General features: G+C 34.7%; 1 protein-coding gene and 1 non-coding gene across 3 annotated transcripts; both read right to left on the bottom strand.

Moving 5' to 3' along the window:
- Positions 1 to 3,641: 3,641 nt before the first annotated feature.
- LOC139894830 (small nucleolar RNA R71) lies at positions 3,642 to 3,748 on the bottom strand. Its single transcript, XR_011775310.1, has one exon. It is a non-coding gene; the product is annotated as a small nucleolar RNA R71 (small nucleolar RNA).
- A 54,602-nt stretch (positions 3,749 to 58,350) lies between these two features.
- LOC139891079 (protein GRAVITROPIC IN THE LIGHT 1-like) lies at positions 58,351 to 62,017 on the bottom strand. Of its 2 annotated transcripts, none has more exons than XM_071874006.1 (2): positions 61,885 to 62,017; positions 58,351 to 60,026 (listed from the first exon to the last, which is right to left on the bottom strand). In XM_071874006.1, exon 2 carries the CDS (start codon positions 60,024 to 60,026, stop codon positions 58,674 to 58,676), a length of 1,353 nt encoding a protein of 450 aa, XP_071730107.1. In that variant the 5' UTR covers positions 61,885 to 62,017; the 3' UTR covers positions 58,351 to 58,673. The 2 variants fall into 2 exon arrangements, with proteins under 2 accessions (XP_071730107.1, XP_071730106.1); XM_071874005.1 differs by having other exon boundaries at positions 61,889 to 62,013.
- Between the last annotated feature and the right edge of the window lie 10,072 nt (positions 62,018 to 72,089).

Raw genomic sequence — 72,089 nt, 5'->3', positions numbered from 1 at the left:
TTTTATAGATTGAGCGGAGGCGGTGGCTCGGGTAAGCGTGGGGACTAGTGGACTTGCGTAGTTTGCTTTAGAAGACGTGCTTTTGGAGTTGATTAGGATTGGGTAGCGTATCCCCAATCACCATGCTCGGTCTATGTTTTGAATTAAACTAAAATGGGTCGAAATGGCCACTTTATCGTAATTTGGCTCGATGTGGGCCCGGTGTTGTAAAACTCGATTTTATTTGGGAAATCTCTTAGTTTTAATTATTATAACATGTTGTGAAAACGTCTAAAAGTGTCGAAAAGCGCGTTTTCCGTTCGCGCAAGTTGGACTCCGGGGACAGCCCCTGGCAGTTCATTTGGACGTCGTCCAAGTTGCTTGGACGCTGTCCTGCCTTTCACAACTGGACGCCGTCCAGATAACTGCACGCCGTCCAGATGGTTTGTGTAAAAAAAAAATCAGTGTTTCGCTTGGATAACGGGTTGGGTCTTTACACCTATACAAGTACTACATGCATTAAGTGTGTGAGATTTGGTCTTATTGAGTGAAAATGACATAACACTCTAAATGTAGTAAACCCAACATTCTTGGAGAAGTGTCTTGATTGATATTTTGGGTAATCTCAGTTTGGTCAAGACTTAGTTAGGCTCATTAATGCATTTGATTCAATCCTAAAGACTAGTCAACATGTCATTAACTTCCTAGTTTCAATTAATCACAAGTTGTATTCATTTTAAGATTTAGTGGAGATTAATTGAATGATGTCTGATATCGGCTAAAAAGTCACGTTTTTACCCCGGTATTAAGGCCCAAAAACAAGAAAGATTCGAACTTTGTCAGCAAAATACCCACTTCGTCGGTTAGAATTGAAGAACAAGTAATTACGAAGACGGTGCAAAAAGAATCAAGAGAATCAGAGCTAAAAAGAAGATTCTAGAGCGAAAACGGTGAAAGATAAGAAATCAAGTTACGATCCACGGAATTCAGGCTGAACAGCAAGCCATACGGCCTGCCATAAGGCCTGCCAGTATGGAAACGGCCTGCCATATACGTGCCACCACACGAGCTGCCAAACGGCCTGCCTTGCATACGGTCTGCCAAATACGGCATGCCATACGGCCTGTCAAACGGCCTGCCAGGCGTATTTGGCAATTTTCAAGTCTATTTAAAGGGTCTTTGTCATTCATTCCAACACACACTTCAATTCACTTCTTTCTCTCTCTTGTACAATATTAGTCATACTTTCAAGGCCTTCTCACCTCCGAGCGGGAAATTAAGTACCCGGAGGCGAACACTGAAGATTGTATTAGGAGCTGTCTGGAGTCTTGAAGTTGTCACTTTTGTATTCGGAACTCGTTTAATCTACTGGTACTTCTATCCTTTATCTTATATAATGTTTTATGATATTATTGCCATGATTATGGAGTAGTTATCTTTAGTGTATGCTATGATGTAAGCAGTTATAATGCCGAAATAATATTATGGTTTGTGTATGCTGTTGAAATGCTTTCCGATTGTGCTTTAAACTAAATCGCTTTTCCAACTAATAGAACGTAGTTATAGGCTCTGTTATTGGGAAGTCGCGAACCCCGATTCAGAGTACACTATCTGTGTCACCCCTTGGTAAGAGAAGTCTATCGGATACAGCGTAAGATCGACTTAGGCACACCGGATGTAGTAAGTCTATCAAGCTTTAGATTTCGACTGAGGACTCTTTCGTAGTGAAACATCTGACTAGACCCCTAGTACATTGTCGGTCCCAGACCATGCTAGTGTAGTCACCAAGCATATAAACTTCGTACGTGCACGCTGAAGCACAGCGGTTGTTGTAAGCTGTACCTCTGCTAAGTAAGGCCATGGAACACGGTTAGTGTTGACCAGTACACTGCACCATAACGCGGTCTCAAGCATTGCACCCCGCTTGAGGGATTCTTAGTTAATTAAGGAACTGTTTGTTTAGACACATAAAGGATTGGACCGTTAGGATAACCGAACGTGTTCATGGAAGTCAGACTTGACTTGGCCATGTGTTCTTTATGGTTGAACTCTTTTTAAGGGCCTAACTATCTTTTACCAATCATTAACGAAAGCATTGAAGCACATCACGTCTCTCGGATATGGTACACCATGTATTCTATTATGCTTAAGAAAGTTTAGACCATTTTGGAATGTTAATACGTCACCCAACCGAGTCGCTCAATTGGATGAGCCGTCTGAACGTGTATGCATGTAGTCAGACTGCACGGGCGTCGGGGGTAAGGGACGTTGCTGTCTATTCAGAATCTTCAAGCCTAACGTAGTACCCAGTGACATGTCTTATGACAGGGGCGTTTAGGACCAGTGTAATGAATACAGGGCCTCTGCCTATTCATGAGCCAGCATTCCATAATCTCGGCAGAATAACTGATGAAGTCATAGTATGCACTTACTTTAACCTTATCTGAATTACAAATTTTATCGCATTTACTTTATCTATCTTATAAATTAGAAAATCCCAAAATAAATATTCACTACTCCCTAACTATCTTAGGTTACAAAATAGGTTCGATGTTACTGATATCTCAAAAATACGACTCTAGGTCATAGTTCCCTTACTTATAAGGAGTAGTAAGATTTAGGCCCCGCTAAATATAAATTTAAAACAGTACCCTCTCCCACGAGTGGCTGATCCTGGCGAGCCGCGGCCTAACGACACCGCGCAAATAAAAACCGTCCGTTTCGGCCATATCAAGAGAGATACTACTAGTTTTTGGCGCCGTTGTCGGGGAACTAGTATCAGGCAATACTGTTTTCAATCAAACTTATTCACAAGCATTTAGTGGTGTCTAAGAAAGACAATTATACACGGACTTGGTTATTGGATTTTCCGAACAGTCGCCAATTATATTAGGACCAAAAGGATCCTGCCTCTCCGTAGTCGGCCTGGCCACTTGGTTTGTTGAATAGTTTGTGCGAAGCTTTGTTACAGAAATACCAGGGAATCAGTAGCCAGAACCAAAAACATATTCCACCATAGGATAGTTAGTTAATTAATTAGATTACTTTAGATTACTTTAGTTTACCTTAGATTAGATTACATTAGATTACCTTAGATTGCCTTAGAATTAGATTAGTTTAGTTTAGCTTATTATAATTTAGCTTATTTGCGAAAATTAAAAACAAAAAAAAGGCATACCCAGTGTATGACCCAAACCCGATCTAGACCAGGGCCGTTGTTATTCGTACCTGATCCAGACGCAATAATCTCTAAAGCACGCAAGGAAGCACGAATCAGAAACCAAATGGCGTTACGCGTTACTTTAGCAGAAAACACGAAACCCTTGATTGAAGGTCAAGGAGGACCAATCAGATTTCCAGAGATTCAAGGACACTCGTTCGAATTAAAACATCACATCATCCAGCTCATTCAAAATAGCTGTCAGTTTCATGGATTATCGAATGACGATCCTAATTCTCACCTTGATAAATTCATATCTCTTTCGAACTCCTACAAACAGCCAGGGATAGGACAAGATATAGTCCGGATATACTTGTTCCCCTATTCTCTCACTCATCATGCTCAAACTTGGTTTGAAGGACTGGAAAAAGATTCCATCACGTCATGGACGGAGATGGCGACTAAATTCCTAACCAAATATTTCCCTCCTTCTAAACAAACCAAACTGAAGAATGACATCATTAACTTCAAACAAAGTTATGATGAATCTCTTTACACTGCATGGGAGCGTTTCAAAACCCTGCTGAAGAAATGCCCTAATCACCAGTTAGAACGGTCAGCCCAAATCTGTACCTTCTACAATGGTCTTAAGGTAAATCATAGGACGACGATCGATGCAGCAGCTCAAGGGAATCTGATGAACCAAACCGCAGATGAAGCATGGGAATTGCTCGAGAACATGACGATGCATCATCATGACTGGAACAGTGGTGAAACAACTTCATCATCTGCCCCACTCTCTGCACTTAACAATCAAACGGAGGCCATCAAATCCCTCACAGATAAGATGGAATCTCTTGCCAAACAACTCGGAGAATTGAAGACGCAACTGTAGCAGGTTAACCAAGCTCAGGCTTGTGTTAATTGTACCAACCCGCAACCTACTGAAGACTATCAAGTTGAGTACGAAAACCCTGACAGTTCAGTCTGTTACGTTCAATACCCAGCTCCACCAAATCCTAGATTCAATCAACCACCAAGGGTTAATCAATTTCAGCGAAACAGTCAACCTTTCCGCTGTCGCTATCCACCTTATCCAGCCCAACAATCTCAATTGACCTACGATCAACCACTTCCACTCACTGGTCCCCCAGTTGAGGAGAATTCCCCTACCACCCAGATTACAAAAGCAGCTAACCCCACTCTCGGAGCTGATGATCAGTTAACTCAGTTCATCCAAGGACAACAACAGTTAAATCAAAGAACTACAACCAGACAAGATCAGACGGAGATACTAATGAGAAATCAATTGGCTCTGCTCAAAAGTTTGGAAACGCAGCTCGGACAGTTATCACAACGCCTTGAAACCCGACCGCATGGAAGATTGCCAAGTAATACTATCCAGAATCCCCACATAGAAGAAGCAAAGCAAATGGATTCCGTAATCCCAGATGAGGAACCACGGAGAAGGTCAACTAGGCTCAAGAACAAATCAACATATACTCAGAAGCTGACCCCTGAAACTCCAGTTCGCATACCTTATCCTGGAAGGCTACAAGAAGAACCATCCAAGCTTGATTCCTTCAAACTAGATGGAAGATTCTTGGACACTATGTCCAAAGTTCCCAACCAGAAGAGATAAATCCGAAGGCTTCTTTCTACAAAGGAGAGGATACCAGACTCTAACAAAATTTCACTGAGTGAAGAATGCTCTGCATTACTCAGAAACTCTCTACCACCTAAGCTAGGAGATACGGGCCGATTCGTTTTCCCGTGTTCAATCTACCAATCTGGAACCATTCATGCGCTAGCAGATTTAGGAGCAAGTATCAACCTAATCCCCTACTCTCTCTACAAGAGATTAGAGTTAGGAGACTTGTCAAAAACCAAAATGACAATCCAACTTGTCGATCATACAATTCGATATCCTAAGGGCATAGTTGAGAACGTCTTGGTGAAAGTCGACAAATTCTTGTATCCTACGGATTTCGTAGTAATGGACATTAAGGAAGACCTACACACCCCAATAGTGTTAGGAAGACCTTTCATGAATACGGCTAGGACTGTCATTGATGTGTACAATCAAACCATGATCTTACGATCACATGGGGAGAGCGTTACCTTCAAAATTAACCGACCAACCGATCTTTCTGGACAGGCAGAGATGTTTGCTATTTCCACCAGACGGATCACTTCCGATGATGAGTCATTACCATCAGCCGACGATATCGAGATGGGTGTCGAATCACAGTCTGTAGACGACCCAGAAATGGAAGAAGAGGATCCCAGCGAAGAAATAGAGGAAGAGGAGGAATCTGAAGAGGAAATGGAAGACGTAAAAGAAACTGCGACAACACCCGTTCCACGCACTGAGCGTCATGAAGAAAAAATGAGGCTTGAAACGGCAGATCACAGTTTAATCATTCGCTTCAAAAAGAAGAACGACAAGGCTGAGGTTAAGGATATAGAAATTGATCCTGTAAGTATCAAAGTGGAGAATCAGAATACTGAAGGAACCCGTTCATCAGACGCATCCTCAGAGGAACCGGATACCGATGATGACGAGGAAGAGCATCACGAAGACATTCTGACTAACTCACACTCTCCAACCGAAGTAGATCAAGGGGAGCCGGACTCTTCTTCAGATCAAATTCCGGTTATATCCACACATGCAGACATGATTACCTTCATTAATGATACCGACGAATTTGAAGACATTCTCGAAGCCATCCGAAAGTCAACCATTGATTTTTCGCTACGCTTAACAGAACGAATCATGGCTATCAGAGAAGAGCATCACCTCTATCTCCGAAGAGAAGACAATGATGTTGAAATCCTAGAAGAACGCATTCAAGACTTTATCAATTCTCTTCACGATCATATCAATCACGAAGAAAGGCAACGAGAGCATAATTCAGTAGTTTGCACTATTCTCGAGACAAGATTCTGTCGAGATCAGAAGATCATTTACTCTAAGGTTTATAACACCTTAGCTGGATCTGCACTTCCGTTCTCATGAAACGAACGAGCACTACTGACTCTCATCCGGAAGCATATGGATCTTTCCACCGGCCGCCCGACTTATCACTCTGATTTGCAAATGATCGAGGATATTCACAGCCTTTCCACTCTTCTGGATAGAGATAATTTCGAAAGCACGCCAGACAGACTAGTGATTTACGTAACAATTGATCACCACGCTGATCTGATTATCAAAGAGTTACAAGACGCTGTTATGGAGGAAGCAAGACGAAACAATCCATTCTCTCATCTTGAACCAGATCGAGTCAACATTGCCACCTATGTTACGAAGCAGCTATCACGTATCTTCCATGAATCCACAGATCCTAGTTTCATATTTAAAGCTGGATGTCGAGAGATATACTCAAAGACGGTGAAATTAATACTTGGATCAGGGTTGCTGTTGACTTCTTTCCAACTTCGTCTCTTAACTAATCTGTGCAAAGCTACAGACTCTTACTGTGGAGATCACCGTTCCGAAGACTTTGAAATTCTAAAGATACAGTTTCTTACATTGTTTGAAGACCTCCGAAATGAGCATCCCGTCAGAGAAATCATCAACACCAGCACTGCTACCATGATTGACATTCATGGATCAACCAGCAGAGCTGTGGATCACATTCTCATCTCACTTCAAGACTTATCAAGAGCCGAAACTGCGCACTACTTATCGTTCAGAAGATCTTCAAGAGAAGTACCAGACTTGTTACCACTATTGGTCCGACACTTTCTCAGGACTTATCCACCAAGACTCACATTCCCTCAAGAAGACCAAGATCACAACCATCAACGAGGAATGTTTGCTTTTTGAAGAATCACTACGGTCAAGCCAACAACCTTAAACAAAAGCGCTTCTCGGGAGGCAACCCGTGCAATAAAGTAGAGTAGAAGAATAGAGGATGACAAGTGAGCAGATAAAGAAGCAAGGAAACCAGCCGCATCTACTAGGGGTATTTCTTTCTTTTCGCTACTAGCTCAAGATTCAAACTATACCGCATCCTAGCTTATCACTAAGTGTGGGATAACAACCAATTAAAACACTAGACAAACACTCCCAAATCTTCAACTAAAACTCCTAAGTGTGGGATACACTAGGAACATTGAGGACAATGTTCGTCTAAGTGTGGGATGTTGGTATCTTTTTATGCTATATCATAATAAACCATTACGAAGATTCCAAGTCCTTAAGCCAAATTTCAAATTTTTTGTAAAAGAAACCCTTTTCGAAAAAGTATTTTTGAAAACCTAAAACGTTTGTCAATAAAAATAAGGCTTAAGTAAGGTAAAAATCTTGTTAGATTGAAATCTCTAATAGAGCATTGATAGTTATGCGAGGTGTATATGAAATAGCTTATATTTTTACTAGGAAAAACTATTAAATACGATACAATTTTACATAAGATATTTATTTATTTATAGAATGGATATACTTAAACCTTGCTACAACACTTATAGGCAGTGTACCTAATCGTACAGTAGTGTAGTTTTTAGTAAGTCCGGTTCGTTCCACAGGGAAAAATCTTTAAACAAAGCTTAACGCTATATTAGTTTTAATTTATAAAAATACAAATATATATATAAGTAATATTATTATTATAAAGGGGGGTTTTTTACCGTTTAATGACCGGTTTGTCGATTTTAAAAACTTTAGTCGCAGTTAAAACCTAATGTAAAATATTAAATAAATAAAAGACTTAATTTAAAGCGTAAAATAAATAACGATAATGAAATTGCAATAAATAAAAGTGCGATAAAATAAACTTGCGATAATTAAAAGATGCGATAATTAAAAGTGCAATTAAATACAATAACAATAAATAAAAGTGCGATAATTAGAAGTGCAATTAAATATAAAATAAAGGAAATTAAATATGAAATAAAAGAATTATGCTTATTTAAACTTCCGTAATCATGATGTTTGACGTGTTGATTTTAGTTTTATGTACATGGGTTAATTGTTCTTTGTCCTGGATTATTTAATATGTCGATACGGATTTGTCCATAATAGTCCATCAGTCATAAATATAAAGAGAGAAAGCCTTCGTCAAATTATTCTTATTCCCGAAGTCAAATATTCCAACTAATTGGGGATTCGAATTGTAACAAGGTTTTAATACTTTGTTTAATGAATACACCAGGTTATCGACTGCGTGTAAACCAAGGTTTTACTACTTTGTTAACAATTACACCAATTACCCTTGAATGTAATTCACCCATGTTTCAACAAGTCTATTAACTATTAATCCAGTTCCGTGTCTGGTAAAATGAATAATTATTGGTATTTATAGATATCCCGCCCACCGTACCCAGTCAAGCGTATGTGGTTATATATAAATACGTCAAATTATAAGTTTGTATATTAAATTAACAAGGTATTGTTTAGTTAATATAAAACCCATTAATAGCCCATAGTCTAATTTCCACAAGTGTCGTTCTTTTATCCAAACCCCAATTATGGTACAAAGCCCAACTACCCAATTTTAGTAATTAGCCCAACATCATGATTACTTCGATTTAAATAAGCATAATAATAACTTAGCTACGAGACATTAAATTAAAAATAACATTAACCATAACTTACAGTGATTAAAAATAGCGTAGCGTTACACGGACAGAATTTCGACTTACACCCTTACAATATTCGCTAACATACCCTTATTATTAGAATTTAAAATTAAAATATAAATTATATATATACGTTTACATATATTGAGAGAGAGATAGATTATGGATATTTTTTACGATCAGAATGCGCGAGCTTTATAGGCAGTTTCATATTTTGGGGCTCCGCGACTCGCGGCCCTTTTCTTCTTCAAACTCCGCAAGTCGCGGAGTTTGCAAAACCAGCTCACACAAGTTTGTCTTTTAATTTGCCGATGGTTTATTATATAAATATAATATATATATATATATATAATTTATATAATTAATTATATATTATATTATATTTATATACATTGTTAACTTGTAATTTTTAGTCCGTTGCGTCGAGCGTTGAAAGTTGACTCTGGTCCCGGTTCCGGATTTTTGAACGTCCTTGCGTACAATTTAATATCTTGTACTTTGCGTTTTGAATCTTGTACTCTTGTAATTTCGAGACGTTTCTTATCAATAATTGGAACCTCTTTGATTGTATTTTGTACTTTTGAGCTTTTTGGTCGTTTGCGTCTTCAATTCGTCGAATCTGTCTTTTGTCTTCACCTTTTATTATTTAAACGAATATCACTTGTAAATAGAACAATTGCAACTAAAAGCTTGTCTTTCTTGAGGAATAATGCTATGAAATATATGTTCGTTTTTAGCATTATCAAATATTTCCACACTTGAGCGTTGCTTGTCCTCAAGTAATATAGTCTTGAAATACTAGAATCACTTCTTTATTCTTCACACTTTGTACATCAGTGATTTCTTTACGGCGGTATAAACAATGGTAGTAACGATATGGTTTACAGTCCCACATGACTATAAAATTTAGATCCATTAAGGAAATTGGATCTTTATGAAAACATTTGATCTTTTTGAAAATTAAATCTAGCTTTTACCCTAGATAAGTTTTCCGGAATAACCCTTCACCGGTGTTTGCAAAATATTTTTGTGGGTTTGGTGGGTTTCAGATTTGAAAATTTTAGCTCAAAACTTGCGGTTTTGTGTCACCCACTTGCTAACCTTGTATTAGGAAAGCAACACGTCCAGTATACTTGCTCCGTATATTACCTTTTGATAAACTACCGTCCGGTTGTAAAGGAAAGCGTTGAACCAGCAACTGTTAAGGCAATGTCCCCTGACATGCTTTTAATTATGGTCTATAACGTGTCGGACGCAATTACTATCCTTTGTAGGAGCAATAGTAAAGCTCACCCTTATAAATTTTCGGTCTGGCACAAGATCCTGTCTTTGACCATGCTATGCAACCACCGTTCTTACGGTTGACACCCGATTTGGTTCAGATGACTTAATGAATTCCAGGTGAATTCCTAGGATTTTACGTTCAATGGTAATGAACGCATTGAAAATGGGTTTTTAGAAAACAAATCGGTTTGTAATTTTGATCAAAATATTTTCTCGTTCAAGCTCGAGTTTAGATATCATTGAATTCCATGAGTTTGAATTCTCAATCTTTAAGGTCAATCTCAAGGATTGAGTAATATCAGTCTTAAAAGCTGATTTTTTATCTTTAAGGAGATTATCCTTTCTGGGGATCTGATTCATTAGTCTTATCCAGCTAATTTGCACGGCGTCCTCCCCATTTTACGAGACAGATCCTCTCATGGTTAGGATAAGTCTGACCACTTGGCGACCCTGTTTTATGCTGAGGTCCGTGGATTTCCTGCTGATTTTAGAGATGACTTTTCTAGGTTTTTCGTCAACCTACAGCTGGTCTGGACGACAACTTCATGACCTAAATCAAGAAGCGCGTTTCTTTTTCGGAAGACTTTACTTCCTTTTAATGATGGAATTGATTCATCGTGTAGATCCATCTTTCTTACAGTAAATCGGGTAAAACTGTTTAGTTTAGTCCGAAGCAAAAGTATATTGTATCTTTAAAAATATGTGACATATGTTTAAAATAACTTGGTAAATTTTCCCACACTTGGTTTTTATTTTCCTTTTTATTGTCCTCTATTCCATTTTAAATGAATTCTAACATTTTGGTTTGTTTCTCAATTTATGTCCTTTCCAAGGTAACAATAATTTCGGTGTTAACACCTATTTTTATCGTTCATAAATATGTATAAACATGATTTTGAATTCATTTAATTGAAAATTTTGAAATTTTTTACTAGAATTGGGTAGTCAGTATATAAGACTAGGGCTGTTCTTTATTATCAGAGAGCACTAGATTCTAATACAACTACTGCTTTACTAGTATTTCTAATGGTGATGTCAAAGCTAAGGGGTATAAAATATTATTAAATTTTACAAGGAAATACTATTAAATACGATACAATTTTACACAAGATATTTATTTATTTATAGAATGGATATACTTAAACCTGGCTACGACACTTATAGGCAGTGTACCTAATCGTACAGTAGTGTAGTTTTTAGTAAGTCCGGTTCGTTCCACAGGGAAAATCTTTAAACAAAGCTTAACGGTATATTAGTTTAAATTTATAAAAATACAAATATATATATAAGTAATATTATTATTATAAAGGGGGGTTTTTACCGTTTAATGACCGGTTTATCGATTTTAAAACTTTAGTCGCAGTTAAAACCAAAATTAAAAATAAATACAAGACTTAATGTAAAGTAAATAACGATAATGAAATTGTGATAAATAAAAGTGCGATAAAATAAACTTGCGATAATTAAAAAGTACGATAATTAAAAGTGCAATTAAATACAATAACAATAAATAAAAGTGCGATAATTAGAAGTGCAATTAAATATAAAATAAAGGAAATTAAATATGAAATAAAAGAATTATGCTTATTTAAACTTCCGTAATCATGATGTTTGACGTGTTGATTTTAGTTTTATGCCCATGGGTTAATTGTCCTTTGTCCTGGATTATTTAATATGTCCGTCTGGTTTTTGTCCATAACAGTCCATCAGTCATAAATATAAAGTGCGAGTGTCCTCGTCAAATTATCCTTATACCCGAAGTTAAATATTCCAACTAATTGGGGACTTAAACTGTAACAAGATTTTAATACTTTGTTTAATAATTACACCAGGTTATCGACTGCGTGTAACCGAAGGTTTTAATACTTTGTTAACAATTATGTCAAGTGTCCTTGTACATAATTTCACCCCTGTTTTAATAATTCTAGTGGCTATTAATCCATTCCCGTGTCCGGTTAAATGAACGATTATTCGTACATATAAATATCCCGCCCATCGTGTCCGATTGAGTGTATATGGTTATTTATAGGGACGTCCAATTGTAAATCTTTATATTAAAATTAACAAACTATCATTTAGTTAAACAAATATAAAGCCCATTAATAGCCCATAGTCTAATTTCTACAAGTGTCATTCTTTTGTCTAAACCCCAATTATGGTACAAAGTCCAATTACCCAATTTTAGTAATTAGCCCAACATCATGATTACTTCGTTTTAAATAAGCATAATAATAACTTAGCTACGAGACATTAATGTAAAAAGGTTGAACATAACTTACAATGATTAAAAATAGCGTAGCGTTACACGGACAGAATTTCGACTTACACCCTTACAACATTCGCTAACATACCCTTATTATTAGAAATTAAAATTAAAATTAAAATTAAAATATAAAATATAAATATAAATATTACGTATACATATATAGAGAGATATTGATTTATGATATTAAAACTCGTCGAACTGCGTTGGCTTTTATAGGGAATTGAGTCCAGGGGAACTCCGCGACTCGCGTCATTTTCTTTCTTCAAACTCTGCAAGTCGCGGAGTTTGAAATTACAGCTCACCCAGCTTTGGCTCTTTGTTGGCCGACGAATTATAAATATATTATAATATATATATTAATTTTAAGAATTAATTATATATTATATTATATTTATATACATGGTTAACTTGTAATTTTTAGTCCGTTGCGTCGAGCGTTGAGAGTTGACTCTGGTCCCGGTTCCGGATTTTCGAACGTCCCTGCGTACAATTTAATATCTTGTACTTTGCGATTTGAATCTTGTACTCTTGTAATTTCGAGACGTTTCTTATCAATAATTGGAACCACTTTGATTGTATTATGTACTTTTGAGCTTTTTGGTCGTTTGCGTCTTCAATTCGTCGAATCTGTCTTTTGTCTTCACCTTTTATTATTTAAACGAATATTACTTGTAAATAGAACAATTGCAACTAAAAGCTTGTCTTTCTTGAGGTATAATGCTATGAAATATATGTTCGTTTTTAGCATTATCAAATGGTAACCAAGTGTATAAAGTAAAAATTTAAAAATCCGAAAGAATTTAACCCCTTCCCACACTTAAGATCTTGCAATGCCCTCATTTGCAAGAAATCAGTAACAATTTTAAATTATTGAGGGTGATTAGCGTAGAAAAATGATTAAATTTTACCAAAGTTTCCAAACATATCGTTGTTTGTGTTGAATGATAAATGGTGCACATCATTTGTTCATTCCGTCTTGTTGTTATTTCACATATATTTTTCATCTTGTCGTCAAAATTAGTAGCTTTTGCTGAACTTAATGCCAGTCTTTGAAAATGCGTTGTTTTACCCTGTTGTGTACATAAGATAAACTGCAAACATATATACATATTTTTGAAGTTTGGTATATTACCCCACATTCAAAAATTATTAAAATCTAATAATAAAAGTTAGAAAATTATAAAAAACTATTACAATATCAACATGAGTGTATAATGTAGTAACATTACAAAAATAAAATAAATAAAACTAAATAAACTAGGGTTGTTACTGATATCAGTAGGGGTTCCATGCATAACCGTATGTGTTATAGAATGCTTCAGATGGGTTATAAGTAGGATACGGTGGTTGCATCTCTATAGACCAGGGAGGAAATATGGGCGTTGGAGTCGGAATATAGTTTCTACCTACATGTTGGCAATGAGCTATGATTTGGTTTTGATGAACTTGCCAATCTTCAAATGCTCGATGTCTAGCATTTTCATACTCTTGTGAAGCTATAAACCTTTGCATTTCTGTCATTTCATTTCCCCCTCCCACATTACCTGGCTGTTGATTTCTCTCAACCTGTGGATGTCTTCCATTATATCGTACTGCGGCGTTATTTCGCCTCTTCAAAACCTTAGCACCATGATATACATTTAAACCAATTGTATCGTGGGGTTCTGGTTCTTCGATTAATAATCCCCCTCGACTTATATCCACATTGAGATACTCAGCAATTAATGTAATAAATATACCACCTCCTATTATACTGTGCGGTCTCATCCCCCTAACCATAGCTGATAAATAATAACCCACACAATAAGGTATACTTACAGCGCTTTGTGGGTCTCGAATACACATATGGTAAAATAAATCTTGCTCGTTTACCTTTTCCTTATTTTTACCTCGCTGTGTAATCGAGTTCGCTAGAAAACTGTGAATTACTCTTAATTCAGCTCTATCTATATCCAAATAAGAGTAATTTCCCCCTTTAAATCGGTGATGGCTAGTCATTTGACTCCATACACCATGCGTATCAAAATTTTCATCAATTTTCCTACCATTTAGTATCAACCCTCGACAATCGGCAGATGCTAGCTCCTCATGAGTATATATACGTAAGGCCTGAGCCATGTCTAGTAGAGACATGTGGCGCATCGAACCTCCTAACAAAAATCTAATAAAAGATCGATCGGTTAAACTAGCTACCCGATCATTTATTTCTATACTACACAATAATTCTTCACACCATACTTTATATACAGGTCTACGCATGTTGAATAATCGTACCCAATCGTTAAAAGTAGAATTACCATACCTTTGTGTAAGTAATTCCCTAATTGGCTCGGCCAATTCTACGGCTTCTAACGGTTCCCATTCTATTACCCTAGGTACTTCAACAGCTTTAGAATGAAGAGTGTGCAAGCCCCTTTAGTATTTTGGATAATCTATCCAACGTCTGTCAAATCTCAAGTTCGGGTGCAAATTTTCCACGTGCATATCTGAAAATGTCATAACTGGATGAGGTATATCTTGTTTGTAATAGTTATCAACATCCTGTTGTTCGGCATTCTCAGGAAGAGCAATGCGAGCTTGGGATGAAGATTCACCCCTTTCAGTCTGTAAAACACATCAAACACAATTTTTGTGCATCCAAATATGCATTAGTGTCAGCAAAATCATCAATCAAAATAATTACAATGACATGTTCAATTTATATCAATTTTATGCTCATTTTCATATTTTTATCAAATCTACACTTTTTCAAATAAGCATATACGAAAATCTTCGCCAAGTTCATAAGCATTCAACTCAAATAACATGTCAAAATAATCATTATTAGCAATTAAATAAGTTTCAAATGGCATTATCTCTCAAAAATCAAGTTCATGAATTTTAGACTTGAAAAAGTCCACTTTAATTCTCAAAAATCATGTTTAGGCTCAAAGTTTGGATCATTTAACTACCTAAACATGTTACACTACTTAATTTAGCAATAATTCATCACAAAAATCGGCCATAACCTGTTTATATCAAAAAGCCCCAAATTGCTCAAGAACACAAACCCTAGATTACTCAAAATTTGAAGTTTAAGGCTTCTAATCATGTTAAATAGCATCAATCTAGGTTATACAAGCATAATACATAAGCAATTTAAGCATAATTACATTAAAAAACATCAAAATCGAATTGGGTATAAAATTGCTCAAGAACACTAATTTTCGGATTAAATGGTGTTTAGGTGTAGAAATTTACCGTTTTCCTTGAGTAATTCCTTGATAGCATTCTTCTCAACATGATTTTAGTAAAAAATGTGATTATTTTTGGTGAAAAAATTCTATTTTGAGAGTGTTTTTTTGGTATTTTTCGCAGTATTTTGAAGAGTGTGGTTTGGGACTGATCTGTTCGGCCCTTTTATTTTTTTTCTGGATTTTAGGCCCTCCGCGAGTCGCGGCGTTTGGCCCTTTTAATCTCCGCAACTCGCGGTGTTTGTAATTTTTTTTTTAAAATAAAAACCTTAACTTATAAAACAATTAATTAATTAATTTTAAAATTTTGTTTCCCTTGTTATTTAGAACGAGGTCGTTTCGGATCGATGTCCTAGTCCGTCCCTCGACAAAATTTTAAAATTTGTCAATTTAAAGCGCGGTTTTAAAAGCAAAGATTTTTGGGTTTTTTAATGTTTTTGACATACTTTAATTCAATAAGATTAAAAATAATGATAATAAAAGTTCTCGTCCCTTCCTCGGGTAAAGCAATTTCGGTTCAACGACCTAGTCTTCAACTCACGACGAATTTTAAAAATCATATTTTTAACTTAGCGAAATAAAGTAAATTTTTGTTTTTATAATCACACCAAACTTAAATTAAAAATGCATAAAATTAAAAATTCACACCAAACTTAATTAAAAATTTATATTATAAATTCACACCAAACTTATATTATATTTTTATTTTTATACATACAAGATTAATTTTTTCAAATATTTACAATTTTAAAAAAAGTTTACAATATTAATTTAATATTTATATATTAATTTTAAAAACATGGTAAAAATAAAATTAAAAATCTTTTTGGTTTTTATCCCACTTTAAACAATCAAATATTATCAAAAATATACGCCCCTCTTTTCGGTAAAGTAATTTCGGTTCCATGACCTAATTTAACTCATGACGAATTTTTGAAATATTTTTGCTTGATTGATTAAAGATATTTATACCTTAAGAATAAACGTTAAATTTCGCAGTGATGTAATAAATTTTTGAATGATATCAATAATTTCGGTCGCAAGACCTAATTTCATCGAATACCAATTTAATACTTTATAGCGAACAAATTAGCGTTTATTATCAAAAGGTTAAAAATAAAAATAAAAATAAAAATAAAAACTGTACAAACTTACCTGTGAAATATAATTCTTAGTGATATGCTCTAGCCCACTCATAAGATAGTCGGACTAATTAATTTTCCATGGCTACATAGGCGTAACCTCGAGCATTTAATGTTTTTTCTTCTAAACATATGAACGGTCCATCTCTGCATAGAGTAACAAATTCGGTATTTGAATAGGTTTGATATTTGAACATTTACCTTCGTGTGACCATTTTCCGCATTTGTGACATTTTTCAAGGTGTCGTGCTCTCCTTTTCGCTGCGGATTTTGATTTTTCTTTACCAAATTGTAACTTATTATCTTCGCATCTGGATTCTTTTCTTACACCGTCCAATTTACCTCTGATTAATGATACTATTTCACTCGGAAGTGTGTCATTATTACGTTTAGTAATCAAAGCGTGTAGCATTAGACCATGGTTTAGTTCACAGGAAGTCTTCATTTCGTAAAACCTAAAAAAAATAAAAATTCAGAATGGGGGGAGAAGACTAGTTCTTTAGGGTCTACTAGGGAAAGACCATTCGGGTTCCATTTTCGAGAACTACACGAAAACAGAAAATCTAACTCTAACAGAAATACATATTATTCTTTAAAAGACTTGATTCTCCCCACACTTAGTTAGCTGTGGTATCGAAATTGTGATTAACTTCATTGTCAACTTCCATCGGACCATGTATGTAATGTTTAACTCTGTGACCATTAACTTTAAATTCAATCCCATTTGAATTTATTAATTCTACTGTTCCGTATGGGAAAACTCTTTTGACTATGAATGGTCCAGACCATCTTGATTTCAATTTTCCAGGAAATAGCTTGAATCGTGAATTGAAAAGAAGAACTCTGTCTCCTTCTTTGAATTCATTTGAACTTCTGATTCTTTTATCATGCCATTTCTTCGTTCTTTCCTTATAGATTAACGAATTTTCGTATGCTTCTTGTCTTAATTCTTCTAATTCGTTTAATTGACTTAACCGTAGACGTCCAGCTTCATGTAAATCAAGATTACATGTCTACAAAGCCCAAAATGCTTTGTGTTCACTTTCTACTGGAAGATGACATGCTTTTCCGTAAACGAGTCTAAAAGGTGTGGTTTCAATTGGAGTTTTGTAGGCTGTTCTAAAAGCCCAGAGTGCATCCTCCAATTTTATGGACCATTCCTTCGGATTTGATCCTACGGTTTTTTCTAGAATACGTTTTAAAGCTCGGTTGGTATTTTCAACTTGTCCACTTGTTTGTGGATGATATGCAGTGGAGATTTTATGAGTTACTCCATATCTTTTAAGAACTTTCTCAAGTTGATTATTACAGAAATGAGTTCCCCGATCACTTATTAAAGCTTTCGGTGTTCCAAACCTTGCAAAAAGACGTTTTAAAAAGTTGACTACAACTCGTGCATCGTTAGTTGGGAGAGCTTGTGCTTCCGCCCATTTAGATACATAATCAATGGCAACGAGAATGTATAGATTATTATGAGATTTTGGAAATGGACCCATAAGGTCAATACCCCAAATGTCAAATACTTCACATACTTGAATAACATTTTGTGGCATTTCATCACGTTGACTTATTTTTCGGCCCTTTGACAAGCATCACAGGATTTGCAAAGAAGGTGTGCGTCTTTGTAAATTGTAGGCCAATAGAATCCAGCATCATAAACTTTCTTGTTGTTAGTTGAGGCCCATAATGCCCTCCTATTGGTCCTGTGTGACAATGGTTTAAGATTTTACTAGCTTCATCTCCGAATACACATCGGCGTATTATTCCATCTGGACAACTTTTAAACAGATGTGGATCTTCCCAGAAATAGTGTTTTATATCACTAAAGAATTTCTTTCGTTTTTGGTACGATAATCCTTTTTCAAGGAATCCACATACTAAGTAGTTTGCATAGTCTGCAAACCATGGTATTTCATTATAATCTATCTTCAATAGATATTCATCAGGAAAGTTGTCTTGTATGGCCGATTCATTTAGAACTTCTAATTCGGGATTTTCAAGACGAGAAAGATGATCAGCAGCGAGATTTTCTGCTCCTCTTTTATCTCGGATTTCAATATCGAACTCTTGTAAGAGTAAGATCCAACGGATTAATCTTGGTTTGGCATCTTGTTTCGAAAATAGGTATCTAAGAGCAGAATGGTCAGTATAGACCACCATTTTAGCTAGAACGAGATATGAACGAAATTTGTCAAAAGCAAAGACAATAGCAAGGAGTTCTTTTTCAGTAGTTGTGTAATTCGTTTGTGCTCCTTGTAACGTCTTACTAGCATAATATATAGGTTGAAATCGTTTTTCAATCCTTTGTCCTAAAACGGCTCCCATTGCAAAATCACTTGCATCGCACATAAGTTCAAACGGTAGATTCCAATTTGGTGTTATCATGATCGGCGCATTAGTGAGTTTCTCTTTAAGAATATTAAAAGATTTGATACATTCATCTGAAAAGATGAATGGAGCATCCTTTTCTAGGAGTTTATTCATAGGAGTGGCAATTTTAGAAAAATCTTTTATGAAACGTCGGTAAAAATTGGCATGCCCTAGAAAACTCCTAACTCCTCTAACATTGGTGGGATGTGGAAGTTTAGCAATTACATCTACTTTAGCTCTATCCACTTCAATTCCTTCCTTTGAAATTTTATGTCCAAGAACGATGCCTTCTTTAACCATGAAATGGCATTTCTCCCAATTAAGTACTAGATTTGATTGTTCGCATCTAATAAGCATTCGTTCAAGATTAGCTAGACATGATTCAAATGTATCACCGAAGACTGAAAATTCATCCATGAAAACTTCCATGCATTCTTCTATCATGTCGTGAAAAATCGCCATCATGCACCTTTGAAAGGTTGCAGGGGCGTTGCAAAGTCCAAATGGCATGCGTTTGTAAGCAAAAGTACCATAAGGGCACGTGAATGTGGTTTTTTCTTGGTCCTCAGGTGCTATTGGAATTTGAAAATATCCGGAAAAACCATCAAGAAAACAATAGTAACTATTTCCGGCTAATCTTTTCAACATTTGATCAATGAAAGGTAAGGGAAAGTGATCTTTTCTGGTGGCGTCATTTAATTTTCTATAATCAATACATACACGCCATCCTGTTACAGTCCTAGTAGGAATAAGCTCATTTTTCTCATTTGTGATGACAGTCATGCCACCTTTCTTAGGTACGCATTGAACTGGGCTTACCCATGGACTATCAGAAATTTGATAAATTAAACTTGCATCAAGCAGTTTAATAATTTCTTTCTTAACTGCATCTTGCATATTAGGATTTAGTCTTCGTTGGCGTTGCACATGAAGGTATTTCGTATGCCCGAGAGACATATTAAAGTAATGCGGCTAATGTGTTATGATCCAAGTCGGGTCATACCCAATAACAAACTTACCGACACCTTATTAATATTTGATCTTAATGAGTGAATCATTGATTAAATACGCGACACTTGAATTTTAAGGAAAAGGTTTCTTAAATAACGTTACTTGATATGTTTATATATAAGTTATGGAATAACTTATTTAACAAGGATTTAATTATTTATAGGTTAAATAATTAATTAAGTTATGTTACATTTTATAAAAATTGGTTTTATAAAATATACATAACAAATAATATACAAGTTTATAATATGTGTTTTATAAAATCATGTTTATAAAAACTGATTTTATAAATTCAGTTTTTTTTAAATGTATATTATAATATGATCCTTGTAGTGGCATTGGGAGTTAAAGAAGCATGCTAAGATTCTTCATTGAATGCCCCATACTTTTTCTAGTATCTATATGCATGCTACTTGACTAAATGCTCACCAATACATGAAAACATATTGAGTTGTTGAGCAAAAAAAAACTGCACATTGCAGCCTATTCTGGCCGTGATTTTTGGGACTCAAGAGGGAGTTCTAAACATAGTTTTGCAAGCTAAAATCAAGTGTCTTTAAATCCTAACTAAAGGCTAGGGTGTTGGGTACAAGTTTGGGTATTATCCCTTGAGGTTTCACCATTAGAAGCTAGCATTCGTCATCATCTTTCATTGTTGCTGCTGGCTGAAATTTCCAGCAGATAGAAGTGGGTTTCAAACTACTTTAACAAGGTGATTAAGGTTCTAGAGTCTAGCCACAATCAAGGGTGGTGTTGGAGCATCAAAGGCTTGGAGTTTAACACACTTGAAGTTTCAAGTTGGAGGCTATTTTGCCTTCATCTTCATCAACTTTCTGCACTTTTGAGCAGCCCTCAAACTTGGTTTTGAGGAGGTATAAATCACTTCCTTTCTTGTTAATTTTTAAGCATGATTTCACAACTTGATCCTATTGGGATTTAACTTTAAAATTGGTTTAAAGATTAACAAGTTTAATTGGTAATTACACGCTTCCGTTTATTATGATTCTTAAAATGTTTTAAGCCTTTTGTAACTTGTTAAATCCCAACAATGGTATCAAGAGCCGAAGTTGTTGAAATATGCTTCGAAATGTTGTTTTAAACCCACTATATTTGCAATCTATGAACATGCATGAATGTAGATTGCAAAAATCAACGGGTTTGGGTGGGTCTATGTGTTAGGCCGAATTGTTTGGGTTCCAAAAGTGGATTTTGGGCCTTTTCATTTGGTCTTACTTGGTTGCATGTTCATGTTCACAATCATAGCCTTGACCTTGTGTTGAATGCATGTTACGGTTGAATGTTTGATTGATTTGTAATATTCATTTGGTATGTAATATTAATTCATTCAATTGGTTTGTAATATTTATTCATTTGGTTATGTAATTTATTTTATATTTGGTATGTAAAATAGATTAGGTTGTATTTTCATTTTCTAGAAAAATGTATTAGGATATATTTTTTGTAAAAATGAAGATACAAGATGAAGACTTGGAAGATGCATTTGGATGCAAGATTAAGTGGGAGATTTTGAAATCTCCTACTTAGTGTTATAACCCTTAACCGGTGACATTTGTTTTCGGCTAAACAAATGTCTACCAAATCGGCTTGATTGTGAACACATTTGTTTGCATGCGTGGTTGTTTTATTTCTTGTATGATTGTGGATTGTGTATGGTACTACAACAAGTTATCACACAAGTTAACAACAAGCATAACTAAAATTTAATTGGTTAAATTATTAACGACATGCAAAACGTCAATTTAAATGGTTAAATTAAAAACGGTTATTAAGAACATGATAAGGATCATAAATATAAAATGGTTTATATCAAGTAATTGACTAAAATTACTAGACTTGAAAATGGATTTCAAATAAACCATACACTAAATGCATGTTGGTGTATGGCATATATGTTCTCTTAAACTAGAATTTATGAAAACTTAAAATCCCTTAATGAACAAGGAAAACAAGTTTAACGCCATCCTTTTGTGGGACACTTGAACATAGTAGGGAACTCATAATGGGATAAAGGTCACCTAACCGTTATGAACAAACTAATATGCTTAAGGTAAAATTTGCATGCTTGTGGGATAAAGGTCACCTAACCACTTGCATGTTAAATTTACAAGTTTACACAAGTAGGACGACTTGATTTGGGAGTCATGAACTTAGGGTCACCGAAGCATGAGGAACAAATAGGCGTTGATGGGATAAATATGCTATGCAAAAGGATTGCATGATCCCATAACTTAGAAGTTGCAAAAGGATTGCAATTGTCATATAAATGACTACCTAGCTAAATCAAATGACGGGATAAAGGTCACCTAACCGAAATTTGATTTACCGTTGGATTCTAAGATTTAATAAAACAATTGAAATATAAAAGGGTATTGTTTATTAAATTTAAAATCGATACTTAAAGGAACTTTGTTAAATTTTGTAGATGGCCGCCAACAACAACAACATGCAAAATGCACCACTTAACCTAAACAACCTATCGTTAAGGTCTCTCCTCGAGAAAGACAAACTCAACCATACGAACTTTATGGATTGGTTCTGTAATCTTAGAATTGTCCTCAAACTTGAGGATAAAGCGTATGTGTTGGAGGACCCTATTCCCGACCAACAGAACGAGGAAGATGTAGAGGGCATGGCTTATTGGGATAAGTATTGCGCCGATTCGGTGCAAGTCGCTTGCCTAATGCTTGGGACTATGATACCCGAACTCCAAAAGGATTTCGAGCATCATAGTGCATATGACATGATCACTCAATTGAAGGAGATGTTCCTTCAACAAGCTCGTGTCGAGCGCTTCGAAACGGTTTGAGCGCTACATGCATGTCGTATGGATGACACCCAATCCGTTTCATCTTATGTCCTCAAGATGAAAAGCCTCATTGATCGCGCAAACCGTCTTAATCTCAACATATCTAATGAGCTAGCCACGGATCTTATCCTAAACTCCTTGTCAAAGAGGTTTGACCAATTTGTAATTAATTACAATATGAATGGGATGGATAAGACCATTGGAGAGCTTCATGGCATGCTTAGGACGGCGGAAACTAGCATGGGTAAGAGGGCTTCACCCGTGCTAATGATCAATGATGGTGGGTCTAAAGGTAATAACACCTCTAAGCCTAAGGCGGCTAAGAGGAAAGGACCCGCTCATCAAGGCAAGGGAAAGGGGAAGATGGTTACCCCAACCAAAAACAAGAACAAGAAGCAAAAGGTTGCCGGACAAGCAAACCCCAAGGAAGACCCGTGCTTCGGTTGCGGTGAAATGGGTCACTGGAAACGCAACTGCCCGGTTTACCTTAAGGAGTTGAAGGAAAAGAGGGATGCGGGGCAATCCTCAGGTAATATATATATGGTATATATAGAGCTTAGTATTACTTCTTCTAATACATGGGTATTAGACACTGGATGTGGAACTCACATTTGCAATTCTTTGCAGGGGTTCAAAAGAAGTAGCAAGCAAACGGGAACATCAAGTCTCTTTATGGGTAATGGAGCCAAAGTGCAAGTGAAGGCTCAAGGAGACTTTGTATTAAAGCTTCCAAGTGGTTTGGAACTTATTTTGAACAATGTTTTGTATGCACCGGATTTATGTCGAAACATTATTTCAGTTTTCCGTTTAAAACAATGTGGTTTTTATCTTAATTTTGTTAATGATGATATCCACGTTTATTTAGATAATGTATTCTATTTAAAGGCTTCGCCTTCAAATGGAATTTATGAATTGGTTCATGATGACACATCATCTAGTAGCTCAATATACCATACTAGCACCAAGAAACTCAAAAGGGATTTGAGTGATTCCTACTTATGGCATTGTCGCCTTGGTAACATAAACAAGAATCGAATGCATACACTTCAAAAGAATGGCCTTTTGAAATCAAATGAACTAGACTCGTTTAATGTATGTGAATCTTGTTTACAAGGAAAAATGACTAAAGCACCTTTTAAATGGACCTACGAAAGGGCTAAGGACTTATTGGGATTAATACATTCGGATGTATGTGGACCCTTTAAGCCCATAACTCGAAATGGTGAAAGATACTTCGTTACTTTCATTGATGACTTCAGTAGTTTCGGATATGTCTACTTGTTAAGACATAAGGACGAAACTTTCGAAGCATTCAAAGAATATCAAAACGAAGTACAAAATCAACTCAATAAGACAATCAAGGTACTTCGTACCGATAGAGGAGGTGAATACCTAAGCGATGCTTTCCAAGATCATCTTAGGAGTTGTGGGATTATCTCGCAACTTACTCCTCCTGGAACACCTCAACTTAATGGAGTTTCCGAAAGGAGGAACCGAACCCTTATGGATATGGTTCGATCTATGATGGCTAGAAGCTCGTTACCTCTATCATTTTGGGGTTATTGTCTATGCTCCGCGGCTCGTATTTTAAATATGGCCCCTACCAAGAAAGTGGAACGAACACCTCATGAGATGTGGTTTGGAAAACCTCCATCTCTATCATACTTAAAGGTATGAGGGTGTGAAGCTTACCCTAAGCGTTACGTTCCCAATAAGTTGAATGCTCGATCCACGAAGTGTATCTTCATAGGATATCCCAAGGATGATATGGGATACTATTTCTACGATCCAACCGAGCAAAATGTATTTGTTGCTCGAAAGGCTGAATTACTTGAAACTAAGTTCCTAACGGAAGGAAATAGTGAAAGGAAGATAGATCTTGAAGAGGTTCAAGATCAAGTAGATGATACACAATTGGTTAACACTAGCACTCAACATGAAAATGTTGAGAATGATCAAATGGAAGATCAAAATACACAAGACGTTCGCAGATCTGGTAGGATTAGTAATCCTCCTGAGAGATATGGGTTTCTCATGGATGGTTGCTATGTGGTTGATTTGGATGAACCAACAAACTACCAAGATGCTTTATCAAGGATTGATAAAGATAAATGGCAGGAAGCCATGAACGCTGAGATGCAATCCATGTATGACAACCAAGTTTGGGAACTAGTTGTACAACCTGCTAACTCCAAGTTAGTTGATTGTAAATGGATTTTCAAGATGAAAACCGATATGCATGGAAACTTAAATACATATAAAGCTAGACTTGTAGCAAAAGGTTTCACTCAAACTCAAGGGGTTGACTATGATGAAACTTTTTCGCCTGTGGCAATGCTAAAGTCTATTAGGATATTATTTGCCATTGCTGCTCATTATGATTATGAAATATGGCAAATGGATGTCAAGACCGCTTTCCTAAATGGATATCTTGAGGAAGATGTCTATATGGTTCAACCTGAAGGTTTTGTCGATCCAGAACATCCTAACAAAGTATGTAAGTTAAAGAAGTCAATCTACGGATTGAAACAAGCATCTAGAATGTGGAATCATCGTTTTAATGAGGAAGCCAAGAAATTTGGCTTCATTAAAAATGGTGATGAAGCTTGTGTATACAAGAAAGCTAGTGGGAGCACTATCATGTTCCTTGTATTATATGTGGATGATATATTATTATTTGGGAATGATATCCCGATAATGCAAGGAGTTAAAACTTGGCTAAAAGGCTGCTTCTCCATTAAGGATCTTGAAGAAGCACAATACATTTTGGGGATTAGGATCTACAGGGATAGATCCAAGAAATTGATAGGTTTGAATCAAAGTGCATACATTGAAAAAATCTTGAAAAGGTTCAAGATGGAGAACTCTAAGAAAGGTTTGGTACCTATTCAAAGAGGAACGCTCCTTAGTTCATCTCAGTGTCCCACCACGAAAGATGAATAGGAGAGAATGAAGAAAGTCCCATATGCGTCTGCCATTGGGTCAATCATGTATGCAATGATATGTACTAGACCGGATGTGTCATGCGCTCTTAGCCTGACAAGTAGATACCAGAATAACCCAGGAAACAATCATTGGATTGCTGTTAAAAGTATATTGAAATACCTTAGGAGGACTAAGGATATGTTTCTTATATACGGGTCTGGTGAGGAGGAACTTGCAGTAAAGGGTTACGTGGACGCGAGTTTCCAAACTGATCGAGATGATTCTCGATCACAGTCCGGTTATGTCTTCACATTAAATGGAGGCGCGGTCTCTTGGAAGAGTTCAAAACAGGATGTTGTTGCATTATCCACTACAGAGTCGGAGTACATCGCCGCATCATTGGCAGCTCAGGAAGCTGCATGGATGAAGAAATTCATCGACGACTTAGGAGTAGTCCCTTCCATTCAGGACCCTCTTGAGATCTTTTGTGACAACGAGGGTGCGATTGCTCAAATCAAAGAACCTCGTGCTCACCAAAAGACCCGTCACATTGAGCGGAGATTCAACTACATAAGGGATGAAGTTGAAAAGGGAAAGATATGTATTCGCAAAGTTCACACAGATCTTAATATAGCGGATCCTCTCACGAAGCTCTTACATGGAGCAAAACATGCAGGACATGTTTGTGCATTAGGGCTTCGATATTCTAGTGATTGGTCATGATCTGTTTCAAGTATTGTAACGGAACGAAAATTGTTCAAACTCATTAATATAATTATGGTATTAATTTATTTTGAGTTATGTTCATATTTTGCATATTTTATCCATGAATAAGTAATTATTCTAAATTCCGTAGTCGATCACATTTGTGGGAGCAAGTGTGAGGTTTAGACTATTATGAACTTGGATTGGTATACATTCACGGAATGAATGTGGAGCAAGGTTGCTACCAAGGTTCATAGATATTTGTGGGATACAAATATTGGAAGACCCGCCCTCAAGATTTACTAAATGGAGCCTTTGTGGTTGATCACATGTAGTCTTGAGTAAAGGCGAATATCATTGTATCCTCTGACCTGAGATACATATTGGGTTCGGATATTCACCAAGTATTATGCCTTGATTCCTTCCTTCGCTATTCTGAAATATGGTAGTTCACAAGGAGGAGTTCAGGTATAATGCAAGGTATATATCTAGGACGGATGTAGTCAAGATGGAATTTGTCCCTCTTATTCGTTGAGAGTCAGATGTCTAAGGCCTGATAAAGTTAAATCTAGAAGAGAGTGATCACTCTGTGTCTCTTGGATTTAAACATGACATATAGGACGAAAGGATAGGATGAAAGATTCACCTATTCATATTCGAGATGGGAACTCGAGAGGGATGATGTTATTGAATGGCACAAAGTCATAACATATTGGGGGTGATGGACGGTCGTTAGGTGGTATCCATCACTTGCATTAATTTCTTATGTTTCTCTTGCAAGTGGGAGATTGAAGGTATTTCGTATGCCCGAGAGACAAATTAAAGTAATGCGGCTAATGTGTTATGATCCAAGTCGGGTCATACCCAATAACAAACTTACCGACACCTTATTAGTATTTGATCTTAATGAGTGAATCATTGATTAAATACGCGACACTTGAATTTTAAGAAAAAGGTTTCTTAAATAATGTTACTTGATATGTTTATATATAAGTTATGGAATAACTTATTTAACAAGGATTTAATTATTTATAGGTTAAATAATTAATTAAGTTATGTTACATTTTATAAAAATTGGTTTTATAAAATATACATAACAAATAATATACAAGTTTATAATATGTGTTTTATAAAATCATGTTTATAAAAACTGATTTTATAAATTCAGTTTTTTTTTAAATGTATATTATAATATGATCCTTGTAGTGGCATTGGGAGTTAAAGAAGCATGCTAAGATTCTTCATTGAATGCCCCATACTTTTCCTAGTATCTATATGCATGCTACTTGACTAAATGCTCACCAATACATGAAAACATATTGAGTTGTTGAGCAAAAAAAACTGCACATTGCAGCCTATTCTGGCCGTGATTTTTGGGACTCAAGAGGGAGTTCCAAACATAGTTTTGCAAGCTAAAATCAAGTGTCTTTAAATCCTAACTAAAGGCTAGGGTGTTGGGTACAAGTTTGGGTATTATCCCTTGAGGTTTCACCATTAGAAGCTAGCATTCATCATCATCTTTCATTGTTGATGCTGGCCGAAATTTCCAGCAGATAGAAGTGGGTTTCAAACTACTTTAACAAGGTGATTAAGGTTCTAGAGTCTAGTCACAATCAAGGGTGATGTTGGAGCATCAAAGGCTTGGAGTTTAACACACTTGAAGTTTCAAGTTGGAGGCTATTTTGCCTTCATCTTCATCAACTTTATGCACTTTTGAGCAGCCCTCAAACTTGGTTTTGAGGAGGTATAAATCACTTCCTTTCTTGTTAATTTGTAAGCATGATTTCACAACTTGATCCTATTGGGATTTAACTTTAAAATTGGTTTAAAGATTAACAAGTTTAATTGGTAATTACACGCTTTCGTTTATTATGATTCTTAAAATGTTTTAAGCCTTTTGTAACTTGTTAAATCCCAACAGTACATACGTTTTATGACCTTCTTCCATAAGGATTTTATGTGTGCAATACGAAGGACTTATTCCTTTAATATCATGAATCTTCCATGCAATGGCTGGTTTATGAGCTTTTAACACCGAAATGAGTTGTGATTTCTCATTTTCAGTTAAAGAAGACGATATTATTACAGGTAATTCAGATTCACCATGTAAATAAGCGTATTCCAAATGGTTTGGAAGTGGCTTTAACTCTAATGTCGGAGGTTCTTCTATCGATGATTTATATCGATATCTGTCTTCTTCTTTTAGCATTTGAATTTCTTCTGTTGTTGGTTCATATCCATTAGCTATTAGCGTAGCTAACATTTCAGCTTCATCAATTGGTTCAGTTCCTTCTCCTAAAGAACATTCTCCTGTTCCTTGTAATTCTGGAAATTCGTCTAACAATTCTGCATGTGAATCTATAGTTTGAATATAATAACATGTGTCATCTGCAGATTGCGGTTGTTGCATTGCTCTATCAACTGAAAAGGTAACACTCTCGTCCTCTATACTTAGGGTCAGTTTCTTACCAAACACGTCTATCATTGCTTTAGCCGTGTTTAAGAATGGTCTTCCTAATATGAGAGGAACTTGAGAATCTTCTTTCATGTCTAGAACAACAAAATCTACTGGAAATACTAAAGTACCAACTTTAACTAGCATGTTCTCCATTATCCCTCTAGGATATTTTATTGATCTATCGGCTAGTTGTATGTTTATTCGTGTTGGTTTTAATTCTCCAAGGTCTAGTTTAGTGTATAGTGAATATGGCTTAAAATATATACTAGCACCTAAGTCTGCCAATGCTTCTATTGAACTAAGACTACCCAGAAAACATGGAATTGTGAAACTTCCTGGATCAGATAATTTTTCTGGTATCTTATTCAACAGCACTGCTGAACAATTAGCATTCATAGTAACGGCCGAGAGTTCTTCCATTTTCTTTCTATTCGAGATTAGATCTTTCAGAAATTTAGCATATCTAGGCATTCCTGAAATCACATCATTGAAAGGAAGATTTACATTTATCTGTTTAAACATATCCAAGAATTTGGATTGCTCGGCTTCAAGTTTCTCTTTTTTCATTTTACTCGGGTAAGGAAGTGGTGGTTGGTATGGTTTAACATAAGGTTTAGCCTTAACTATGTTATCTTCATTAACCTTTTCAACTACCGGTTCTTTTTCCTTATCTTGTTCAGGTTGTGGTTCTTGTGGAGTAGGAATAGCTTCATCAGAAATTACAGGTATTTCAGGTGGTTTAAGTGTTGTACCACTTCTTGTGGTAATGGCTTTAGCTGTTTCATTCCGGGGGTTAGCATTTGTATCACTAGGTAGACTTCCCGGTTTTCTTTCACCTATTAACCTTGCTAGGTTACTTACTTCTTGTTCCAGATTTTGAATAGAAGCTTGTTGATTTCTAAATGCTTGAGCATTTTGTTCATTGGTTTGTTTCTGAGATGTGAAAAACTGCGTTTGAGTTTCAACTAGCTTCGTCATCATATCTTCTAAATTTGGCTTTTTATCATCGGTTTGTGGTGGTTTGTTTTGAAAATTAGGTTTTTGCTGATTGTAAGTATTATTGGATACTTGTTGATTGCTAGGACCTTGTTGGTTGTTGTATGGAACATTTCGGTTATAATTCTGGTTTTGATTGTAGATTGGTCTTGGCGGTTGATAATTATTCTGATAATTATTTCCAGGCCTTTGGTTTATGTATGAAATATTCTCTCTTTGTTCCATTGTTAGTTCAATACTGAGACAATCTTTTGTCAAATGTGGTCCTCCACACTGCTCACAACTAATTCGTATTGAGTGAATATCTTTAGTCATCTTTTCCATTCGTCTCTCGACAGTATCTATCTTTGCTGAAATGGAATCTAAGTCATGGCTAGAATCGGCTCTAGCTGCTTTAGATGATCTAACGATATCTTTTTCTTGGTGCCACTCATGTGAGTGGGAAGCAGTGTTATCAATAATTTTGTAAGCATCAGTTTCGGTTTTCTTCATAATAGAACCACCAGCTGCTATATCGATGTCTTTCCTTGTAGTGATGTCGCATCCTTGGTAGAATATTTGTACTATTTGACAGGTGTCTAAACCATGTTGCGGACATCCTCTTAATAACTTTCCAAATCTTGTCCACGCCTCATATAGAGTTTCATTTGGCTTCTGTGTGAACGTAACAATTTCTCCTTGAAGTCTTACGGCTTTAGATGCCGGAAAGAATTGTTTAAGAAATTTTTCAACTAAAACATCCCATGTGTCAATCGCCCCTTCAGGTAACGATTCCAACCAATCTTTGGCTTCTCCCTTTAAAGTCCAGGGAAATAACATGAGATATATCTGTTCATCTTCAACTTCTCTTATTTTAAATAGTGTGCAGATCCTATTAAAGGTACGAAGATGTTCATTTGGATCTTCCTTCGGCGCACCACTAAATTGGCATTGATTAGTCACCATGTGTAGAATTTGTCCTTTGATTTCATAATCCGGCGCATTAATGTCTGGATGAGTAATTGCGTGACCTTGGCCAGTGCGTTTAGCTCTCATTCGGTCTTTCATACTTAGAGGTTCCAGATTCTCCATGATTGAATTTGTTGAATCTGAATCACTAGAGGATTCTGATTTAATGGTTGGTTCCTCGACAATCTCCGTTTGAATGATTGGTGGTTCCGGAGGAAAAATTAATGGTTCAGGATCTATGAATTGTCCCTGAATATTCTCCGGATTCTCAATTGTGAGGTCGGGTTCAAAAAATGGATTATCGGAAATTTGAATTGGAGTACTTGGTCGACTGGATGACGATTCTAAAGAAAAATCAACGGCGACAATATTTGCTAGATGTCTTGATCTAGTTACAGGTGGTGAACGTCTTGCTCGGTGCATTCACTGAATATCCTATTAGTTTTTAAAAGGAAAGAAAAATTATATAAGTTATCCAATTAATAGACTTTTCTGATTTTGCCCACGTTTCGAATAGCCAAAAGATGCAGCAGAGGGGCAGGATTCGTTTGGTCTCAATATAATTGAGTACTGTTTGGCTCCAATAACCCGGTCCACGTACAAATCCAACTATTACTACGAACCAGAAAATTTTGATGTCTATCAATTTAACCACTTAAAATAAATTTTCGTAATTTAAAGAAATTTTAGATAAGAAGTAGAATAAAAATCTATGTCCTAAAACTAGAATGGCGAGAAATAAGAAAGAAAAAGAGCGCGTCGAAAAAGGTCGAAAAAGAAAAGGATTGAAAAATAAAAGGCGTCGAAAAAATAAGAAAGAAAAAGAGTGACTATGAAACTTTAAAACACTCAACTAACCCAACCTTATTACTATCACTAACTTAAAATTAAAATTGCAAATTGAGATTACTAATTGGAGTGATAATTGATACATAGGTAAAAGGCGTCGAAAAATGAAAGTAAGAAAGTAGCGCGTTGAAACTTAAACAGGTACTAAAACTTAAAAAGGCGTCGCAAAATTCTAAAGCACTTAAATCTTAGTCTAAAGAGAAAGCACTTAAGGGATTTTACGGCAAAGCCTAAAAATCTAGAAATAAAAATAACTATGGCAAAAACTATGGCTTAAAACTAAATATGGGCGAAAAATACAAAAAAAATTATGCTAAAACGAATAAAAAAGGACAAAATAAAAAAAATATACTAAAAGTTATAAAAAGTACAATTTTTTATAAAAATATTATTTTTATATTATTTATTTATTAAAACTATTAATTTTATAAACTAATTAAACTAATTAAACTAAATATATAAAATAATAAATAAACTAAACTAAATAATAAATAATTAAAACCTATTTAGGGTTTTAAATTTAATAATAAATAATAATAATAATAATTATACGTAATTAATGCCTGATTAGGGCTTCCTGTGTGCCCGTGTCAGACGGCTCCGCGAGTTTCGGTACACCAGGCAACAAACTCCGCGAGTCGCGGGGTTTGTTATTTCAGATTAGGTGCAGGCTGGTTTCGACAGGTTTCGGTTTTTTATTTATTTATATATATATTTATTTTTTTCCGGTTTTTTTTTTATGTTTTAAATAAACACCAAATATTTAAATAAAACTTATATTTTTATAAAATAAAAATAAAGAAACTTTATAAAACTTAAATATTTAACAAACTCTTAAAAATATTTATATTTTTCTTTTTATATTTTTGGATTTTTTAAAACGTATTTTTACGAAAGCGTAATTTTTTTAATAAAAGTAAACTTAAAATAAAAATCTTTTTTTTATATATATAGCGTTACGCTTCCGGCTTTTAAGCTAGATTATCCCCGGCAGCGGCGCCAAAAATACTTGATAGTTATGCGAGGTGTATATGAAATAGCTTATATTTTTACTAGGAAAAACTATTAAATACGATACAATTTTACACAAGATATTTATTTATTTATAGAATGGATATACTTAAACCTTGCTACAACACTTATAGGCAGTGTACCTAATCGTACAGTAGTGTAGTTTTTAGTAAGTCCGGTTCGTTCCACAGGGAAAAATCTTTAAACAAAGCTTAACGCTATATTAGTTTTAATTTATATATATATATATATATATATATATATATATATATATATATATATATATAATTAATATTATTATTATAAAGGGGGGGTTTTTACCGTTTAATGACCGGTTTGTCGATTTTAAAAAGTTTAGTCGCAGTTAAAACCTAATGTAAAATATTAAATAAATAAAAGACTTAATTTAAAGCGTAAAATAAATAACGATAATGAAATTGCAATAAATAAAAGTGCGATAAAATAAACTTGCGATAATTAAAAGATGCGATAATTAAAAGTGCAATTGAATACAATAACAATAAATAAAAGTGCGATAATTAGAAGTGCAATTAAATATAAAATAAAGGAAATTAAATATGAAATAAAAGAATTATGCTTATTTAAACTTCCGTAATCATGATGTTTGACGTGTTGATTTTAGTTTTATGCCCATGGGTTAGTTGTTCTTTGTCCTGGATTATTTAATATGTCCATACGGATTTGTCCATAATAGTCCATCAGTCATAAATATAAAGAGCGAAAGCCTTCGTCAAATTATTCTTATTCCCGAAGTCAAATATTCCAACTAATTGGGGATTCGAATTGTAACAAGGTTTTAATACTTTGTTTAATGAATACACCAGGTTATCGACTGCGTGTAAACCAAGGTTTTACTACTTTGTTAACAATTACACCAATTACCCTTGAATGTAATTCACCCCTGTTTCAACAAGTCTATTAACTATTAATCCAGTTCCGTGTCCAGTAAAATGAATAATTATTGGTATTTATAGATATCCCGCCCACCGTACCCAGTCAAGCGTATGTGGTTATATATAAATACGTCAAATTATAAGTTTGTATATTAAATTAGCAAGGTATTGTTTAGTTAATATAAAACCCATTAATAGCCCATAGTCTAATTTTCACAAGTGTCGTTCTTTTATCCAAACCCCAATTATGGTACAAAGCTCAACTACCTAATTTTAGTAATTAGCCCAACATCATGATTACTTCGATTTAAATAAGCATAATAATAACTTAGCTACGAGACATTAAATTAAAAATAACATTAACCATAACTTACAGTGATTAAAAATAGCGTAGCGTTACACGGACAGAATTTCGACTTACACCCTTACAATATTCGCTAACATACCCTTATTATTAGAATTTAAAATTAAAATTAAAATTAAAATATAAATTTTATATATATATATATATATATATATATATATATATATATATATATATATATATATATATATATATATATATATATATATACGTTTACATATATTGAGAGAGAGATAGATTATGGATACTTTTTACGATCAGAATGCGCGAGCTTTATAGGCAGTTTCATATTTTGGGGCTCCGCGACTCGCGGCCCTTTTCTTCTTCAAACTCCGCAAGTCGCGGAGTTTGCAAAACCAGCTCACACAAGTTTGTCTTTTAATTTGCCGACGGTTTATTATATAAATATAATATATATATATAATTTATATAATTAATTATATATTATATTATATTTATATACATAGTTAACTTGTAATTTTTAGTCCGTTGCGTCGAGCGTTGAAAGTTGACTCTGGTCCCGGTTCCGGATTTTCGAACGTCCTTGCGTACAATTTAATATCTTGTACTTTGCGTTTTGAATCTTGTACTCTTGTAATTTCGAGACGTTTCTTATCAATAATTGGAACCTCTTTGATTGTATTTTGTACTTTTGAGCTTTTTGGTCGTTTGCATCTTCAATTCGTCGAATCTGTCTTTTGTCTTCACCTTTTATTATTTAAACGAATATCACTTGTAAATAGAACAATTGCAACTAAAAGCTTGTCTTTCTTGAGGAATAATGCTATGAAATATATGTTCGTTTTTAGCATTATCAAGCATTGCATGACTAAGGCATTATCGACCTAAATTGATTATGGTGAGGCACCCCAAATAAGACCAGCATTCATCTTTAATGCTTCACTATTTTCCGTTGAGAGTGCCGATGTATGTGCTCAGAATCAGAACTTGCTTTAGATATACATCTCCAAGCAGCAAAACGTGATTCGGTTGTAATCAAAATAGCTACCCATTTGTCAAACATAAGCCTTCCACACCTCTACTACTTCTACTCCTGTCATAACCCGTCCTTAACCATAAGAACGCGTTAGATAACGTATGATTTCATTGCGAGGTATTGACCTCTATATGAGACATTTTTGAAAGAAAACTGCATATATTATACATTACAAACCATAACCATTATTTTTGTTACAAGCTTAAGACAATAAAAAGAAGATTAACGTTTAGCGATAATCTTCGACTTACAAACTTTACAAATGATGACAACAACACGGTTTCTAGCATATTTTACAATACAACATCTCGGATATGCAGTTTTATTTTTGACACAAACATGCGTACGCAAGATCCTGGTTAGATCCAACATGATGCAACGGAAGCTTTAGAAATCACCTGAGAATAGACATGTTTTAAAAGGTCAACATAAAGTTGGTGAGATATAGGTTTAATGCCGGCAGCAATATATATATAGACCACAAGATTTCGTATATAAACAGTTTAATAAAAGTATTCTAAGTGGTTGAGCACTTGGTAACCATACTTAACATTTTTACGTCGCATATTCCCTTTAATATGAAATCTTACTACACCGTACCAAGTGTAGTCACAAAACGAAGTACTGTGCAACCGTTGAATACTGGTCGTCCAGTCCGGTTGGGGTTGTCAGGCCCGATAGATCTATCAACAGGATTCGCGTTTACAATACCGCTGTAAATATTAGTTACCAAGCTACAGGGAAGTATGCCAGTGGTACAACTCAACGTAGAACATATTTTTCAGTTACTTGTGTCCATATCGTAAAACATAAAATACATGTATTCTCATCCCGAAATATTTAGAGTTTAAAAGTGGGACTATATACTCACTCTTGTCTTGATGATATATATATTTTGACTCGGTCTTCCGGTTGATATCACGAACCTATCCATATATAATATATCAATATGTTTTCATTTTAAAACAAACGTTATATATATATATACTTGTTATACTTTTAATATTTTGAATATTTTCTTAGTCCGTAGTTAGCAGTTCGTTGTTAGTAATTCAATTTTAATGGTTCATTTTTAGATGTTTAATATACCCGCAATGAAATAAATAAAACCCCCAACGAAATAAATAAAACCCCATCGTATATGTATTGGTCGAGATTAATCTTGACCCATGGTACCGGTGTTGTCAAATGACGTGTTGCGTACATAAAGTACCGGTGTTGTCAAATGACGTGTTGCGTACAATCATGGGATCTTATGATTAATCTTCTCGTGTTGTTTACGGGTGATCCTGAACCATATAAAATTGAATTATAAGTACATATATATAAAATATCATGTTATCTTAGAAATATGTGATTTATATCATTTTTTTCCAATTGATCCCGTAGTTGAAATGATCTAGGATAACCAATTTTGTTTCGGTCATAGTTTCTTCGTTACAAATCCGTTTTCGTTGATTCAAATTGCCATCTTCTTGGATCGAGTTCTTCTTTAAGACTATGAACTGTAAATACCTTGGTTTGTATTCAAAATCATACGGCATAGGTGAAAGTTTAGTGAAACATATGAAGTTAAACATTTTTGTTACAACAAAATCATTTAATGACCATTTTTCCAAAAATACTTATACTTTGGAAAACCAAGTTTTACCTTGTTAAATTAACATATAAATAAGTTATGTTACATGTCTTGAAGTATTTTAAAAGTTAAGTTAGAAGGATCTATTTAGTTTGCAAACAAGTTTGAAAACATTCAAACTATGTTCTTGTTGTTAAACTTGTATACCACAAAATATGATAGCTATATATATATGAATCGAATAAGGTTATGAACATAGATTCTACCTCAGGTTCCTTGGATAAAGTTGCTGTAAAAGAGAAGTAAGAAGCTAGAATAAAAAGGGTGATGGAAGTGGATGAAAGATTGGAAGTAAGTTGGTGTTCTTGGAAGGTTTTCTTGAAGTGTTTTTGTATGGTTTTCTTATGGTGTTTTAGTATGGTTTTTGAAGCTAGATCTTTATGGAATTTTGCTGGGTTGTTATGGAGTTTAGAGAGTAAGAAAGAGTGTGTGTTTTAGCTAGGAAATTGAAGTAGTAAATGAAGCAAAATGATCATGTATATATACTACAAAAAAAACGTGGCATAAGGAGTATATGGACAAAATTTTCAAGTAATCATTTTATGTATCTAGTCCTAATTGTTTCCAAATACAATTACCTAGCTCTAAGGGCATGAACATGGCTGGTTAGGTGGTGATTTTGATGTGTATTTACTATTAGTAAATACGTATAGAAGCTAGGTATGATACGAGTACAAATACTCTAAATATACGTATAGAAATTTTGTGAAAAATGGAATGAGGATTCAAATATAGCTATCTTTTGTGAATACACTTATATGATTTTATGTATTTAAGTTCTTAAAAGTGATTAAATACATTACTTATACAATATATGTATAAACATTATAGTCTTAAGTATTTAAGTCAAATAACGTTACGTATTGTTATCGTTTTGAAAACTTAAGTTAGTAGTTTCAAAATACACATATAACTTGTTGTTATTAATACAAAATGAGATATTAAAACATTCATTAATCATGTTAAATATGTATATATACATATATATATACACAAACGTATAATTATCATATATTGTATAGTTCGTGATATCATCGGTCAAACTAGACGGTCAAACGTTGTGTAAAACTCTTTTCGGAAATATAAGTCTCGACAATTTGGATTGCTTATCATGTTGGCAAGGTTTAATTTATGTAAATATTAATCTTATAAGTATAGAATGATCGAAAAAGTGCGGGTCGTTACATTACCTCCCCGTTAAATAAATTTCGTCCCGAAATTTTAAAATTGTACCTATTTTGCGTCATCGAGAAACAAATGCGGATACTTTCGTTTCATCTGATCCTCTCGTTCCCAAGTAAACTCGGGACCTCTTCTAGCATTCCAACGAACCTTAACAATCGGTATATTACTCTGTTTGAGCTGTTTAACTTCACGGTCCATGATTTCGATTGGTTCTTCGACGAATTGTAGTTTCTCGTCGACATGAATTTCTTCAAGAGGAATGGTGAGGTCTTCCTTTGCAAGACACTTCTTAAGGTTTGAGACGTGAAAGGTATTATGTATTCCGGCGAGTTGTTGCGGTAACTCGAGTCGATAAGCTACCGGTCCAATGCGTTCGATGATCTTGAACGGGCCTACGTACCTTGGGTTCAGTTTACCCCTTTTGCCGAAACGTATTACACCTTTCCAAGGTGACACCTTTAGCATAACCATGTCCCCGACCTGAAACTCTAATGGTTTCCTTCGAACATCGGCGTAGCTCTTTTGGCGACTACGGGCTGTTTTCAATCTCTCCTTGATTTGCACTATCTTCTCAGTCGTTTCATGTATGATCTCGGGACCAGTTAAATGTCGATCTCCTACTTCATTCCAACAGATAGGAGATCTACACTTCCTTCCGTACAATGCTTCGAATGGCGCAGCTCCAATGCTCGCATGAAAACTATTATTATACGAGAATTCTGCTAACGGTAGATATTTATCCCATCCGTTTCCAAAATCGATCACACATGCCCTGAGCATGTCTTCGAGAGTCTGAATCGTTCTTTCACTCTGTCCATCGGTTTGTGGATGATATGCGGTACTCATATCCAACCGAGTTCCTAGTGCCTCCTGTAGTGATTGCCAGAATTTTGAGGTAAATCTACTATCACGATCGGATATAATGGAAATAGGTATTCCATGCCTTGAAACAACTTCCTTTATATACAATCGTAATAGTTTCTCCATTCTATCCGTTTCCTTTATAGGCAAGAAATGTGCAGACTTGGTGAGACGATCAACAATCACCCAAATGGTGTCGTATCCCCAGGCAGTCTTTGGTAACTTCGTGATGAAATCCATGGTAATACCGTCCCATTTCCATTCTGGAATTTCTGGTTGTTGAAGTAACCCTGACGGCTTCTGGTGTTCTGCTTTGACTTTGGAACAAGTTAAACATTCCCCAACATATGTTGCAACGTCTGTCTTCAAATTAGGCCACCAATAATGCGTCTTAAGATCTTGGTACATCTTTCCAACTCCAGGATGTATCGAATATCTTGTCTTATGTGCCTCGTTCAATATCAACTTCCTTAATCCACCCAACTTCGGTACCCAAATACGATTTGCAAAATATCGAATTCCATCTTCCCGCATAACGAGTTGCTTCTCATACTTTTTCATTATTTCATTTCCTTTATTTTCTTTAGTAAGTGCTTCTCGTTGAACTTCTTTGATTTGTGAGTTGAGGTTCATGCGAATTTTTATATTCATTGCTCGCACTCGAATTGGTTCTCGTTCCTTTCTGCTTAAAGCATCAGCCACCACGTTCGCCTTTCCGGGATGATAACGAATTTCACAATCATAGTCGTTTATTAACTCGACCCACCTACGTTGCCTCATGTTCAATTGTTTCTGATCAAAAATATGTTGAAGGCTTTTATGATCAGTAAACACAGTGAATTTAACCCCATACAAGTAGTGTCTCCACATCTTCAATGCAAACACGACTGCTCCCAATTCTAGATCATGCGTCGTATAATTTCGCTCGTGAATCTTCAATTGTCGGGATGCAAATGCAATAACTTTCTTCCGTTGCATAAGAACACAACCAAAACCTTGTCGCGAAGCGTCACAATATATTTCAAAATCATTGTTCCCTTCTGGTAACGATAAAATAGGCGCCGTAGTTAACTTCTTCTTCAGTAATTGAAATGCGTTCTCCTGCTCCGAGGTCCATTCATATTTCTTCCCTTTTTGCGTTAACGCTGTCAACGGCTTAGCTATTCGGGAAAAATCTTGAATAAACCTTCTATAATAACCGGCTAAACCCAAAAATTGGCGTATCTGTGTTGGTGTCTTAGGAGTCTCCCATTTTTCAATAGCTTCAGTTTTTGCTGGATCAACCTGAATTCCTTCGCTATTAACAACGTGGCCAAGAAATTGCACTTCTTTCAACCAAAAAGCACACTTAGAAAATTTAGCATATAGCTGTTCTTTTCTTAACAACTCCAATATCAACCTTAAATGCTCTTCATGCTCTTGCTCATTCTTGGAATAGATAAGAATATCATCAATGAAAACGATAACAAACTTATCTAAATACGGACTACAAACTCGATTCATGAGGTCCATGAATACAGCTGGCGCATTCGTCAATCCAAACGGCATGACTAAAAATTCGTAATGACCATAACGTGTCCGAAAAGCAGTTTTCGGAATGTCCTCTTCTTTGACGCGTAGTTGATGATAGCCCGATCTTAAGTCGATTTTCGAATACACACTTGATCCTTGCAACTGATCAAATAAGTCATCAATTCTCGGTAGTGGATATCGATTCTTGATAGTTAACTTATTTAATTCACGATAGTCTATACACATCCTAAAAGATCCATCTTTCTTCTTAACAAACAAAATTGGAGCTCCCCACGGTGAAGTACTCGGTCGTATGAATCCACGGTCCAGTAATTCTTTTAACTGACTCTGAAGTTCTTTTAACTCGGACGGTGCAAGTCTATATGGAGCACGAGCCACTGGTGCAGCTCCTGGTACTAAATCTATTTGAAATTCTACCGATCTAAATGGAGGTAATCCCGGCAATTCTTCCGGAAAAACTTCGGGAAAATCTCTTGCCACAGGCACGTCATTGATGCACTTCTCTTCCTTTTCGACTTTATTAACATGTGCTAAAATAGCGTAACATCCCTTTTCTAAACACTTTTTGGCTTTCAAACAGCTAATGAGTTTTAGCTTTGAATCACCCTTCTCTCCGTAAATCATCACCGGCATTTTATCCTTACCAGGAATACGAATTGCCTTCTTGGCACAAACAACTTCCGCTCCTACTTTGGACATCCAGTCCATGCCGACTATTACATCAAAACTTCCTAATTCTACGGGTATCAAATCAATCTTAAATGTTTCTCCGGCTAAATTTATCTTACAATCACGACAAATTTTATCGGCTTTAATTAGTTTACCATTAGCTAACTCAATCATGTACTTAGCATCTAGAGGTAATGATGAACAATTCAATTTAGTGTAAAAATTTATACACACGTAACTTCTATCGGCGCCAGTATCAAATAAAATAGATGCTGATAAGTTATTAATGGTAAACGTACCCGTAACAAGCTCCGGGTCTTCTCGTGCCTCTCTAGCATTAATAACAAACGCTCTTCCACGTGCAGGTCCGCCATTCTGATTCGGGCACTGACTCTTATAGTGACCTTGTTTTCCACAACCAAAACAAGTAATGGTAGCCAAAACATTTCTATTTGCGTTGGTGGCAGGAGTCTTGTTGCCATTTGTAACGAGAGCCTTACAATCTTCCGCAAGATGACCTTGTCGATTACACTTGGTGCATAACACACTACAGTAACCAAAGTGATGTTTTTGGCAACGGTTGCATAAAGGATTTTGTCCTTTATAACCAAAGCTTAAACCACTACCCGCACCTTGCGTGTTTTCTTGTTTCTTAAAAGATTGTTGTTGGTTACCTCGATCATAATTTCCATTCCACTTTCTTTTGTTACCTGATACCTTCACATCAGTATTGGATACTTTCTTATCCATGATGACCTGATCCATTAGCTCGTTTGCCATGGTTATAGCTTCATGAATTGTCTTAGGTTTCGATGCTGTAACATTTGCCTTGACCTTTTTGGGCAAACCAGCTTTGTACATTTCAATCTTCCGTTCTTCGGTTGGAACCAATTCAGGACATAGCAAAACTAATTCCATGAATCGCTGGTTGTAGTTGGTGATTTCAGTACCAACCACCTTCAAACTTCGTAACTCATCTTCTAACTTAATAACCTCATTCCTTGGACAATACTCGGTGATTATCATTGCTTTGAATTCTTCCCATGGAGTATCATAAGCTACATCTCCTCCTACCGCCTTCACATAATTCTTCCACCATGTGAGTGCACTATCTTGTAAAGTGCACGATGCAAACTTGGTCATGTCTTTTTCATCACAACCGCTGATTTTGAACACCGTCTCCATCTTTTCTATCCATCGGGTTAAACCGATAGGTCCTTCCGTTCCACTGAATGATGAATGTTTGCAAGCTTGAAACGTCTTGTAGGAGCATCCTACACGAGGATTTGGATTAACTGCAGCAGCTCTTGCAGCCTCAACCCATAACATTCTGTCGTTCACTCGCTGGTTGATGAGTTCCTCGAGTTCTTGTTCCGTCATTCGATTCAATCGCGCCATTTCCTAATGAAAGAAAATAATTATTCACATGGATTATTATAGATGTAGTGTGTATTTATAGTACATTATAGCTTATTAATAATATGAACTAGGTATTATTATAAAAGCCTTTTCTTCTTATTAGCGTTTTATAATTATATCTTGGGTAGTACCTACCCGTTAATGTTCATACTTAATAGCTTAGTACAGAATCAATTACTACAATCTAAATAATACTTAACCATGGAAAATTATTGCATTTCATACTTCAATATTTTACATATGCTTATCTTACATCGAACATTAAGCAAACCACACTATTAATATTATACAAAACATTATTCGGTTCCATGGTTTGACACAGCAGCGCATCGTTTGATCTATTTTCTAGGACGTTTAGACACAAAGATTTGCTTAACGCTTATCCTAACTGTCTGCCTATATTTTGGCTGTGGGACTGAAGAACTGGATGCCGGGACAGAACGAATAGGAATAGCGGGGATAGGGGTGGTAGTGTTGAGTGGAATTGGTGCCACATCATTCTCATTAAACTCGGAATTTGGATTTTCTAATTCATTAGCCTTTCGTTTCTTTCCTAGTTCGAACTCGTCTTTTGTAATTTCCTGTATTTCTTCCTCGGGTTCACTTTCCTCCTCGGGTTCACTTTCCTCCTCGGGTTCACTTTCCTCCTCGGGTTCACTTTCCGGGTTCTCTATAGTTGGTTCATCCGGAATTTGTGAGTCTTCCCCAAGGATATCATTTTCGTCATCGGACAGGTTAATGACTGGAACGCCATCTGAAGATTCTGATTCGGAGTCGTTGATTGTGATAACAATTTTTGAGCTCGACATCTATCACACAACAACTAACCCATTAGTACTTATATAATATTTACATATAAATTTTTAACCAACAGTGATAAGCAATGGTTTTTAAAATCAGACCCGGTCAAAGTCCAGACTTTACTAATGTATCCTAACGACTTCTTGGTTAGACACACTAATGCAAACCTGGTTCGCTAAGACCAACGCTCTGATACCACATGTCATAACCCGTCCTTAACCATAAGAACGCGTTAGATAACGTATGATTTCATTGCGAGGTATTGACCTCTATATGAGACATTTTTGAAAGAAAACTGCATATATTATACATTACAAACCATAACCATTATTTTTGTTACAAGCTTAAGACAATAAAAAGAAGATTAACGTTTAGCGATAATCTTCGACTTACAAACTTTACAAATGATGACAACAACACGGTTTCTAGCATATTTTACAATACAACATCTCGGATATGCAGTTTTATTTTTGACACAAACATGCGTACGCAAGATCCTGGTTAGATCCAACATGATGCAACGGAAGCTTTAGAAATCACCTGAGAATAGACATGTTTTAAAAGGTCAACATAAAGTTGGTGAGATATAGGTTTAATGCCGGCAGCAATATATATATAGACCACAAGATTTCGTATATAAACAGTTTAATAAAAGTATTCTAAGTGGTTGAGCACTTGGTAACCATACTTAACATTTTTACGTCGCATATTCCCTTTAATATGAAATCTTACTACACCGTACCAAGTGTAGTCACAAAACGAAGTACTGTGCAACCGTTGAATACTGGTCGTCCAGTCCGGTTGGGGTTGTCAGGCCCGATAGATCTATCAACAGGATTCGCGTTTACAATACCGCTGTAAATATTAGTTACCAAGCTACAGGGAAGTATGCCAGTGGTACAACTCAACGTAGAACATATTTTTCAGTTACTTGTGTCCATATCGTAAAACATAAAATACATGTATTCTCATCCCGAAATATTTAGAGTTTAAAAGTGGGACTATATACTCACTCTTGTCTTGATGATATATATATTTTGACTCGGTCTTCCGGTTGATATCACGAACCTATCCATATATAATATATCAATATGTTTTCATTTTAAAACAAACGTTATATATATATATACTTGTTATACTTTTAATATTTTGAATATTTCCTTAGTCCGTAGTTAGCAGTTCGTTGTTAGTAATTCAATTTTAATGGTTCATTTTTAGATGTTTAATATACCCGCAATGAAATAAATAAAACCCCCAACGAAATAAATAAAACCCCATCGTATATGTATTGGTCGAGATTAATCTTGACCCATGGTACCGGTGTTGTCAAATGACGTGTTGCGTACATAAAGTACCGGTGTTGTCAAATGACGTGTTGCGTACAATCATGGGATCTTATGATTAATCTTCTCGTGTTGTTTACGGGTGATCCTGAACCATATAAAATTGAATTATAAGTACATATATATAAAATATCATGTTATCTTAGAAATATGTGATTTATATCATTTTTTTCCAATTGATCCCGTAGTTGAAATGATCTAGGATAACCAATTTTGTTTCGGTCATAGTTTCTTCGTTACAAATCCGTTTTCGTTGATTCAAATTGCCATCTTCTTGGATCGAGTTCTTCTTTAAGACTATGAACTGTAAATACCTTGGTTTGTATTCAAAATCATACGGCATAGGTGAAAGTTTAGTGAAACATATGAAGTTAAACATTTTTGTTACAACAAAATCATTTAATGACCATTTTTCCAAAAATACTTATACTTTGGAAAACCAAGTTTTACCTTGTTAAATTAACATATAAATAAGTTATGTTACATGTCTTGAAGTATTTTAAAAGTTAAGTTAGAAGGATCTATTTAGTTTGCAAACAAGTTTGAAAACATTCAAACTATGTTCTTGTTGTTAAACTTGTATACCACAAAATATGATAGCTATATATATATGAATCGAATAAGGTTATGAACATAGATTCTACCTCAGGTTCCTTGGATAAAGTTGCTGTAAAAGAGAAGTAAGAAGCTAGAATAAAAAGGGTGATGGAAGTGGATGAAAGATTGGAAGTAAGTTGGTGTTCTTGGAAGGTTTTCTTGAAGTGTTTTTGTATGGTTTTCTTATGGTGTTTTAGTATGGTTTTTGAAGCTAGATCTTTATGGAATTTTGCTGGGTTGTTATGGAGTTTAGAGAGTAAGAAAGAGTGTGTGTTTTAGCTAGGAAATTGAAGTAGTAAATGAAGCAAAATGATCATGTATATATACTACAAAAAAAACGTGGCATAAGGAGTATATGGACAAAATTTTCAAGTAATCATTTTATGTATCTAGTCCTAATTGTTTCCAAATACAATTACCTAGCTCTAAGGGCATGAACATGGCTGGTTAGGTGGTGATTTTGATGTGTATTTACTATTAGTAAATACGTATAGAAGCTAGGTATGATACGAGTACAAATACTCTAAATATACGTATAGAAATTTTGTGAAAAATGGAATGAGGATTCAAATATAGCTATCTTTTGTGAATACACCTTTATGATTTTATGTATTTAAGTTCTTAAAAGTGATTAAATACATTACTTATACAATATATGTATAAACATTATAGTCTTAAGTATTTAAGTCAAATAACGTTACGTATTGTTATCGTTTTGAAAACTTAAGTTAGTAGTTTCAAAATACACATATAACTTGTTGTTATTAATACAAAATGAGATATTAAAACATTCATTAATCATGTTAAATATGTATATATACATATATATATACACAAACGTATAATTATCATATATTGTATAGTTCGTGATATCATCGGTCAAACTAGACGGTCAAACGTTGTGTAAAACTCTTTTCGGAAATATAAGTCTCGACAATTTGGATTGCTTATCATGTTGGCAAGGTTTAATTTATGTAAATATTAATCTTATAAGTATAGAATGATCGAAAAAGTGCGGGTCGTTACAACTCCACCACCACATCCATATCACCTCTACTATTTCTCAGAAAACCCAGAAAATGAGATTCCTTCCGAAAACTCGATGTTATAAACCTCTCAAGTATCATGGCAAAGGTCTTGAAAAAGTTTACCGGCAAAAAGTTTCTCGAGATGAAGTCTCCAAAAAAAAAAATGATGAAGTTCAAAAAGGAGCAGAACTAAATAAGAGAAATGCCGAAGAGAACTCGACCGAAAATGATTATCAAATGAAGAAAAGTTCAAAAGTGCTTCTCAAAATACTTCAGCACTCCTATCTATCCGAAAAAAAGTCTGTATAAAGACGATATTACCCTTTTATCTCACCCTTCAAAAAACAACCTCACTACCACTCCAAAATTCCTTTCCATCATTGACAAATAACCCATAAAGCTGAGATTACTACCGTTCTCGCGTTAGCAGCAAGGATTTGAGTCTTTATCAAGCCTATGACGATGGGTGCAGCATGATTGGCTATGAGCGTATTCATTTCTTAGATCTATAGGGAATCCTAAACACTTGAGTGATTTGAGTGACCCGTGTAGGGATGGCAATGGATCTAAAAAAAATCCCAGATCCGCGGGTAGCCGCGCCCGTGATGGGCGGATAAAATAAAAAATCTTTACCCGCGGGTGGTCGATGGATCTAATCTTCTACCCGCTAGCGGGTCGCGGGCGGGTGATGGATGTATTACATCCGCCGCGGGTAAGATCCGATCCACGGATCCTATACATCCGTTTGAAGAATCCGCAAATATACACATTAAATATCCGCGGATTCTTACATTATTGTAAAATTCGTTGAGTTTAAAAGTGGGATGTTTTGTTAAGAGTCGGGGTTTGATTAAAAAAATGAGATGGAGAAATGAGAAATGATCTACTGCATCCATTTATTTATCTACGGACTACTTTTCAAAACCTTTGTTCAGGTTGGGACCCACTGCTAGCTACTGCACAAAGCCACAAACAATAAAGTATAGAGCACTCCTACAGTCCTACGTTATGTTTTTTTTTTTTTTTTTTTTTTTGAAAAGCTGCATATTATTATAAACAAACTGAAAAAGTACAAAAAACATACAGGGCCAAATATTAACACTGCCCATCGAATATACCTATACCTATTCGATTGTATACTCCTAGGTTATGCTTTCTAAGACCACTCCCAATCATGACATGGTTCTTTAAAAAGACTGAGTGACACATCAGCGACACCTCAACATTTCTTTAAAAAGACTAAAAAAGACCGAGTACTACTAACAATAACATATTTCATTAAAAGGACTAGGACCCACTCATTATTATTTAATTAATAATTAATTATTTCAAATAGAAAATACAATAGATTTTTAGAATAAAAACATTAAATTAAAGTAAATGTGTGGATATGATGAGATTTCAAAAGTTAATGACCCCACTCAACAAAAATGTCATCATCTTCTTGCGTTTGTAAAAAGACTGATGGATATTTGTTTAGAAAATGACTAAGGAAGACACTTGCATGCCTATAGCGTCATTAATTTTTTAGAAAATGACGGTAAAAATGACTATCCGTTGGTACTAGTCTAACCAAACTTTCTTTTCCTATTTCATTTTCCAAATTTAATAAATTTATTTATAAAATATTTTTAGTTCTTTAAAAAACTTTATAAAAGATCCGCGGGTAAATCTGTAGCCCGCGGATATCCGCGGGTACGGGCGTGGATCTAAAATTAAATCCGATAATGAAGATCCGCGGGTTGACGGGTTGACAAAAAATCCGCGGGTACGGGTGATGGATCCAATGGATCCGCACCCGCGACCCGCGGGTGCCATCCCTAGACCCGTGAAAGCTAGCATATGTCATGTAACCTCCTCGCATGCTTACAGAGATAATTTCAGTCCTAACATAGATGACTCACCTTATCTTTTTGCTCTTATAATAAAAGCAAACCGCTTAGGCTATTAGAAAAGAAACGCCGAAAAGATTCTTTAAAATGAGAGTTTGCTTGAGAACAAGCAAAGTCTAAGTGTGGGATATTTGATATCGGCTAAAAAGTCACGTTTTCACCCCGGTATTAAGGCCCAAAAACAAGAAAGATTCGAACTTTGTCGGCAAAATACCCACTTCGTCGGTTAGAATTGAAGAACAAGTAATTACGAAGACGGTGCAAAAAGAATCAAGAGAATCGGAGCTAAAACGAAGATTGTAGAGCGAAAACGGTGAAAGACAAGAAATCAAGTTACGATCCAGGGAATTCATGCTGACCAGCAAGCCATACGGCCTGCCAGTATGAAAACGGCTTGCCATATACGTGCCACCACACGAGCTGCCAAACGGCCTGCCTTGCATACGGCCTGCCAAATACGGCCTGCCATACGGCCTGCCAAACGGCCTGCCAGGCGTATTTGGCAATTTTCAAGTCTATTTAAAGGGTCTTTGTCATTCATTCCAACACACATTTCAATTCACTTCTTTCTCTCTCTTGTACAATATTAGTCATACTTTCAAGGCTTTCTCACCTCCGAGCGGGAAATTAAGTACCCGGAGGCGAACGCTGAAAATTGTATTAGGAGCGGTCTGGAGTCTTGAAGTTGTCACTTTTGTATTCGGAACTCGTTTAATCTACTGGTACTTCTATCCTTTATCTTATATAATGTTTTATGATATTATTGCCATGATTAGCGAGTGGTTATCTTTAGTGTATGCTATGATGTAAGCAGTTATAATGCCGAAATAATATTATGGTTTGTGTATGCTGTTGAAATGCTTTCCGATTATGCTTTAAACTCAATCGCTTTTTCAACTAATAGAACGTAGTTATAGGCTCTGTTATTGGGAAGTCGCGAACCCCGATTCAGAGTACACTATCTGTGTCAGCCCTTGGTAAGAGAAGTCTATCGGATACAACGTAAGATCGACTGAGGCACACCGGTTGTAGTAAGTCTATCAAGCTTTGGATTCCGACTGAGGACTCTTTCGTAGTAAAACATCTGACTAGACCCCTAGTACATTGTCGGTCCCAGACCATGCTAGTGTAGTCACCAAGCATATAAACTTCGTGCGTGCACGCTGAAGCACAGCGGTTGTTGTAAGCTGTACCTCTGCTAAGTAAGGCCATGGAACACGGTTAGTGTTGACCAGTACACTGCACCATAACGCGGTCTCAAGCATTGCACCCCGCTTGAGGGATTCTTAGTTAATTAAGGAACTGTTTGTTTAGACACATAAAGGATTGGACCGTTAGGATAACCGAACGTGTTCATGGAAGTCAGACTTGACTTGGCCATGTGTTCTTTATGGTTGAACTCTTTTTAAGGGCCTAACTATCTTTTACCAATCATTAACGAAAGCATTGAAGCACATCACGTCTCTCGGATATGGTACACCATGTATTCTATTATGCTTAAGAAAGTTTAGACCATTTTGGAATGTTAATACATCACCCAACCGAGTCGCTCAATTAGATGAGCCGTCTGAACGTGTATGCATGTAGTCAGACTGCACGGGCGTCGGGGGTAAGGGACGTTGCAATCTATTCAGAATCTTCAAGCCTAACGTAGTACCCAGTGACATGTCTTATGACAGGGGCGTTTAGGACCAGTGTAATGAATACAGGGCCTCTGCCTATTCATGAGCCAGCATTCCATAATCTCGGCAAAATAACTGATGAAGTCATAGTATGCACTTACTTTAACCTTATCTGAATTACAAATTTCATCGCATTTACTTTATCTATCTTATAAATTAGAAAATCCCAAAATAAATATTCACTACTCCCTAACTATCTTAGGTTACAATATAGGTTCGATGTTACTGATATCTCAAAAATACGACTCTAGGTCATACTTCCCTTACTTATAAGGAGTAGTAAGATTTAGGCCCCGCTAAATATAAATTTAAAACAGTACCCTCTCCCACGAGTGGCTGATCCTGGCGATCCGCGGCCTAACGACACCGCGCAAATAAAACCGTCTGTTTCGGCCATATCAATGTCTTTCTAAAATAAACATTAAATATGTAAAGACATCAATGTTAAGTCATACTTTGACAAGTAATCACAATGTGTTACTTAGACAAGACCAAAATAGATTATTGATCATTATTCCTTTGTAAACCATTTTACACTTAATTTATTGGAGTAGACTAGTTACTTGAATCATAGTATTCTAACTAGTAAGCACATAGCAAGCATATTAATCAAGTTGGCAAATTGATGAGTATTAAACATATTAGCAAGTACCAAGTAATACTCACACATAGCAAGAGATAGTTATTCTAAAATCAATCATATAGATATTTGCACAACACTATAGTTTAAGCTTTTAGTAAGCTTACTTGTAATATAACATATTGCATGATTAATGTGTAAGCACACATTAATGTCCAACACATGCACAAGGGAAGAGCAATATCTAGTTGGGACTTGGTGACCATCCTAAATATATCTAAGTGTATTTTAGGATTACAAGTCTTTACTAGTTACACTTGAAAACATTGTTTTTCATTTAACATTAATTAATCACTAAGTCATCTTTAATTGTGATTAATGTTCTAGTGACATTGGCTTAAGTGTGTTGGTACTTAGTGATCATACTAAGGATATCTAGATAAGTTTTAAGATCACAAGTTGTTGATTAACACTTATGTGTTATGCCTAATCATGATTAATTTGTCATTAAGATGTAATTCAGCGTAATTAACCAAGATTAGTGTTTTTATGACCAAAACTCAATTGAGTATGGAGAGGGCATCTATTCTAAGCATGTTGAGAAATGTTTCATGAATTATAGATGTCGAGAACTAGTCAAACTAAATTTGGTCAAAAATGGTGACAGAGAAAACTGCGGTCGCACTGCGGTTGACCGTGGTGGCGACCGTGCAACTTGTTTTCACAAAACTGCATTGCAATTCAGTCTGAGCTTCTACGGCTGGGTATGCGGTCGACCGTACTTTGACCGTGTACTTTGCTGACCTTTATTTTCATTCTTTAAGTTTTGTTTGACTTAGTCGTTTGCAAGATCAAGTATGGATTAGTGACCTTGCGTGTTTTATGTTAAGATGTCGATCATCACTTATGCATATTTATGTGTCATCATCAAAACATATTCTTTGGTTAAGCATCATACTTAACTTTGTCGATTAGTCCATTAACCAACATTCAACCAACAAAACTGTCCCAAAATCTCTTTTTTCGCATCATTGTGAGGCCCATAAACATTCACTACCACAATTTCCGAATCGTAGTTAGATAACTTGCCCTTAATGGCAATGAAAAACTCAGCTTCAACAACTCGATCAACTTGAAACACGTTTGAGTCCCATAGAAGCAAAAACCTCCCGACCTTCCAATGCATTCTTTAACCACATATTTGACGTTTTGAGATCCCCAAACGTTTTCAACCCATTGATCGCTAAAACCCTTTCGTTTGGTTTCTTGAACCGCATCAATAATAGGACTTGAATCACACAATAACCGCTTGATTCACCCCTTTTTACCATCTTTGTTGAACCCTCGAATACTAATAGACAAAATCTTCATTGATTAACCTATTTTAACGAACACGTGACAAGAGAATTAAATCTCCTGCTCCACATTAAAGCAAAGTAACCTTGCAAAATCACAAAGGTTAACACTGTCTTCGGAATCCTCATGATCAGTTGTATCCTTGGGATTAGAACGTCTCGATTTAGACTGTAAAAGATCATCGATTGATGGAGTATGAGATCTTTTAGAACTAGCTTTATAACTACCCAAGGAAATTTTCTTTTCCCTGTCAATTCTTTTTGCATAATTAATACGGGACGATGCCTTCCATTTACGCACTTTTTTCCAAGAATACCCCGTCTTGTTGCTATTGATGTTGTCACCGATTGAAGTGTTGGATATGATACGATTTCTAGGTTGTTGTTGATCACAAATCACAGTAGACTTGAAACAATCAACAAGACAATTTGTTTTCTCTCAATTACCATTAATTTCATTGGCCCATAAGTTTATTTTAGGCCCAAGTGATTGAGGCCCAATATAATTAAAGTCCATGTACCCATTAACATTTGAATTACTTTTATCCTATTTATCCGTTTGATTGGGGCCCACTTTATTAACATCATCATCACGTGTATGTTGATTATGTGTGCTCGAGGTTTCTTTTTCGTAACTACCCTCATTATTAGGGTTTTTGGAATCTGTATCATTTTTAGAGATGTGAGAAAATGACTCTTCGGTTACGACCCTCCTCGATCTTTGCTTGGTTTCCGATGATACTGCCGGGAAGGTGGCCGGCAGTTCATCATCGCCGGAGGAAAAACTGTCGTCTTCTTCCATATTGTCAGACCCCCCCCCCCAGAATAATTGAGTTATTGTCTTCATGATCCGATTCCACTTCTTCCAGATCCATGTGAATAATACTTTGCATATCCTCAATCGCATGAGTGTAAAACACAATATTATTATGTTGAACTAAAACAGAAGCATTAACAAAATCCGGATGAGAGACGTTTAGGAGGATCTTTCCCATTGTAAGGTTTTGAATACCTTCTGATTTACAGTTAACCATCTCGATCACCGAGCCCCACGATTTACCAATTTTAGCAAACGTGTCCTCGTTCCAGATTGGAGCAGGTACCCCAAAAACATTGGTCCATGTTAGCCTTCTCGGATACACATAAGAATTATCCCACCTCCTTAAGTTTTGTATCCATCGCTTAATGCCATGATGCTCATTTTCAAGGATAGTAACACCCACCTCTTCAGTATTGAAAATAATAAAGAATCTGTAACCCACCTTAACTTCACACAGTCGTTTGAATTGTTGGAGAATCCCATAATTAGTTACTTCACCGACTAACGAAAAAGATAACATGCTACTGTTGTCGCCTGACTCATCCAGTTTAACAACCCTAGGATTAACCTTCCTATCATCATCGAAACCATGTCTACGACCCCAATCTGAATCATAGAACCCCCTGGATTTAAATCCACCAGCACTTATGTGAGTATAATGATGATTATGAAGAGGATTATGCTGATGATTATGTTGATGGATATCATCCATAGGGTACGCTTCGGCAGGTGTGGGGTTAGATGACTCAAAAATAGCATTCCTGGGTTAACAGTGTTGTTTGTGCCCACTTTAGGGATTTCCTTCCAAGTGTTTTGATTTTCTTTAGTTTCTTTGGAGATGTTCATTCCTTCTTAGCCTTTCTGTCATACCTCGAATCGCCATGAATGCTCATATTACTGCCACCCTTCAAATTGTCACTTCTTTCTTTTGCTTTGTAAGCCCTTAAACCCCAACCAAGCAGTTGCATCTTATTGAGTTGAGATAGCATGGAATCAATGTTACTGACGCCTTCATACCGTACAAAACCAAATCGATGGCCATTTTGTAGCCTTTTTCTTGCGATGTATACATCTTTAACCAAGCCCCATTTACTAAAAGCCTTCCAAAGATCTGAAACTCCCCGCGTTTTCGGAAAATTGTAAAACATAAACGATGTCAGTGAAGATTGGATACCACTCGCCGGACGGTCGCTTTAGTAGTTCCCTCTGCGTGCCCCTTCTTGTTTCGTCCATCCCTCCTTGTCGTCGTCTTCACCCCTCGATTAGTATCCATGCATAACTTTTTTTCCCCATGATTTTCTCTCTCACACACTCTCTCTTAGAAGTTGACTTTTTTATGTAAGTTTGCATTAGATTGATCGGTTTATTTAGCTGAAATGTTTCTTAGTGTTTGTATGTTTTAGGGGCTATGTCTTTTTGATGAACATCCATTTTGAAATACTAAGTTTATTACTCCGTATTTATTTTATTTTTTGCAAAAAAAGAAAAAAAAAACTAAATTCAAAAGTGTTTTCCCTCTTTCCGTTAATTATAATTTAATAATAAATAATATTAATATTAATAAAGCGTTATAATGTCTTTATAATTCCCTTAAGGTATTCTACGGTATTACATAAATTTTATTTACCCATTGCTTCTAAAGATTATATGGAGTAGTATTTATTAATTTGTCACAACCTGGAAGATGTAATTTTTATTTTTTAATAATTTGTCACCTCAAACATGCGAATTTTTTCTACAAGTATATATACATATGAAAAAATTACGCTGTTGGTATCCGTGATTTGTTCACATTTGCATTATAGCACCTAAACTTTTTTTTTGCGTAGTTAGTACCTCAGTTTTGATTAACTATCGTGATTGTCACCCCAACCCAACTGCCGTTAAAGTTTAATGATTAACCCCTCAGATTATACATTCTTAAAAGCATAAGGACTACTAGTTTAATAAAGTAAAAGTTTAGAAACTATCCTCACAAATATGAACAAATCAATCGTTGCTCCTTCATCAAAAACAATGAATGTGCATCTTTAATCCCCTCTGAAGCAAATGCAACTTGATCCAAGTTAAACGTTTGATTGTAAAGCCTGTCACGTTGTCCTTCGTACCTGCCAGAAATCATATAAAGGTTGCAGTGCAATTCATATAAGCAAATGAATACAAACACATATATGAAGAATGTGCGTGTTTTAAGTATGGAATTCTTTGAAAATTTAAATGTTATTTCTTCCTCACTAAAAAATGTAACACTTTCTGTCTTAATTCGTAACTAGTCCGGACCGGCCCGCGCCTTGCGGCGGTGACTTTCGGTCTGTGTATTCATATTTAACGTAGCGTTGTGTATTTACAGAGGGGAACACGGCACATGTGTTAAGCGCCGTTTTAAATGCCGTTGTGTTAAGCGTTTTTTAAAAAGTATCCGTTTCGAATGTAGTTAGTCTTGTTTTGTTCAATAAATTTTTTCGAGTGTAACGGTGCTGTCGGAAAAATTTAACTCGTGGCGAACAGGAAGAAATGTATTGGAGATAGCCCGATGTGTTTAGCGTTTTTTGAGAATTGTCCGTTTCGCGTATAGTTAGTCTCGTTGGGTTCGTGAGATTTTTTCGCGTTAAACGGTGGTCTCGAAAAATTTTAACTCGCACCGAGCGAGAAGATATGGTCCGTTATAAATTCGGGTGAAATTAGTTTATTTTATTTCAATAAAATTATATATTTACACTTTTGACTCCTGAAAAAGTGTAAACTTGAGGGGCTGTTGTGTAAATATAACGAAAGTTGAGGGATCGTTTGTAATGTGAACGCAAACTCAAAATAACAATCGGGTATAACTGAAACTACTTAAACAACCACCACTTTTAGTATGTTTACCACCACTTTTAGTATGCAAGGATAAATTGACATCCTAAATCTATAAACATCTTGACATCCTAATTGCAGTCTTAATTGGTAAGATAACTCCTACACTAATGATATCGAATACGAACACAAGTACTGATCACAATTCCTAGATATAATAACGAATGATGAAAATCAATACACATTATACATATAATATAATCGATATAAAATATAATACCCGATCGGATGCGTCATTAAGTGAAGGCGGTGGTTCTTTGTGTTTCTTAGCACCGAATACTCTCCTCATCGCAGTTGCTAGTTTAATTAAATTTTATTGCTGATTTTAGGGATTTTTAAAACCCTAATTCGATCGAAACAGATGAAGAAAGGGAGTCAACCGGAGGTTGGTCTGGCGATTTAGTAATATTCTGCGGCGATTCGTGAATAATTTCGATGAAGGTAAAGGTCGTCCTTTTAGGTGGATTTGGACTTTGACAAATACAGTCCTTAAACTTTATGTACTTCGCGGTGATTCGTGACCAATGAAAGATTTGTTCAAATTTGTGAGGATATTACACTAGTAGTCCTTGTACTTTTTAAAAGTGTGTAATGTGAGGAGTTAACCGTTAAATTTTGACAGAAGTTATGTTGGGGTATCAACCACGATATTTAAGTAAAATTGAGGTACCAACTATGCAAAAAAAAGGTTAGGTGTTATGATGCAAATGTGAAAAAACTACAGGTATCAATGGCGTAATTTTTTCTATACATATTATTCAATCATAAATCATAACCTCATGGTTAGAGAAACGCTAACCAATGGCCGGTCCAAAAAGAAAATGTATTAAATAAAGAATGTTAACAGCAAAGACAAAATTTCTTGCAATTTTTTATTGAAGTAATAGATACTTTTGTCTTTTCACAATGTATGAGAGCCAAATATAAAAGGTACAGTATAAAAATAGACCAAAAGAGCCAATCCCCCAAAAAAGAGGAAACTTATATAATTTGACATAGTTGTATGTTTAAAAAATGTCCTGCAATTTTGGTTCAAAAAAAAATGCAATCACAATACGTGCAAGTAATCCAAACACAAAATGTAGGCATCAACAACAACAACAACAACAATACCCAATCCAACGAAAGTGGGGTATGAGGGAGGTGAGTGTAGACAATCATTCCTCGTACCCTAGATTAGAAGGAAGTCACTACTCCACTCGCGGGTATAGAACCCACGCCTAGATAAGGTCGTCCCTCCCTCTACTCTAGCGCAAAAGAGATTGCTTCCTAAAGGACCTCCGGCCCGAAGAGCTCATAAGAACGAAATAGAGAGGGCAAATGATACGTACCTGTACGAGTAATGAGCGCCTAGCAAGAAGCAACCATACACAGTAACCATAAAGGGGACACATATAGCAGTAATGCACAACAGTAGGGCAAAGAGCATGAATAAAATAGTGCACATAACCATTTAATTTCAGGTAGACATACAGACAAACAAAATATATACATATACATATACATATACATATACATATACATATACATATATATATATATATATATATATATATATATATATATATATATATATATATATACACATATATATATACCCACCCACACAGACACACACATCGATATATATATACCACACGAAAGCATGAAAAAAAAAAAAAAAAAAAAACTCGTGCTTAAACATAAATACATATAGATACATTCGTAGATATATATACCTAGGTACAGATACAAGACAGACAAACATACATACACCAATACATGCACTTAGATACATAGATACATATATAGATACAAACATATACATCGGTACATATATATAGCCTAAAAACATATACATAGATACAAAGGCATATAAACCATGTAGAGGGGTATAAATAGTGTGGTTATTGAATATCTAGTTATAGTTATATATGTAGTTGTATAATAAAAGTAACTAACACAATGAAAAAAAAAAAAAAAAAAAAACTACTCAATAATTCTAATTCTACTCCTCCACAGGCTCCTATCAGAAGTCATGTCCTCCGTCAGTAGCAGCTCTTTCATGTCAAGCTTCAATCTATCCTCAATCCTACGTCTAGGTCTACCCCTTCTCCTTACGCCGCCAACGGCGAGGGTCTCGACTCTCCTAACTGGGGCTAAAAGTGGGCGCCTCCTAACATGCCCAAACCATCTAAGTCGTCATTCCCTAAGTTTGTTGATGATGTTCCCAACTTCCAATTTCTCCCTAAAAACTTCATTTGGTATCATATCTAGCATGGTCTTACCACACGTCAATCTAAGCATCCTCATTTCTGCCACCTCCATCCTCCTCTCTTGGGCCTTCGTCATTGGCCAACACTCTGATCCGTACAACATGGCTGGTCTAATTGCCACCTTAAAGAATTTACCTTTCAGTTTAAGTGGGACCTTCTTGTCGCACAACACCCCTTTCGCAGCCCTCCACTTCAACCATCCTACTCGTATACGATGCGTCACATCCTCATCTATCCTTCCCGAAATGTGAAGCATCGAGCCTAAAAATCTAAAGGACTCTTGCGGGGGTAGAATCTGATCCCCAATTCTGATATCCACTATATCGTCGTGTTCCTCTTCGGCCCCCTTGAAATCGCATCTAAGGTACTCCGATTTAAGTCTGCTAATCCGTAGGCCATTTGATTCTAAGGCGATCCTCCATTGCTCTAGCCTCCTGTTAAGCTCATATTGAGAATCCGAAACTAATACAATATCGTCGGCGAAAATCAGGCACCATGGGATGTTGTCTTGTATCCTATGAGTCAACTCGTCTAGGATCAAAGCGAAAAGATAAGGGCTAAGGGCAGATCCCTGATGTAAACCAACCTTTACCGGGAAAAACTCTGTGTTTCCTGCCGTCGTACGTACACGAGTCTTCGCCCCCTCGTACATATCTCTAATAGATCTTATATATCTACTTGGGACTCCCCTAGCATTAAGAGTCTTCCAAATCAGCAAAATGTAGGCATCAACATTAATATCAATACATTTAATCAATTTCTAAACTTTTATATTTGTTTATATATTTCTCATTTTGTGTATATGGCAAAACTAATATACAAGTTCATATAAAGGATACAACAATTTAAGAAAAAATATCTCCAAAAATTCCTTATCATCAAAGTGCAATAAACATAGGTACTGCTACTTAACTTATATTCCTACCCAACATTATGATGGATCATCATGTATCAAATCAAATATTAACAATTATATCTTCATCACTAAGTTTCAACTTCAAACTTGTCGTTTCAATTTCAATATCAGATAGGACCAGGACCACCTTAACACCGTCCTCGTTAGCGCCACAATAACCACATTTTCCGGCGATCCTAATCTACTTTAATGTTTGTGGGCCCCATATATTAACTGCTCAAACCAAATATACCTGACACTGAATAACAGTTTTACCTACCATGAACCCCGGAACCACCATAAAAGCCACGTGCGGTGAACTTTCTGGTGACAAAAACGCCTCGTCGTTTACACTTTCCATAAATACTTCCGAAAATCGACCGCCTTTTGTGACCTGGAAAACGGTTGCTTCTTCGGGACTAAATGAAAACGCCAAACAATGCAAAAGCCAAACCCGTTTTGCAACTTCAAGAAACGAATCGAAAAAAACCGTTTCCGGGAATTTTCGAGCGTTGACCAAGTTTCGTTGACTTAAATTTCCGAAAAGAGACGATTCCATTTTGGGATGAATCAGCTTTAGGTACTTACACCTGCAAAATTCAGCGAATAATGAAGTTGGTTTCCATGTGATGTATTCGCGCGCTTTTAAAGATTTCAATTCCATTAACTTGTCGAAGAAGAAACGTCGTCGGGTTTCATTCTCGGGTATCGGTTCCGACCCGTCGGGTATTTGGAACCCGGGAATATTAAAACCATCAAACATCCCTTTACAAACAAACGACTCAAACGCGTAGCATATATGCGTTGCATCCCAATAAACAACATCCGATTGAATTGAATTTGCAGCTTCATTTAAATCCCAATTTGCAGATTCCATTTCACTGATCATAAATCTCACAAAACTTCGAATGGATTTAGTCGTTTGTTTCACATATGAGACGAAATCAGTCGGGGTTAACGACGAAAATTTCAAAGTCTCGCGAGATGATGTCATCGATGACAAAGCACCACTTGAATTCAATCTCTTTTCAATCAACTTATTTTCCCTTCTGGTTTCTTCCAATTTCTCCTTTAAAAATACGATTTCTGATTCTTTGAGCTTTTTCTGATTATCCAACTTCTTCTTTGATATCTCATACATTTTTAAGGAACATTTGTGTTCTTGAATTTCAGCCAAAAGTTGTGTGGTTTCGGGTGACGGGTCGTCAAGATGCTTTTTCAAATAAGATTGTTTCAATTCAGACAAACTTTTCAATTCAGACACCAGGGTCTGATCAGCTGACTGAATCCCATCAGCATCATAAGGAAATTGATATAACTGAAGCTGCGAGTATGCAGCTTTGATTGATGATATGGTAGCAAAAAGTTTGGCAATGAAGGCATCCATTAAAGCTTGTTCTTGAAGCTTTTCATCTTCTTCAAAGATAGGTTGTTGAGTCTCATCAGCAATCGGTTTATCATGTTTGACTTTTTCCCACATCTTTGACTTTGTTTTCTGAAATTTATCGACTCCTGTTGTTGCTCGATTCAAAACCTTGGTAAAAGTACGACCCAATTTACTTTTATTCGCTGAATGCTTGAATGAATCCATCTGAAAGAAAGAAATTGAAACGATTTACTATTTGAAAAGGTATTATTTTGGGTGCCAAGTATGAAACTGCAAGATTATACAAAAAAAAAATATGGGCCAGAAGAATAGGGAGAGGATATTTGAATGAAGAATAAAAAGATGTATATTTTAATTTGCCTGTGCTGTCATGACATTATTATGAGCTCATAATTCACTTTAAAAATAAATAAATTAATTAACAACTATGAAGAGAATGTTAATCATAAGGTGATATATTCTATTAAATAGTACATACCTTTGAAGACTCTACCAACCTAAATTAAGAACTTCTCTATTAAAAACTTCCCCAACCACCTAACATTTACAGAATATAATCTCTAAATTACTATATATACCGATACTTATACCTTATACATCGATCGATTGTTACTAAAAATGTAAAGAAGAAAAGGGTAAAATAGAGTAACTTTACTAGCAGACTACAAGGTTACTTTAATCTTTTACGCGAACTGTCATCATTACCGCCTAATTCACTTTAAAAGTGAGATAGAATCAAATTTAAAGCCAACGGACAATTTGAATTTCATGAAAAGCGTTACATAATACCGCGTAAGTCAAATAGCCATAACTTTTGATATGAGCGAATACTATGATTCATTGATTCTCTTTGTCTATCTCCTAAGTGCAATAGTAATCAAAAAAGGTGCCAGCTTTTCGTCTACATGGCAAAAAAGGATGCAATTTGAAACTAATAATGTGACCCGCACATTAGGGAATAAATAAATTCTAAGTAATATCATAAAGTTAGATATCAAGATCCACTCCACCGCCCCTTTATTTCAAAACGATACATTTTTAGTGACAGAGTTTAACATCTAATATTCTATGTTTCCTACCATTAATAGAAAAGAGACGGCGGCAAAAGAAGCTGCATATATACGATATATTCAATCATATAATATAATGTACCAAAATTTTGATTAAACCTCTAAACCATGTGAAACACTTACCAATTTTGAGACTCTATACGCATAATAAAAGTTGCAAACTTTACCTTTCTTTGATGTATTAAAGGATCAACTACACAACCTTTTGTTTTCGCTATAATGATTAACCCTAAAAATCCCAACAACGATTCGACAATTGGGTGGGGAAACTAATTATAGCAAAAGAGTGATTTGACATGTAATTTCAACTATATTTAGTAATATTGTTCGTCTCAAACTTTTCAAAGGCCAATTCCTCTATCAAACTACACCATTAGGATTAATGCACTATTCATAAAAATACTTCACATAATCATCAACAGTTATTCCATCAGCTACACAATTATAACAATTAGGGAGTATTACACAATCAAAGACAACTTATTTTACTAATTTAATTATAAAAAAAGCCACAAATTCAAGCAATTACATCAGCAAAAGCTAATAACTAAAAAAAACAAAAAAACAAAAAAAAAACAAAAAAAACAAGGCAAATACACACACACAAAAGTCAATTAAAACTGGAAACACACAAAAGGGGGAACCATAGAGTGCCATTTGAATACAAAACAACACATAGATACAGTAGTAACAATATCACATGCAAATCAAGTCACTTTTTTTCAACTACAAAATAATACCCTCAAATACACAAAAAGTTTTTACCTTTTTGAAACCTAAATTATACTTGTACTAAATCGTAACACCAAATTGACTTTATGAAACTAATATTCAGGTGTAAGCAGGTGTTTTTAGTTGAATAACTATAAATTAATCAAATAAACAAAGCCAATAATTAGATATAAATTTAATCATACAGATTCGACTACACAGATTCCAAACGAAAGTAATCAAATTGACTTATTGACATAATTAGAATCCGCGTACCGTACCTACCAAAATTAATTGAAGGAGGCTTCGTTTGTTGATCTTAAGAAGCAGATATACAATTCCTTTAGTTTTTGAAGCTGCTTCAATGGCGGTTTTAAATGGGAATGAGTAAATTTTACTTTAAATCACAATCACAATTAACAATCCAGGTTTGTCTGTTTTTCAAACAAAAATTAATTTAACATTAACAATTCAGGTTTACGAGAGGTGATTTATATATTTACTAATTTATCCTTGGTCATGATTGAGATAACGTTTGTGTAGGGGTGTTTAAGTAAATTTGACAAGTAGGGTTGACTGGTGCTGACCGAAAATATTCTGATTGGACCAATGGGTATTTGGGGCCCAGTAAATTTTGTATGATATGGTTGTTTGGGCCCAAACATACAAAATTTCGGTGGAAAAATGATAGGAAAAAAGTGATACATACAGTAGTATATAAAATGAAATTCGCTTCTTTATTTCGATGAAAATTAAATTAAATGAAATTACTAATATATATATTGTAATTATATTATATAATATTATAATTATATCTTATATTATATTATATTACTAGTGAAATGACCCGTGGAACCACGGGTTTGTTTAAACAAAAGAGTTTAATGATATGTTTTAGATATTAAGTGAACGTAAATGCTAAAGTTATTTAGTTTAATGAACCGTGGAACTACAATGTCCGACTAAGAAACTCGTCAGCTGAACATTTCATCAAACACCTAAAATGCATATTAAACAATCCACATCAAATCATAAGAGATAATATTGATTGCCATTTTATTTTAAAAGTCTAAATTAAAATATAAATTTAGAATTAGTTTTTTTCTGTCTAGCTTTTATACATTCTCGTACTCAATTCAAAATAATTAATTACAATAATTCAAAATTATTTAATTTTAATAATTAAAATAATTATTAATAAGATTTAATAATAATAATTAATTAATAAGATTTAATTTTAATTCAAAATTATTTAAAATTGAATGCATACAATAGGAGATTTGAAAATTGAATGCATACAATAAGAATTTAGTGTAAGTTCAATGCATTTTCAATTAATTATCCCTTAAATTAATGAAATCACTCACCATGCTTAAATTTTTTTCTTTTTCTTTTTGATTTTTTCTCAACAAATGAATTAGCCTAATAATGACATCGTCATTATAGCATTTTAATATTATATATATATATATATATATATATATATATATATATATATATATATATATATATATATATATATATATATATATATATATATATATATATATATATATATATATGACAATAATTTTATGTGAAAACTTCTGGATTAATCTGAATTAAATTTGCACACGTGTCATTTTTTTAATTAAACTAAATTAAATAATAATAACTTCCTAAAATAACTCTTTCCTTAATTTTCACATATTCTATAAATCATATATATATAGGGAGTATTATATATACTATATTTTAATTTTCACGGCTTTTAGCTTTTATACACTTCATGTCTATTCTTTATTCAACATATTTCATAAATTATAGGAGATGATAGTCACACACCAATAATTGATCCATACATACCAACTTACTGTTAGAGCACCAGGAGTCCAAAAAAATTTTCGACGTTAAAGCAATTTAACGGTGGGGACGGTGGTGCCACCCACTCCCCGCCGGCGTTAAATCACCGTTAAAGGTGTTTAACGTCGGCCACCGTTGCCTGGGCGACGTTGGGTTTTTTGATCCGTTGTGGGGTTTGACCGTTGGCAATGGTCGAATTCCTTTTTTTTTTTTATTTAATTTATATCCTATAAATACTCACCAATTCTCATCAATTTTTCACACATCTTTCACTCCTTTTCTCTACAATTCTATACACTCACAAATTTAATCTTCAAAAATGTCTAGCAATCAAGGAAATTCCAACTTTCCCAACCAAATTAATCCGAATTTTTCCAACCGAGGTGGTTCCAACTATCCCGCAAACCATCCAAATAATCTAAACGATCCCATGAACCCATACTCTAGTCAATGGAATCAGTTTACACCCTTTCACAACGTACCAAACGCGTTTCAAAATTACGCTCATCAAACACAAGTTCCACAAACTCAAGTCCCACAAACCCCCTTGATGAGTCCCTAAGAAATGGAACAATTTTTGGCTTGGAAGTCTAGTCAACAACTTAGCGAATCGAACGCGCAATCGGTTCAAGACGAGGTGGTCCCAACAACAACATCAACGTCTCAACGTGTTCGCGATAAAGGAAAAGAAAAAATGGTTGATGAAGAACCGACCAAAAAAACGAGGGCAAGACGAACCGGAGTCGTGATGACCCCGTGGTCCGAGGTAGATGAGTTACGTTTGGCAAAAGCTTGGGTTCATACATCCGAAGATTCAATCAAAGGAAACGACCAAACCGGTATATATTTATTTTATATTTTTGTGAGTTAAATATGTATATATAAATATATATTATATTTATACTTTATATATAAATACACACATATACATACTGTTATGTTATGTGTATATATATATTATATATATATATATATATTAAATTTATATATATATTAAATTTTTAATTATAAATATCTAAATGAATTATATATATTATACTTATATTATAATTCGTTATATATTTTTGTACGTGCGTCATTTTGGTATTTAGTTACGGACGACTACAACGCACGAAATCCACCATTTCCTCGATCTAAGGATGCGTTGTCGTCTAAGTGGACGAAAATGAATGGCGAATGTCAAAAGTATAATGGGATTGTTAGTCGTTTGAAGAATGATTGGCGAAGCGGGGATAACGACCTAGATTTTCGTGTGCGGTGTGGTCAACAATATATCGACGAGAACATGGGAAAAAAGTTTTCTAGTTATCAAGCATGGAATTTTTTGAAGGACAAGTCAAAGTGGCTAAATCCCGATCCCGTTGTTATCGTTACGAGAAACAAACGACGTGGGCCCGTAGTTATTGAAGATGTTGGTGAGCCCGTAATTAATTTGAATGAAGAAGTTGCAAGTGCAAGTGTTGAAGAAAATCCGAATGCGGGGATGTATGGTCCCGATCAATTGAAACGTCCAAAAGGAAAGCCAAGAAAATCGAGAAAAAAGTCGTCCGATTCCAACCCTTCATCCCAATCTTCTCGTGAGTCTCTATGTGTATCGGTTAAGGAAAATTTTGAAAAACGGCCGATCTTAAAAAGAAGTATTATCAAGATAAGCAACTTGAAATGCGTTTAAGGATTTTAAACATTGCTCCAACCGAAGCCGACATGGAACTAATTTATGACCTTAAGGAGCAAATTCGACGCGATGCTCGTAGGGATTTACAATCGGGATCGGGTGCAAATGACGACGAAGGCAACGAATCGGAGTAGACGATGGATAATCTAGTTGTTTGTTTTTTTATTTCAATAAGTTCAATTTAGTTTTTTATTGTATTGTTTTTAAATTAATGTAATGAATTTTAGTTTTTATTTTATGGTTTTATAATATTTATTTTATATTTTATAAAATATATATTCATTAAAAATAAATAATTAAAATTAAAATTTAATAATTAAATAATGATTTAACACTGAGATTTAACACTGAACCATTTCCCCTGATTTGGCCTCAGTGTTAAATCCAGTGTTAAATTTAACATTGAGATTTAACACCGAACGACTCCCTGTGCTCTTATACCCTTAATTTACATTTATGGAAGTTCAAATCCCTAGATAAACTTAGGGTTATAACTGTCAATTTTGTGTTAAAAATTGTGGATGGATCAATTTTAGGTGTGTGAGTATCACTTTCCATAAATTATATATGGAGTACTATATATACTATATTTTAATATTATCTTTCTTTTACGTTTCTATACATTATAATTATGACTAACTACAACTAATATTTTAGAATTTATATTTTAACTATACGGGCTCAAAATCATATACTTTCTTTGAAGACGATCACTCGACCATTTCAATTTATTTATATTTTAGTTTGTCAATATTGGAAGATGATCATGATGTTTTCGAAATTCAGTCACCGATTTTTAAGTACACTAATCATTCAATATTATTACACGTATTCTTTTCCGCTCATTAACAGTCGTGCAACATACGAGTTCAAAGCCTGATATTTACATTTGCAAAAATATAATATCATACGACTGCAAGTTTTAATTAGTACTCATTAAATTTAATATTTTAATAACTAAAGGCTACTATATTTATATTTTTAAATAAATAATATGTTACATAAATGAGTTCATAATCTATGCGTTAGTATTCAATACTAATGTTTTCGATAAAAGGTTATTAGTAATAAACGTTTTTTCATTGTAATTGTAATATATATTTGATAAATATCAATATTAACATTATCGAATACTAATTTATACAATTGTCGTGCAATGACGAGCTCACGTGAGTATTCAATACTAATGCTTTTGATACAAATATTATTTGTAAATGATTTTTTCATTGTAAGTGTATTATAGATTTGATAAATATCAATAATAACAATATCGAATAGTAATTTGTACAACAGTCGTGCAATGCACGAGATAATAAAATTTGTTATATTATATTACATTACATCCCATTCACGAATTGCAAGGCCAGTTTGAAAAAGAAACATTTTAGAAATATCTCTTTTATTATTATAAAATATTTTATTTATACTGCGTATAAGGATTAAAAAAAACTACATATTTATATTCTCAATTTGACTCCACTCAAATGATGAATCTACATACAGGATGCGGGGTCCTATGATGTCACTACTTTAAGAAATTTTTACATAATGTACTCTTTGTTGTGATAAAGTGAGTGGATGACAACTAATTCAATAAGTCAAAAAATGTACAGTATATTATGTATTATAAATACCCCCCATCGGATGTAATCAAAATGTGCACACATATAATATATTTCATATATCACCATTCTTTCTCTCTCTTATTTTAAATTTATGAGTAGCCTATATTCAAGAACAAACCCACTAAAGGTAGTTATAAGCCTACTGAATTATAACACGTTATCAGCACGATTATCTCAACATTTATACTAAATATGGTTGGCTCTGCCACCTAACTAATATGGTCGGTTATACCACCTAAATGATATATGGTCGACGATGTCGCCTAATTTACATTTTATGTTATCTAACATTTATTTATGTATACTAACATTTACATTTATGTTATCTAACATTTACAGTTATGTTCACTAACATTTATATTTATGGTCGGTTATACCGCCTGAACTATATTTCTGTAATTTAACTATTATTAACTTCACTAACATTTATATTTATGTTATACATGGTCGGTTATACCGCCTGAATTATATTTTTGTAATCTAACTCTTATTAACTTCACTAACATTTATATTTATGTTATCTAACATTTATAATTACTTATGCAATTAATCATTATTTATTTCATGCATACTAATGTTTATTTTCATTTGAACCTTCGGTGTCACATATACACCGAGACGTCAAATAATATATATATATATGATGTATATATATTACTCAAGTAACAAAATAGTAAATCGAAATTAATTCATTTACTATTCATATGAATAGTAAATGAAACGAAATTAATTAATTTACTATTCACATGAAAGTGACATGATAGAAATTATTAATTATAAGTTACATAACATACCCCTAAAGTATTTGATAAATACATCTTTTTAAATACATAAGATTTTCAAAATCAACAAGTTGATAAATTGATCTCATATATATACTCCGTATCTTTTTGAAAGATTTTGTCTTTTGTTCTTTTTTCCTTACATTTGATATAAAAGAAAAAAAAAATCTTGTCCTTTATATTACTCATACGCGTTTTGATATAGTGACTTTATTCGTTAACGTCAACTAACGACGTTACAACGCTCATATATACATAAGGGTTGTTAACGTCAACTGACGACGTACAACAACTATATTTTTCAGATATAAAATAAACATCTCCGTTTTCATTTTTTCACAAATCAATCTTCATTTTTTTCAGATTACTACTCTCAAAAAGTTTTTGTAAAGATGATTCACACAAGGATGATTTTTCCTATTGTATTGGTCATATTAACTATCATCATTGTTGCTAATATACCACCGGGTGAACCTATATTCTATCCTGCCCTTGTGGTTTTATTATTTGTAATCATACCATTATTCTGTTGTTTGCTACTTATGAATTTAAAATGATTCTAATTTCATTTTATTATTTGTCTATGAATAGAAGTTGATTATGATTATGATTTATGTTATTCATCATTTTGATAATAGAAAATGTCGAATTTGAAAAGGCTTAAATTTGCTCCTTTAGAATCAAGTGAGAACAACTACTTAACATGGGTTATGAATGTAGAAAAACATCTCCAGTCAATCGGTATTTTAGAAACCCTGAATGAAAATAACAATTGTTCCGAACAAGAGAAAGCAATGGCAAGTATTTTTCTTAGCAAACATATTGATGAGTCCTTAGAATCTACATATTATATGATCGAAGATCCAAGTGTATTATGGAAAATACTCAAAGATAGATACGATATTAATTATCAAGAAATAACGGTGATCCATGAAAGAATAAAATTGAAGATGTTAGTAGACGCTCTTATAAGAATCCCGGAGATTCTTATTAATGATCTGGTAACATGGATCATCAGTCTAGTATTTCTTGAATACATGAACATCTTGTTTAGCTCTACAAATAAGTCCCAAAAGAAAAGAAAACGAGAGTGAATTTGTTGAAAAAAATCTTGATTAAATAAACCCCGAGCTACCTTGAGACTTGAATGGTTAGAATTTTCTAAGATGCCTAGCTTGTTATATATCACTCATAAATAAATGGTTTTAGACCATAACGCATATGTTTTATTAAGTGTTATCTTTTATGTACTTCAGATTATAACTTGTTTGCAGGTAATATAATTTGATTATCTTGCTGAAATATAACTCATTATTTGCTTATCTTATTTGAAGTTTTAGTATGAATCCTGCTGAAATACAACATCAATTAAATGGTAAAGACCTATGTATTGCAGATAGTGGTAACACACACACTATACTCAAATCTAAGAAATATTTCATTGATTTGAAATTATCTGAAAGAATTATAAATACTATATTAGGTCCTGCAAAAGGAAATGGAAAGATAAAATTCATATTACCAAATGGTACGAATTTTCTGATAAACAATGTCTTGTTTTCTCCCAAATCAAAGAGAAATTTGTTAAGTTTCTCTGATATATATCATAATGGATATGATTATCAGTCAATGATAATCGGAAATGAGAAATATCTATGTAGCACTGAAAAGCTAATATAATGAAAAGCACAGCACATATGATTAAAAACGCATATGGTGAAAAGGATATATGATTAAAAGCGCATATGATAAAAAGTGCATATGATAAAAAAGGCGCATATGATTAAGAGCGCATATGGTGATTAATGAAAAAGCACATATGGTGATTAATGAAAAACACATATGGTGATTAATGAAAAGCACATATGGTGATTAATGAAAAGAATATTGAGAATGAATCACCAATGTTTCTTGAAAGAATTCAAGGTTATATATATGGACCAATTCATCCATCATGTGGACCATTTTGATATTTCATGATTCTAATAGACGCATCTAGCGGATGGTCTCATGTTTGTGTGTTATCAAGCCATAATATGGCATTTGCAAAATTTCTTGCACAAATTATTAAATTGAGAACACATTATTCTAATTACACCATTAAAAAGGTGAGACTTGATAATGCTGGTGAGTTAACATCTCAAGCATTTAATGATTATTATATGTCTACATGGATTGTTGTTGAATATCCAGTTGCTCATGTGCATACACAAATTGATTTAGCTGAATCAATAGATAAACGCTTGCAGCTAATAACTAGACAATTGGAAAAGAGTACAAAACTCTCAATATTTATATGGGGACATGTAAATTTACATGATGCGACATTAATTCGCACTAAACGAAGTGAAAGTCATAAATATTCTCCATTACCAACTTAATTTTGGTCGAGAGCCAAATATTTCCCACCTTAGAATATTTGGTTGTACAGTGTATGTTCTAGTTGTACCACCACAACGCATTAAAATGGGTCCTCAAAGGAGGATGGGAATGTATGTTGGATATGAAACATCTTCAATCATAAGAACCCATGATGGGTGATGTTATTACAGCACATTTTGCTGATTGTCATTTTAATGAAATATTGTTCCCTAGATTAGGGGGAGAAATGAAATATAAATAAAATGATGTTTCATGGTGTGAACATCAATTAACGTATGTTGATCCTCGCACAAAAGAATGCGAAAAGAAAGTTCAAAAATAATGCATATGCAAGAAATTGCAAATCGATTACGTGATGCATTTAAAGATACAAAAAAGAGTGACTAAATCATATATAATAAATGCTTCAGCTAGAATTGAACTTTCAAAATCTGGCAATAATGTCACTCATGAGTCTTTGCCACATCTGAAACGTGGAAGATCAATTGGTTCCAAAGATAAAAATCCTCGAAAAAGAAAATCAGCTGATAATGAGGTAAAATAAAGTGTTCAAGAAGAACCAAATATTAATACTCCTTCTGCAGAGGATATTGATAAATGTAAATACATATATTGCGATAAATTATGCAATATTATGGAACCGAAATGGAATGACAAATATTGATGAGAATTTTTCATATAATGACATCATGAATAAAGATGATGAGCTGGAACCAAAATCTGTCATTGAATATCAAAATAGACATGATTGAGCTCAATGGAAAGGAGCAATACGAGCTGAATTAGAATCGCTCGATAAAAGAAAGTTTTCGGATCAATCGTTATCACTTTTAAAGATGTGAAACGTATGGGATACAAATGAATTTTTATCCGAAAAAATGTGCAAATGAAGTTACAAGGCAAAACTAGACTTGTAACTCAAGATTTCCCACAAAGACCAGAAATGAATTAGGAGGAAAACTTATCCTCCTGTAATGGATACAATTACTTATTAGATACTTAATCAACCTGGTAGTTATTTAAATGCATCTCATGAATGTTGTTACTACTTATCTGTATGGATCACTTAATAGTGATATATATGAATATACCTGAAGGGTTAAGGTATCATAAGCATCTAATGCAAAACCCAAGGGAATATATTCCATTAAATCACAAAGATTTCTAAATGGGTTTATACAATCGGGACGTATGTGGTATAACCGATTAAATGACTACTTGATAAGAAAAGGGTATACATATAAACTTATTTGCATGTGTGTTTTATAAAAAACAATGTTCGGATATGTGAACATAGTTGTTTATATCAATTATCTTAAATAAAGAAATCTATGAAGTCATTCAACTTCTAGAGAAAGATTTTGAAATAAAAAAAAAATCAAGTAATACGTTGATTTACATATTGAGCATATGACTAATGACTTACTTATACATCAAACAACTTATACCGAAAAGATTTTTAAAACATTTTAATATGGACAAGATAAAAACCATTAAGTATTCCTATGGTTGTTAGATCTCAATATTGATACTGATCCATTTCATCCTCTAGAAGATCACGAAGATCTTCTTGGTTCAGAAGTTCCATATCTTAGTGCAATTGGGGTTATTATGTATTTTACAAATTGTACAAGACCTGACATATCTTTTGCAGTTAATTTGTTGACAAGGTTCAGCTCAACCCCTACCAAAAAGACATTGGAATGAGATCAAACACATATTTTAATACCTTCGGGGAACTACTGATTTATAATTATTTTATTCTAACAACTCGAAACAAGATTTGTTTGGTTATATAGATGCAGATTATTTATCTGATCCACATAAAGCTAAATCTCAAATTGGATATGAATTCCTAAATGGAGGCACTCAATATCATGGCGTTCTAAAAAACAAACACTTGTTGCAACATCATCAAATCATGCCGAAGCGATTGCATTACATGAAGCTACTCCGGAATGTTTTTGGTTGAGGTCAATGACACAACTCATTACTGATTCTTGTGGACTAGAACGCGATAAAAGTTCAACAACTATCTATGAAGATAATGCAGCTTGCATAACACAGATGAAAGAAGGGTATATCAAAAGTGACCGAACAAAACACATACATCCTAGATTATTCTCATACACTCAAGATCTCATTAAGGACAACTAAATTGAAATGAGATATGTTCAATC

The sequence above is a fragment of the Rutidosis leptorrhynchoides genome, chromosome 2 (assembly GCF_046630445.1).
Source record: "Rutidosis leptorrhynchoides isolate AG116_Rl617_1_P2 chromosome 2, CSIRO_AGI_Rlap_v1, whole genome shotgun sequence".
Lineage (NCBI taxonomy): Eukaryota > Viridiplantae > Streptophyta > Magnoliopsida > Asterales > Asteraceae > Rutidosis > Rutidosis leptorrhynchoides.
Note: the sequence above shows the minus strand (reverse complement) of the source record. Positions and strands in the feature narration are given on the sequence as shown.

Bases quoted from the DNA above. Each gene is read 5' to 3' on its own strand.
- LOC139891079 (XM_071874006.1), bottom strand. From the start codon at position 60,026: ATGGATTCATTCAAGCATTCAGCGAATAAAAGTAAATTGGGTCGTACT.